The 70,928-nt window shown below is 35.3% G+C and overlaps 6 protein-coding genes and 4 pseudogenes across 16 annotated transcripts; 6 read left to right on the plus strand and 4 right to left on the minus strand.

The window, feature by feature from the left end:
• Positions 1 to 1,590: 1,590 nt before the first annotated feature.
• Positions 1,591 to 2,088, plus strand: LOC104758297 (major pollen allergen Ole e 10 pseudogene; annotated as a pseudogene).
• Positions 2,089 to 3,711: 1,623 nt separating this feature from the next.
• LOC147924750 (protein PLANT CADMIUM RESISTANCE 6-like) lies at positions 3,712 to 7,093 on the minus strand (annotated as a pseudogene).
• Positions 7,094 to 9,101: 2,008 nt separating this feature from the next.
• Positions 9,102 to 11,895, minus strand: LOC104758296 (sodium/proton antiporter 2). 2 transcript variants are annotated; one of them, XM_087497090.1, is made up of 9 exons: positions 11,763 to 11,895; positions 11,360 to 11,457; positions 11,053 to 11,226; positions 10,824 to 10,930; positions 10,481 to 10,601; positions 10,324 to 10,385; positions 9,905 to 10,213; positions 9,527 to 9,821; positions 9,102 to 9,439 (listed from the first exon to the last, which is right to left on the minus strand). In XM_087497090.1, the coding sequence occupies exons 2-9, from the start codon at positions 11,393 to 11,395 to the stop codon at positions 9,365 to 9,367; spliced, it is 1,179 nt and encodes a 392-aa protein (XP_087353216.1). In that variant the 5' UTR covers positions 11,396 to 11,457; positions 11,763 to 11,895; the 3' UTR covers positions 9,102 to 9,364. The 2 variants fall into 2 exon arrangements, with proteins under 2 accessions (XP_087353216.1, XP_087353215.1); XM_087497089.1 differs by lacking the exon at positions 11,763 to 11,895 and having other exon boundaries at positions 11,360 to 11,538.
• Positions 11,896 to 14,845: 2,950 nt separating this feature from the next.
• Positions 14,846 to 15,655, plus strand: LOC104758295 (uncharacterized; annotated as a pseudogene).
• An 11,773-nt stretch (positions 15,656 to 27,428) lies between these two features.
• On the minus strand, positions 27,429 to 30,008 carry LOC147924751 (uncharacterized; annotated as a pseudogene).
• A 1,820-nt stretch (positions 30,009 to 31,828) lies between these two features.
• LOC104725007 (tubulin beta-4 chain-like) lies at positions 31,829 to 34,022 on the plus strand. The gene is made up of 3 exons (XM_087495991.1): positions 31,829 to 32,585; positions 32,758 to 33,027; positions 33,127 to 34,022. Exons 1-3 carry the CDS (start codon positions 32,387 to 32,389, stop codon positions 33,324 to 33,326), a joined length of 669 nt encoding a protein of 222 aa, XP_087352117.1. The 5' UTR covers positions 31,829 to 32,386; the 3' UTR covers positions 33,327 to 34,022.
• On the plus strand, positions 33,625 to 37,121 carry LOC147924752 (uncharacterized). Of its 10 annotated transcripts, none has more exons than XR_015587161.1 (7): positions 33,625 to 33,835; positions 34,327 to 34,417; positions 34,514 to 34,650; positions 34,745 to 34,951; positions 35,116 to 35,558; positions 36,297 to 36,429; positions 36,629 to 37,121. XR_015587161.1 is itself a non-coding variant. In XM_087495990.1 (2 exons), exon 1 carries the CDS (start codon positions 33,625 to 33,627, stop codon positions 33,796 to 33,798), a length of 174 nt encoding a protein of 57 aa, XP_087352116.1. In that variant the 3' UTR covers positions 33,799 to 33,835; positions 36,297 to 36,417. The 10 variants fall into 10 exon arrangements, 1 of the variants encoding a protein (XP_087352116.1); XR_015587163.1 differs by having other exon boundaries at positions 34,745 to 34,818; positions 35,496 to 35,558; XR_015587160.1 differs by having other exon boundaries at positions 34,745 to 35,558.
• A 10,500-nt stretch (positions 37,122 to 47,621) lies between these two features.
• On the plus strand, positions 47,622 to 49,997 carry LOC104758292 (methylthioribose kinase). The gene is made up of 6 exons (XM_010481129.3): positions 47,622 to 48,135; positions 48,427 to 48,736; positions 48,835 to 49,009; positions 49,095 to 49,296; positions 49,403 to 49,617; positions 49,704 to 49,997. Exons 1-6 carry the CDS (start codon positions 47,947 to 47,949, stop codon positions 49,870 to 49,872), a joined length of 1,260 nt encoding a protein of 419 aa, XP_010479431.1. The 5' UTR covers positions 47,622 to 47,946; the 3' UTR covers positions 49,873 to 49,997.
• A 517-nt stretch (positions 49,998 to 50,514) lies between these two features.
• LOC147924753 (uncharacterized) lies at positions 50,515 to 51,384 on the plus strand. The gene is made up of 2 exons (XM_087496935.1): positions 50,515 to 50,614; positions 50,696 to 51,384. Exons 1-2 carry the CDS (start codon positions 50,515 to 50,517, stop codon positions 51,382 to 51,384), a joined length of 789 nt encoding a protein of 262 aa, XP_087353061.1.
• Positions 51,385 to 65,885: 14,501 nt separating this feature from the next.
• LOC104758291 (major pollen allergen Ole e 10-like) lies at positions 65,886 to 66,357 on the minus strand. The gene has a single exon (XM_010481128.2). It carries the CDS (start codon positions 66,304 to 66,306, stop codon positions 65,959 to 65,961), a length of 348 nt encoding a protein of 115 aa, XP_010479430.2. The 5' UTR covers positions 66,307 to 66,357; the 3' UTR covers positions 65,886 to 65,958.
• Between the last annotated feature and the right edge of the window lie 4,571 nt (positions 66,358 to 70,928).

The following is a 70,928-nucleotide window of genomic DNA, read 5'->3' on the forward strand; positions in this document are numbered from 1 at the left end:
TAAGCAAGAACCTTGGACATATTTTAATTCGATAATTAAAAGTTTTGCTTCACTAATTCAATATTAAAAAAATTAGGGGTTTGCCATCACAGCACAATCATGGTGACATCTTCGTATAACAGAATGATTTACAAAGCTTACAAGCAGTTCAAATGATCTAATCAAAGCCACTTATTTTTTAATTACACTCAAGGGGTATAAAAAAAAAGATTAATGGCTTATTAAAGACGTCCAGACAGATCGAATTATCTCTTAGGTTTAGTTTGTAATTTTGTATCTATCTCCATAATCCCTATAAGCATACAAAGAGATGAATCCAATAACTCGTAAAATCAAAGAAAATAGTAGATATTCGATATAAAATTTATGAAAAAGATGGATCGATGAATGACAAGCATTCTGTTTGCAAAAGCCTATCTTTAGAATCAATGAAGTGAATCTTTTTTTTTTTTGGTCTGCAAAATGTCATTTGCTTGCTAACAGTTCTGTTTGCTTGCTAACAATTTTTTTCATTTCTCACACTTAAGTTTTTTTATCACAAAAATTAATGTAACCAAATATTAATGGATTAATTTGATAGTGTGTCCTAATTTTTATAAGTAATTTTGAAATCTACACTAAATTATTCAATTATTGGAAATATCTTAATTAATACACAAAATGACTTTTTGTCTTTAATTACCAATTAAATATAATTTTTTTAAACAAAATAATTAAATAATTTTTTTAAATGAGATACTTGTAATTTTATAATTAACTTCAGGTAATAATAAATTTATTTACTATTGATAACATTAACTATTAACTAATATATAATTTGTAAAATCAAAATAAGATTAGCTAGAATTTATTTTTCCTGGATTTATGTTAGTTAAAATTTTAGATAATATTAGTTTAAATATAGGATTAAACTTTGTTTAAGTTAGTTACATATTTAATTATAAAACTACAAACTAGTAAATTTAAATAATTATGAATTTTTCAGCTCTAGCAAATTATTTTAATTTGACTTGATTTTAAAAATATTTATTTCATTAGATATTTTGAATTAATTACGACTTTTAAATATAAATATATATATATATATATATAACTCACTAATTTTTGTCAATTTTTGTTTGAGAAAGTGTAGGTATCTTATGAAATAATGATAACACTGAGTGTAATTTTCATTTTTGTTTATGAATTTGGTATAATCTTAAAAATGTCCCGATACTAATAAAATACAAAATATATAATAATAACTTGTGATTATTATTATTATTATGTTTTCTCAGTAACCTGATACAAATACAGAGCTAATGCTGTGATTTAAATATTGATACAATAGTTTATGTATTTATTGTTATAAAGATAGATTTATTATTAGAGAGATTTATTTCTATTTATAAAGACATATTTATGTATTCCTAGAATATCTTAAAATTGACTTTATTTAGTGATTAAAATTTATTTAAGACATATATATACTTAAAGTCAGATTTCTAATTATACATATAAATTTCTAACCTAAGTATAGTTTTAAATCTTTGACTTTCTATTATGTTATACATACTATATAAAGACACATATATACTTATAAATATGGATGCATATACACTCACATAGATATCAAGAAGATGAAGAAGAAGAAAAAAAAACTAGTCAAATTAAACAATTATGAAAATGTCATCGCCTTTGACAATCCTTTTCATTTTTCTATCTTTTATCATGATCAACCACCTCTATGTGGTAAGTTCCACACAATGGTGTATAGCAACTCTGACCGCGACGAATGCGCAACTACAAGATAATATTAATTTTGCATGTAGTCAAGGAGTTGATTGTGGGCCAATCCAACCAGGGGGGTCCTGTTTCATCCCCGATACTCTTGTAAGTCATGCGTCGTTTGTGATGAATGCTTATTACCAGAGCCACGGTCGAATCATGAAGGCGTGTAGTTTTAAAAATACAGGCACACTTGCTGTTACAGATCCTAGTTATGGAAGTTGTGTGTATGGATCTTAAAAATATAAAATTGGCTCTGATTTATATGCATGATACATAACTGAATAAATAAAATCATGATTTTTAAGTTTTCTTACAAAACTTTCAAAGTCACTAATTTTTGTAATATTATGTACACCCCCATCTCTAAAAAATGCAAACAATTATACAAAGTCAAAAAGAATACGTAATAGAAAATGTTTTCCTTACTATCAAGTTTATAAAATATTAATAAACAATATATCAAATAGAAGCTTTCATTTAGAATATTAAAAGTCTAATAATGTATGTGATTGTGAAAACATTTAATTACAAGATACATATAAGGTTTACAGGTAATATATTTGATTTTGTGTGATAAAAGGTATCATCAATATATATGTACGTTACTCATCTATAACACATATTAAAGAGAGGTCGAAAGTGCTCACATTCACCTTCATATTATTTGGCTACCCTTAATGAAATATTCTTGGCTTTTTTAATTTTACCCTGCTATCTTTTTTCTCAAAGTCGTTCTGGATAGAAAAATGAAGAGGGAAGTGCGGTTGTTGAGTCAGGATGGCACATAATTAGTTATTGTTATTAAGAAGTTGGCTCATTTCAATTGGCATAGCTCAAGAGGATTATTTATTAGAGAGCTACATAATGTAATAGGAAATTCAGTTATTTATAATAGATTCATAATCTTCAGAACTGAAGCCACACTATTGATTGCAACTAATGTTCATGCCTTGTCTCAAACTAATTCATCATCTTTATCTCCCACAAGACTTTTGACTAAAGGTACAAGCTAGTGGTACAAGACATAAACCATTGCTTTAAAGCCAAACCTTAGCACAAGACATGAACCCATTTCGCTTCTTCTATAGTTGGAGACAAACATGAAATTAAAGAACAGTAGTTATATATAAATCATAATAAGGATCTTGAACCGTTGCATGCAGTTAAATTAAATAATAGAATGATTTAGTTATCCTTTTTGTTTCGTCTTTTTATAATTTTTCTTGACGAAACTATAAGTTTTGTTTTGGTTTTATACTTTGACTAACTGTCATGTGAATGTTATTAAAATATAAAAAGCTTAAATAGGATCTAGAAGATTTATCATCGATCGACCGCACAAGTGTTATTGCTTGAAGAGAGAGGAGGAGAAGCGGGAGAGAAAGAGGGTTTTCTGAGAAGACCAATCCAACGTCGTTTATGCCCATGGGTGATGTCTTCCCTAATTGTTTTTTTTTTTCTCAATACCGAAGTTCATGTTAATCGATTCACCATGGATTGTTATGATAGTGGAGAGGTGAGAGTCATTTGTTTTGTTTTCTCTGCTCTGTCATTTATGTCTTCATGATTGAAATGTCTGATCATTTCTAGATGCTCATATGCTGCACAATTGGTTACAGTGAATCTGATGAATCTTTCTTGTATTCATGCAGGTTGGAGATGATTGATTGCCGGCTATCCGGCAATATAAATATGATTGTGTAGATTAGAATTAGTGATTCAGTGATTCACACAAACATGATATAATAAGAAATTGTATATAGCAACAACAACTATGGCATATAGATTATTAGCTCATGCCCACCCAAAAAAAAAAAAAAAGCCTCACTGACATTTATGTTTTGGTCGTGAAATAAAACAAATACATAGAGAAGGAAGAGAGAGAGAGAGAGAGAGTAACTCAAATAAGGAGCATATTGGTGTAAAATATTTGTATCCAAGTCAACCCATCATTCGTTGACCGGTCGGAGGAGCCATCATCTCTTGTTGCTGACCCATTCGCTGCTTTTGCACATTGCCAATCCATCCTATATACACCAATATATGATATACAATTTTAAGTCAAATAAATCGTTTAATAAAATACTTTATACAGTAAGTTGAGATTATTTTTAGAGAGATCTAAGAGCTGGATGGTTTTACCATATTGAAGGATTGTTCACGATATTCTTGGCAAAGAGCACAATATTCACAAAAGCAATGAGTGATCCAATCTGGAGCTGGAGCATCTGGTAACCCGTACTTGCTTCGGAGCTTGGTCCGGAATGTGCATGTATACACACACGGTATTGCAAACAAACAACATATCAATCAATACAACATTCCAGCCGTCCCACAACCTACACATCACACGTATATACGTAAACCTACAAAAATTTATCTTGGTTTTACAATTCAAAATTAGCATAAATCACTTCGAACGATCTTGTGATTAATAAAATTTTGATTTTTTTATTATCCCGTAATTTTTGTCCAATTTGACAATCATAATCTGATGGATTTTTCTTACACCAATCATAATATATGTTTATGCATGCGCCTACAATATTTATATTAATATACGTGTTATATTGTTATATGTATACAAGACAAGACAGTATCAAAGTAGAACGGGCAATTTTTTTGTTGATAAACATGATATATTTGCTAACGAATTGAATATATTTTATTTTTGAATTATATTCGTCTTCGAGCAATACAGCAATTGCACATAATAAACATAATCGATAATGAATGTGTATACTTACTGGTCGCTCCTTCATCGATAACCTCTGCGATCTGTCCGAACGTGGCGAATGGAAAGCAACATGTGATGAGAGCTGATTCAAAACACACAAAAAAGACATAAGAATCATATTGTAATGTATTGTCTTGGGAAAATGATTCTTATTTGATAATGGTTGACATGATTGTTCATGCACATCGCTTTCTTTCTTTTTTCTTTTTTTGCTTAAAAGACTTTGACTTGTGCTATTGAGTTATATGATCCAAGCTATGGACATCTACACATGATATACTTAGAGAAGGATCAAAGAAGCAACAAAGTCGTTGTAGTATAGTGTTAAGTATTTTTTTTTTTGTGTGTGTTTCTCTCCAAGGAATTTACATTAGCCACACACCACATTAACAGGATTATAATTATGTTAAAAAGAGGACAAACAGAGTGTAACCGGTGCTCATCGGAAGAAAGCAATACCTTTCTTATCATTCCCGAGTCAAGCATCCATTCGACTGGGATCTCAAAGTGACAAGCTAAACAGAGGCTAAAGTTGATGTCTTTAGCTTGAATGAGTTTAAACCAAGGATTTGAAGAACTTAACTAAGTTTGTAAAACACACAACGAACTCAAAACCCAACAGAACGAAGAAAAAAGAACAGAACAGAGCATACCAAACAAATGTTTACCCAGTTCACTTCCATTAACGAGGAAGCTAGCCGTGATCTCTCTCCCGGAATCCACTAATCACAGAGTTTACTACAAAGAGATCTCTCACCCACTGAACCCCTTACAAGCTCACTCGATTCAATCTCTCTTGTCTCTCTCTGTTTCCCCAAGAACACAAAACACAAGTTTACTCTTTGTTTTTGTTCTCTCTACTTAACCTTGCTACTCTCTCTCATACATACACTTCTTTAAATAGATGCTTGCTCAATAACCCTAGTTCCCCTTCTAGCCGCTTCTACAAAATTGCCTCTCCTTGGCGTTATTGTAGTGACATCACTCATCAGCCTGTAAGGCCCTAGGCAAAGTGGAATGCACATGTAATGTAAGATATGTAATGATGCAAAACTCATCAAATCTATATAAAATTTGGGGAATTGATCATTTATATATGAATAAATCACTATGGTCTCAGTACATAAAAAACATGGTCGAGTTTAAAATGTAAAAGAACTAGCCACTTGTGTGAAAATAAAGTAATTAGGCGTTACTAGAGTTGCTAGTTCTCCCTTTGTCTCTATATCAGCTTTTATCTGTGGTATAAATTGAAGGTCACTCATAAGTGTTAGATAAGATTTAATGGCCAAGGCTTAGGTTAAAAGTAAACAGAGTTCAAAAAAGGAGATTTGATTGCTTACAACGTTAAGGTGCGCAGAAGGGTTTTGAATTTCTCCAACTATACTGTTGCGAGCACAGAATATATGTTTATTATGATATTAATTTAGCTGGCTGAATCAAACAAAACAGTTGAGAGACTAGAACCTTATATCATGAGCCTAAACTATGCACAGAAGCAGAATCATGGAAACAACAACCAAATGCAATTCTGATTCCGTTGTCTTTCTAAGTCAATACAGTGGACATGGAATCTGTAAACTAGAAAAAAGTTTCTGACCAAAAAAAGGAAAAAAAAAAAGAAAGAAAAAAGAATAGATCAATTTATCTGCTCTGATCAAATTTTCATTTTTTCGAAAAAAAAAGAATGGTAAAGAGATAGAATCTTGTTGTGCTCACAGAACAAGATGGCTTCACAACACGACGTTCACTTCTTGGTGGATCAATACTATGGGGCTCGTCTGGTTCTATACCTTTGTTCAAGAGCAGCTCCTCGTGACAGCTCCTCATGACAGCTCCTCATATGGACCAAAAATTTATGGAACACATAAAGCAAGAATGACATCTCTGTATGTTTAACGAGTTTCTCTATCCTAGTTCATTTCACGCAAAAGGGGTTATGAAACATTCTATAATGGAAAATAGTGATTCTCACACCCCACAGGAGGAAAATCTCATCCTTCCAAAAACATAGTTAAAAAGATACTTATTTTTTTGGTTTTTAATTAACCATATGAGAATTTACATTAGCCACCACGCCATGCATATTTCGGTGCATGTATTCTAGTTTGGAAACAATTTCCTGAAATATTTACTTATAAGACGCGATAATATGTCCATGACAAGTAAAGATGTTCCCCGGTGAAAGACCACACACTAAAGCCGTTGATCTCACGTTTCTCGGACTTGGACTCTGGCTTAGTAATCTTCTCGGTTTGTGTAACCGCGGTTGCAACATCTCTCGAGAGCCGAAAAAGAGTACTAAAAACACATAAATTTAAAATAAAATAACATTAAAAGAAGCACATTTATCAGAGTGAGTACCATACCTTCCAGTTAGTTGGATCCCACGAGATATCGTTGTGGAGCTTTGTTCATAGTCTCAAGCTTATCTACGTCGAAAATCTCGAGGTGGCCATCGAAGCAGTCTTTCAGATCAGCGGGAACTATGTACTTGCCTCTTGGTGACCAGAAGAGGGCATCGGCTTGCTTGTCTTGAAAAGTAGCTATCTTCGAAACCGTTTCAGGATTTTGGGGAGTCTCCATAGAATAGAAACTGACACCTGGCTTTGATTTGTCTCCGTGAATCACAGCAAATCTGTGACCGCTAGCTAGGCTCCCACACGAAAGCAGGGATTTTATCCTCCAACTCAAGAACCCCGTTGTAATAATGCATTCTTCCTCACTGCAACGGAAAAGCTCAAACAGAGAGCACCTATGTTGAGTAACTTGGACAGCAAGAAAAGTTATATTTTGGCCCAAAATTTTTCGAAATTTCCTATAGCTCAGTTGGTAAAAGGTGTAAATTTATGGTCTGATTTGATTTAACCTAAAAGTGTAGAACCCTATTTTAAAAAGGTTAGAGCCAATTGCGAAAATGGTCCAGATCTAGTTACACTGTCAGCTAAGTAACCACATATAATAGAGAGCATATAATTGGATACAAAACATAAAATTTGTTTGTGGATGGCACTAAATTTACAAGTGCACTTTAAAAAAAAGTGATTAGCAATAATCTGCAAATTTTTCACATAATTGTTTCGCCATAATGCAATGTCGGGATCAAAGGCTTTGACTATTGTTGTAGCCATCGAATAGTTTATACTGGTCATTATGATATCACATTCATTGTATCATTGTCGCGTGACTTGGGAGCATTGAGAATTTGAGAATTTGCGCTCGGAACCTCACACTTGTAAACTACTTTAACTAAAGTTTTGTACGTAATCTTTTGGAAATAATGAGTTTTACTAACAAAAGGAATTAAATGGATCGTTTCTTGACTTTAAACAGTGAAGAGTCAAATAGCTTTACATGAGATTTGTACATGAACCTACCTTACTTGAGGTTCACAAAATGTTCAGGTAAGCTTCCATTATTTTTAAGTCAAAGAAATTTATGATAGAATAAATTTTTTTTTATGTAATTGTATTTATAAAATTTTAAACAGAGAAAATAAAATTGTAATTGAAATATTAGTTTATAACATGATCAAAAAGGAAAACAAATTTTATATTTTATAAATTGAATCAAATGTTTTTAGTCCAAATTTGACTATTGAGAGATAGTAATTAAAGAGAAAAGTTATAATATGTCTCGAAAATCAACTTACAACAGTCTAGTATGTGTTATATGTAAGCCAATAGAAGGTAAAAAGAAAGTGATGTTGAAAAACAAAGAGTGTGTTGTCCATATAGAATTATAAATTATTTAAATCAAAACATATGGATTTTGCAATAACATGTTTCATCACTAGATTTGAATCCTTCTATTTTTGACTTTCAAATCCATTCAAATCTATTTAAAAAATAATGTGGATTTTAAATTCAAAAACAAATTATTAAATAATAACATGGATTTTAACAAGTATTTATAAATCATAGAACCAATAACACATAATTTTGATAAGTATTTTAAAATCAATGATTAAATAACACATGATTTTTGTATGGATTTCCAAATCTATTAAAATCATAGAACCAATAAGTAAATTATACTCAAAAGTTTGAATGATTATATTTGACCTCAAAAATTGATATGTGTAGAAAATTAAAATCCTGCATGTGTGCCGATACAAATTCTAGTTCTTTATAAAAGGGAGAGGGTGATAATTACTACACCAATATTAACAACAATGGCTCATCTCAAATTCTATTGTAAATTTTAATGATTTCTTTTTATCATACAACTCTTAAACACTCAAACTAATTTTTGTAAAAAAACAGAGTAGCATTTTTTAAATTTATAAATATATACAATAATTAAATAGAATTCCTGCATATTATCCCTTGTTTAATGGTGAACCTAGATGTATATATGCTTATTATGTTATCAATATGAGGTTTTTTTTCTTCAGCATTTACGAAGAATGTCGAACAAGGATACTATAGAGATAAACGTCACTTGTACTAGCGGATCTGACATACTGTAAATTGATTTAATAAGCTTGCACTAGAGAAGTTGATTAAACTGTCGACATGAAAAAAAATACGGTCATAGGAAACTCAATTTCACTGAATTATTTCATATTTTCATTGTATGGGTTTTTGTAACCTTCCCTTGAATTTTAAGTTATAAAATCTTGTTTGTTTTGTCATTCAACTTGTTTTGATAAATGAATCCCTCATGTATGACAAATATTTTGACTTATAATCTTTCTAAACACCAATGAAGCCACCTTCATGATGTAAGGGATGTTGACATATATATCAGAATGTTATATAATATTCCAGTTTATAGATATTGAAACTCTTGATGCTAGTGCATGTAGCTTATGATTCACTGAACAAAAGAGATAGAAACCACGGTTGTTGGAAGTTAAAGAGAGAGACTGTTAACCGTGAGGTAAGTCCCGATACCAGCAGTAAAACCAAGAAAAGTATAACCAGTCACCTACACGACAAAGAAGAGAAAACAACTTAACTTTTGTTATCTATATGTTGAACAAGCCAGAGAGGTATCTAACTATCTAAGTATTACCTTACGGAAGTACCAAAAGAAATCAACTTTCTCCATACCCATGAAGGCTACTCCAGCAGCAGATCCAGTAATAAGCATGGAACCGCCGGTTCCAGCGCAAAGTGAAATGAGTTGCCAGAACTCAGAATCTTGAGGGAACGTTGAGAGATTATACATCCCCATGGTTGCTGAAACCAATGGGACATTATCTAGGATGGCTGATACCACACCAATAATAATGGCAATCAACTCAACATTGGGTATATGAGCATTAAGATAGTTTGCAATCACTTTGAGAATCCCAGCTGCATCAAGACTAAAAAAATAGACAACAATATATATAAATCTCTTACACAACAAAGAAGTTAATGTGGTTGAGTGAAACATTTTTGTGGTTACCTGCTCATAGATAACAGAATTCCAAGGAAAAAGAAAGCTCCTTGTGAATCTATCCGAGACAAAGCGTGTGGAAGTTTTAGGTGTTGTCTCTCTAAGTCCCCATAATGGATCACATCAGTCAAAATCCATATAACTCCAAGACCCAACAAAATACCCAGGTAAGGAGGCAATCCGGTTAATGACTTAAATATTGGGACAAAAACCAAAGCTCCAAAACCAACTCCAAATACAAGCTTTCCTCTTGGAGCAATCTGATCATCATCTAATAATGGGGTGGGAGGATTATTTAGTCCCACTCCATTTACCTCACTGAAAATTACAAAAAAAAAAAAAAAAAAAATGAAAACCACATCAACCTATGCAGTATTGAAACTTTACAAAAAGTTGTAACACGTCGAGGATTCAAGAAAGTTTATAACCTTGTCAATGACATGAAAGCCAGTGGAACAATAAGAGAAACCGCTGAAGGTAAAAAGAGGTTCTATATATAAAGATAAAAGTGAAATTTATATCATTTGCATATTCAAGGTCTTTAATTAATTTAATCTTCTGAATCAAAAAAATTGTGAAAAAAACCTTTACAGTCGAAAATGTTGATATATGGCCATGTATCCATAGCATAGTTGTAGTAACATCACCAATAGGAGTCCAAGCTCCTCCTGCATTTGCTGCTATGACCACAACTGCTCCTAAAAGTCTTGTCATAGGTTATATTGAACATAATGTATATACTAACGTTAATAAACATCATTATTGTTTCATATTCTCTTTATTAAAAAGATAATAATATAACTACACAAAATAGAGATTCTCTCTTAAAAACCAATGTCACAAATAGGTGTTTCCTTGATTCACAATAAAGCAGCTTAATGCCTAAAACCAAAAAACAAAAGCTAACAAAAATATAAGATTTTCGTACTTGCGGTATTCTGATAAAGGAACCAGTCTTTTCAGTAGAGAAACCATAACAATAGTAGTTGTTAGGTTGTCAAGAATAGAGCTAAGGAAAAAGGTAGCAAAACCAATCTGAAAAGGAAACCATAAAGCTAAAGTCAAGATAATGCGAGAGAAAGAGCGAAGAAGAAAACTCATATCCTCAAAACATAAAGCCAGGAAGCAAAAATATATCAGAAATGGAACAACAATACCATCCATAAAAGTATCTTTGGTTTCCTAGATGTTAGATAATCTGTAACTAGCTTGAATCCTTGATGAGCATCAATTATCTCTACAATAGTCATTGCGCCGAGCAAATAAAACACTACTTGACTAACTTCACTTGTTGCGTGTTGAAACTCTAAAACAACACTTTCTCGAGAAGCCTGTAAACATGCGCTTATCACATTATTGAGCACATAAATGTAGAGCTATTTTGTTTTTAAGCTATATATACTTCAACAGAGCATTTACAATAGAGATGAATCCAAATGAAAAAAAAGTACTATGAATTTCTACCCCGATGCTTTGCACAGCCCACAAACTCACGGCCATCAAAAGTGCTATTCCGCTTTTATTGAAAGTTAAAGACTTCTCGAAGATGATCACAACATAACCTATTACAAACAACAATACCATAACAATATTTTGTATCATGATGTTGTATGCAAATAGCTGTAAAATAATTTTATGAATTATGATGTTTGTTTTTCTATATATAGTCTTAAAGCCAAGGTTATGACAGAGAAAATTAATTTTATTCTTAAAAAAAAACTTTGCATAATTTTACAGATTTTTAACATTTAATATTAATATTTATTTAATTAAATCAAGAATAGATAATCGAAAACATATTGTGCAGAATCATATCTTATTATAGAAAACTTGATAGAAAACTTGATTATGAGAGTTAGTAACTCACAAGACCGCTACATGTATTAAGTTTTAGTGATCAGATTTTTAAAACAAATATAATCAAGATAATGTTAGTTTTCTAAATATGAGATGATAATAGTTTTGATTTTCTTTTCTTTGCTAATTATGATTATATTAATGTTTAATTATTTATAATACTAAGTAAATTATAGATCTTATAAAATGAACATCTTATTTTTTTTTGCTAATTAATAAACTGTATCTCTTATCCATTAAGATGAGGTGCATATAATGAAAATCTGATGTTATTATAATATAATAATGAACTCTAAATCTGATTTTTTTTAATAAATTTTTAAAAAAGGAAAAAAAGAAATTGAACTCAACAATGTTTATATCTTCCTCATTTCTCTTTGAAACGAGCTGACCCATTTTTATTTATTTAATCATTAACTAGTGATCTCATATCCAATAGCAACATAAACAACATTCAAATTCAAACACCGAAAATAATAGTAGTAAACCAGTAATAAACCAATAACCAACAAACCAATAAATTCAATAACCAATAACCAATTCAAAATCCAATAATATCATGAAAGCAATAACCAATATCCTAACATGGTTCTAATTACCAAACTCTAACAACCTAACAGAAACCATACATCAATCAATCAAGCCACTAAAATATCCTTCTCTTCATTGCCTTGATTCCATGATCATACTTTACCTTTATCTGCACAACAAACAACAATTGAAATACATAAGTATTATCACAAATACTCAGGAATTCTTCTATCTACTGGGCTATACACACAAGCATAGAGAATATCCAAACAACAAACAACAAAACACAATCAAACCATGAACAAAGAACAATGTGTCAGCCGCCTGCTGACAGGGTGGAGACCGACATCAGAAGGTGTCGACCAAAACTGGCCAACTAATGTCGACCAACACTGGCTAACTGGTGTCGACCGACACCCAACTAGTATCAACCAACACCTACTCGACATCTTAAAAACTCTAATTTGTGTCGACCGACTCCTCGATGGTGTAGATCCACACTCCTTAGAGTCCTCGCGCCTTCCTCGCATTGGTGTCGACCAACACCCTCCTAGTATCAATCGACACTAATGTTGAGCATCGTTCTCCTTCGATCTCTAGCTTAGATCTCCGACTCAATTTTCCTCTCACTCATCCAAGGAATTCACAAGAGTGAAACCAAGCCACAGAAGACACGAAAAGCACACAAACATTCAAGATGAGGCGAGGCATCATTCAGGGTATCGTAGGACTGTAGCTTCGAATCAAAACCAGAGATCTCCAGTACGACGTCATTGACCATTGTGGAAGGTATGCGAGACATCGAGCTTTGGAGAACCGTAGTTATTTGGTCATACTCACGGCCCAGTCCATTAAAAAACGTGAAGATCTTCATATTCTCATCAACCGGTTTGCTAATGGAGCTCAAGTTGTCACATATGGCTTGAAACTCACCGCAATAAGTGGTTAAGGTTTTACCTTTGATGTTTAGAAGCTGCAACCGTCGTCGGAGGTCAAATTAGCAACAAAGATTTTCTTGAAGTTTCCAGCAAGAGACAACCAGACATCTTGAGATGTAGACAGAGCATGAACAAGAGCCAACACCTCTTCAGTAAGGGTACCAAAAATCCATGACTTTATGAGCTCGTCTGTACAAATCCAAGCTTCATATTCTGGCTTTCTAGTTTCAACGGCGCTAGTGACAATAGGCACCGGTGGTTTTGTGATGCTCCTATTAATGAAGTCTAGACACTTCTTACAGCGAAGAAGAGACTCAAACTAGGTTTCCAGAGAAGATAGTTGTTGTCACTCAGTTTGACTGTAACTGATCTAGCTATACGTGAAGAGAAGACGAAAACGGGAAAGGATTAGAACTCTCTGCCATGACAGCACCGGTTAGGGTTTTAAGAAAACTCTGATACCATGTGAACAAACAAATAAGAGATAGTTTTGATGGATAATACTTGTATTGTATTGATCTTTTCTAGATAATTATAATGGATACAAAGAGCTTATTCTTATACTACATAAAGAACATTCTACATCTTTGATGCAATGTAGAATCCGATTACATCTGTCAATCATCTAGCCACTCTCTTTTGATAGGATAGGACTGAAACGGTTTGATAGTACGATGGTTGGAGAGCAAGCTAGTTCACGTTTCTTTTCCTTTTGTGTAGACTGTGATTTTGTCTCATTTGGTTGCAGAGGGAAGCACTTCTCATTTGTCTTGTTATGAATATGAGGAAGACTCTTCATATGAGTTGGGGCTTGGGCCTTGTCTTGTTGGACTTGAGGCTTTATACTTTCAGTCTCCATCTTCACGGCTTGTTTTGTTGATGTCTTATGTGGTTCCATCATCGGTTGGAAGCTCTTCACCATCTCACACCGCATCTCATCAAATTGTGTCTTTATGAAATTATTTTGGCATTCACATGGGTAGGAAGACCCAAGTTCTTTTTTTTTTGGTCAAAGAGAAGACCCATGTTCATTATGTCATTTTTTACAAGAAAACCACAAAAAAATCATGGACTCGATGATTCACAATCTCTATATTTGATGAGGGTGTCTGCATTTTTTTTTAATGAATAAAAATATATAAAATTTCAAACTAATTACATAATAATTGAATTCATTAACAATTCAAGAATTTTTTTTTCTGGTAGGAAATTTTTTTTGTTTTACTTGAATAACATAACATTTTTAATGACTTTAGAAAACTCATAATCCAATAACACTAGATTTATGAAGATTTAAAATAACTTTTACAAATCCATAACTAATAACACCAAATATTAAAAGAGTTTTAGAATGTCGTAATTAAATAACAACATATTTTACATAACTTTTAAAGTCATTAAAATTCTATATAAACCCAAATCAATAACCCGCTAAATTTAATTATGTACTGCTTTAGAGAGGTCAACCATATTGGACTAAAACCAAAACCATAAATTAATTTCCAAATCTAAGTTAACTGAAACCGAAATAATCGATCCAATAAAGTCGAACTAATCAATGGCTTTGTTTCTACGCAATGTCTCAATGGCTTTGTTTTTACGCAATCAGCTTTTATATAAAGAAAGACTCTACATATACATTCTTCCTTCCTACCAAAAAAAAAAAACCTTCTTCCTTAAGCAGCTGTCTAGGGTTTGCATTTTCTCTCTTTATAACCAAGAGACGTTCTTCTCATCTTCTTCATGGACAATAAATCCGCCACCAATGCTGAAGCAGCTCCTTGTGTGATTAATGACACGACGTTGACGCTTAAAGATGATTTGGAGAACCAGAAGAAAGACTTGACGACTGAGAAGAAAATATCTGATGTGATGGAGATAATGGAAGGGTTTGGTGTTCGTCTACATAAGATCGAAGAAAAGATGGATCTAATGATCTCATTGATTAAGTCAAATAATGAAGTTAAAACTGGATCTGTAAAGGCTGAAGCAGAGAGCGTGCCTATGGATGAATCATCGTCTGATGAGGAACCTTTCCAGACTTTATATGATAAAAAGAACTTCATTAGCCCTTTTAATCGTGCTTACGGTGGTGGTGATGGTCGTAGTCTTTTTGTTGGTGGTCGTTATTCCGGTGGTCGTTGTGGCGGTCAAGGCTTTTGTAGCTTCTGTTGAGGTTTTGGACTTTTGCTATTTAGCTGAGAATACTATATATCTCCAACGATTTGGAGTGGGAAGCTAATTTCTTAGAAGCAGAGGAAGCTGGTTTTCGTGTTTTTTTTTCTTTTTTCTCTTAAGAAAATGTAAAATTTTATTCTAACTCAAAAAAAAAAAAAAAAAGAAAAAATTATGCATCTTGTATTTGAAATTTAGATATTGGTTTGACATTCACATCGAATGAGAGCATATGAATGATGATGATTATTTATTATTATTTTTTTGTCGTTCGTTCAGTTTTTTATTATTATTATGTGTTGATGTGAGATCGTTTTGTTCTAAGCAAAAATTACTGGAACATGCATATGAACTATGAAAAGAGGAGGACCAAACTTTGAAAGATGTTTCTTTTGTGTCCGTAAATAAAAGTTACATAATCCAGAACTTTATAATAACTTCGTTTTCTTAACGCATACATGCATGAACTGACTCTAAAACTAGATAGCACTTGGAACATAGCTATGCATGTGGCTAAGATCAACGAGGTCAAAACCATAGATAGGCTTTAAGGCAAGATGCATATTCAACGAGTTCCTATGCATGATGCATCAGCTAGCTAGTTTCCCTGAACTTGTCTCAAAATGGAAGAATTTTCCGCCTAATGTTTTCTTCAAAAACTTATGCGTATATGTAGCTTCTTCATCAACGAGCTAAACACCAGGTTCATCACTAATAAAACACACATAAACATTCCCAAAATCTATTCTTTTTTTACCAAGTCTAAAAACTCTATAGAAAACCTTTTAAAACTTTTTAAAATCTATTCTTCTATTAAACTTTTTGAAATTTATTCTTTTAAAAACTTTTTGAAACGCTATAAAAAAACTCCCTATGCTCCAATATACATTTCATAGCCCAGATTTTCGTTCCAAAGAGAGACTTCTTTTTTTGTATGAATGTAAACTTGTATTCATAAACAAAAAAAAAACCTTTTTACAATAAATGAATCTTTATTTAAAGTTTAGAATAAATGGCTAAAAGATAAAAACATGTAGAGAAGAGAGACTTTCGTTCCTTGATAATTTGCATTTGAGCTTATAAGTTCTAACCATGCTCTTGACATCATTGAAAGATTGCTTATTTTTGTTGGGTTCTAAAAAGTATAAACATTGGTAAAACAAAAGAATAAATCTTACCAAATCACTCAAAATACTTTCAAATTTAAAGATGTCTTACCAAATCATCAATAATTTTTTATAATTCTTATTTTTAAATCTCATCAAATCACCTAGATATCCTCAAAATTAATTCACCTAAAATTAACCAAATATAAATTTGGGATCAAAATACAATAATCTAAAGGTTCTGTCCCAGCAACAAACGAAGTTAGATTTTTACTCCTCTTGAAGAATAAATATCTGACTTTAGGACTGGCTCCTACCATATACCATCATTGGATGCCATTAGTCTCTAATGTTTGCGACCTCCACGGACACAACCGCATTTGCCAGTTGCCACGTTCTACAACCTTCCACATGTCTTGAAACTTTTGGGTAGGGTGTACAGGCCTTTTCCCTTAAGATTCTTTGAGCCGTGAAGATGTTAACTCCATAATCTTCATTCAAAGTATCTTTACCCGTTCTAGAAGCTGAGACCAAATGAAGCAATAGTGGATAAGTGAAAATGGAGGTAGAGCCAAGCTCAACTCAGAAGTGGTGACAACAGTTGATGACGGTAGGAAAACCACTTGGCTTGTAGTTGTAGTATGAGTAGTTACTTAAAATTCAATGGGGAGGTCCCGCAGACCTTGTTGTGAATTCTGTAACTTGCATATGAGTAGTGGGCTCGGCGATGCTTGTTTCATCTATTAGTGATGAGGAAGCAAGAACAATATAAGGATGTAGGAAAACATGGTGATTGTGAGCAGGAGTAGTATGATCCACGGTGGTGACAGGTGACTTTTGAGGTAGTGAGAATGTGAGATTCTGAACAAATAGATCAACAAGGTGGTCGAGTCAGGGATTATTGGAGGGAAGATACATGAAGTAGTAGCAGCTGAATTAATTGGGTCACTAATCTTGGTAATTAACACAGGAATTCAACATCCACCATAGAAACATTTCTCTTTTCATCTACAGTTGCAATTTTCTGAGGGAATGGTTTGTCAAGTTTAACTTCAATCATGACTTTAGCAAATTGGTGTTAACAAAAACTTATAGATTTTTTTTTTTTTTTGAGTTTAATTTTTACTTATGAAAAAAAATATAAAAGAAAGAAAAAAAGAGGGATGTCGATGGTGATGAGGACATCAACGACGTTAAAAGAAAAAAAAAATCTAATTTTCCTAATTTGTTTTATTGTTTAATTTAATATAACATTTTCCCAAACATAAATTTGAAGAAACAAACATAAAGTGATATTTATATTAGACAACATAATGTTAATCTATTCTATTATTTTCGATGAGTAGAGACAAGTGAAAATATGAATGAAACGGTAGAAAAGTGCGCAAAGGCATGTTCAACTTTCTGCACCAAGGGATCCAAGATTGGAGTTGCGACTGCCTAAATAAGCATATCCATGAAGAAACTTCATCCATGTTTCAGAGTGTTATTTTCCACGCAAGGTCGCAGAATCACGGATATGTTCAGAATTGTCTGGGTTTTTTTTCTGTTATTGATTGTGTTTGTCTTTTTGCTTATGTGTATAGCCTAGTAGATGGGAGGATCGTCTCACTGAGTATTTGTGATAATACTCATGTATCTCAATTGTTGTTTATGGTGTGCAGGTTTGTGACGTGGAATCATGACGATGAGAAGGAGGATGATCTAGTGTCTCGGTTATTGTGTTGTGGTTGTGTTTATATTTTGTTCGAACTTGTATAGAAGTATGCGAAGTTGTTGAATAAAATGATTAGGAATAGTATCATGTTGATGTTTACTGGAATTGGTCATGAGTTATGTTTCTGCTTTGCATGTTGATTTGTTAATTATTAGTTTATTATTTTAGTTATAATTAAATATTATGAGATATTTAATTATATTATTATTATTATAAAATAGATCAGGTTGTTTCACAAATAACCAAAAGTGTCCGGGAGAAAGTAACGACAAGCATCATGATCCTGAGTTCATTGAACTGCACCCGAGAGATAAGGTTCCATAGCATTAAGCTGTAAGACGCATCAACCAGCATACGGTGTTCTGAGAATCTTTAACAGCAAAAACAGTTTGATTTTCTCTATGGGGTCAGGAGAGAATCTTACACACAGTGGAAGAGCAGGATGAACACCTGACAAATTTTATAATTATTAGCCAATTTTATAATTTTTCTCTCCTTTAAAATTAGTTTATATAATAAGATTTGTGTTGTCCTCTCACAACCACTACCTCTAATAGCTATAAGTTTCACATTTAACCATGTACTTTAGATTTTCTCTTATCTTCTGGTCTAACCACGACTATAGTTTTATTTCATCAATTATTAATGATCTTTATCTCTATACAACTCATCTGTTTATCACATTATTTTCAATATGTATATTAATCTCTCATTTTCCAATTTTTCCTTTTCAATATGTCTAATAATCATGGGACGATTGCAATTTTGGACCCCTGACTTGAGTTAATTGCAAAATTGCACCCCTCTTTTTCTCTTTCCAACATTTGCTACTTTCTCCCTACTAAATCCTCTGTCATTCCATATATTCACAGAAATGCCATTATTTCTGATTTATTTGAATTTCTTGCGAAAATGTTTATTACATCCATATCCTCATCTTCTTCTTTTATTTACAGTTGTGCCACCGTCATCAATTTTCCAACCACCATTAACAACCAAATTTGAAGCTCTTAATGCTTCAACAACCCAAATTTGTGAGCTTAAATAACACCCAATGCTATGAGAACTTCATTTTCTTCCATCTCCTCTCCATTTTAATCTAAAAAATTAAAAGTTCGTTAATCTTGTTATATCTCGTGAACAAGGAAAATTGGCGCTGTGTTTCTTCAGTGGTGACTAAATATGACGTCCTCGGTGCTTGACATTGCGAAACAACCATCGATAAGGTTATTTTCCGGTAGATTTTGTGATTTTCTTTGTTTTTTTGTCGAAAATAGACTTCATTTGTTAGTCCAACCGTCATAATATCATGTAAAGTCTACTATGTGGTCAGTTTTGCAATTTAAAATTTATCGACTTTTGAGCCCGTAGACTAAAATTCCAGTCTCCTTAATTTCATTTGAAAACAAAAAAATATAGTGTAGACTGCATTACAATACTTCCAACCGATACCTCATTTGCAGTCTACTAAGGTGTATTTTTGCAATTGACCAAATTATTGACTTCTTAGTGATGACTGCTAGTAGAAGTCTTCTTACGATAATAAACGAGTAGACTTCTATAGTGACTATTTTTGGAATTGACCAAAATATTTAAGCATTGACCGTAATATTAATATTTTAAAATAATTAGTTGACTGCAAAAGAAGTCTACTGTTTAAAAAATGCAAATGTTGGTCAATTGCAAAAATGACCACGGCAGACTGCAAACAAAGTCATCATTAATGCAGACGTACGAAGTCTACTTGGCGAAAGTCAAACTTGGTCAATTGCAAAACTAACCACGACAAAGTTTACTTTTTCTTGTTGACGGATTGTTAAAGTCTACTTAGTAGACATAAGTCTACTGTAAAGTCAATGGGTTGGTCAATTGCAAAATTAACCAGAGTCGACTATATTTGAAGTTAACCTGTTGAACTTTCCATTGAAGTCTACCTTGTTTTATCTATTTAATTGCAAAACTAACCAAAAAATTAACAAAGGAAGACCACAAAAAAAGTCAACCGGTTATGGTAGACTTCATTCGCATCTGCTTTGTAAAATTGTAATTGCAAAAATAGACCCCAAGAAATAGACTTCATTTGAAGTTTTCCTTGTGTTGTCTTTTTTATGTCTACTCGTTGATGTGAACATGAAGTCAGTATAAATTGAAAACCAAATTATTGCAAATTGGTGAATAATTTTTAAGATTTTCTTGATGTATTCTTTGATACATGTTATTTACTTGCCTATGTATGTTTTTGATATGAATCCATATTATACATATGGAGAAATCAAGTTTTTGGTTTTCATAGGCAGTTAGGTCACAAAGGTAGACTAATTTGGGAAGTCAACGTGTTGGAGTTATCTGTGAAGTCTGTATAAATGAAATAGTGTTTAATTGAAATTTATAAATTTTTCTTATTGATTTGTACCTCATTTGTTTTGTATCGGTTATGTTATTGCCTCTGTATATTTTTTTCATGATAATATATTATACTTTTTTATCAATCATGTTTTTGGTTTTGTTAGGCATCTAGGTTATTGATTTAAGACTTCTACGGGTAGTCAACTGTGTAATGAGTATCTGACTTGCTGCTTACTCTTTCAGGTAAATGGCGCAAATACCTGTTGTTTTCGGAGTATGGGTGACGAGAAATGGGTCTTGGCATTTTGATATGGATGGACGCAAAAGTGGGAGAATTTTTTTTTTTGCGACATGGTTGTACATACGCTGATCTTCTTGAAATGGCTGTAGAAGATTATCAGATTAACAAAGAAACAGAGATGGTTCAGTTATCGTATCCCTTAACATGCAATTAAAGCTGTCAAGTCAAGTGGATTGCATATGTCTACCGTAGTTTAAGCTTACTATATAAAAGATTATGTCTATGTGTCATACGCGGCTAACATCATGCCCAATGTCGAGCACGATCCAATTGGGCAAGATATCCGATGTATACCTCCCATACCGAAGCGGAAGCCTGGTAGGTAAAAGAAGTCTCGTTGGCTAACATGGCTAGAACTGTCACGTAAAAAAGGGAGCAAGCCGAGGAAGTCTCATAAGCAATATGCTTGTTCAAAATGCAGACAGCCTGGACATACTCGACCACATTGTGTAAGTAACAATCCCACTTGATACATTTTTAACGTTTTCTATATGATCGTCGGTTACACTAACAATTATTTGTTCAGGTTGCTGAAGACGGCGAGTAGAAGTTAACTTCATCGTGAAGTCATCTAGAATTTCCGTAGCAAAAATTTGTCTTTGTAATATTTTTATTTAGGAATGTTCCCACGTGTTGAAGTCGACATTATTAAAGACTAGTACTAAACTATAATTTATTCGTAAGACCATTTTATGATACTCCTCTTTTTAACCAACCACTATCACAACCACTATCAGCTAGAGAACGATGAGTCAAATTTCAGGGTCAATTTCTGATACAAATTCGCAAACACAAATTACTGGTCCAATCTGCAACCACTGCGGTAGATCAACGATTATTGTGAAATCATGGACAGATGCAAATCCCGAAAGAAATTTCTTCAGATGCACTGTTCATGGATTTTCCCATTGGTCAGATGCAGAACCATCACGTGGTTGGCAAAGGCGGAGCTTATTGGATGCGAGGGATGAGATCCGTCGGCAGAGAGAAGAAATCAAGGTGCTTCAAGAATCTATAAGAGAAATGAAAGAACAAGTGTACAACGATCTGGTGAACTCTGGGGTGGTTAACACATATGTTGAAGACAAGAAGGGAGAAAATGATTTACTGGCATCCAATGAAAGGGAAAAATGCTTCGACAATTCATCCTTCTCTCTTGGATAGGTTTCATTGTTGTCATCGCAATGTGTATTGGGATGAGTACCAAGTCTCTAAGTTAACTTCACTCAGATGTCTATTACACTTTATATGTACGATAATGTTTCAAGTCTACATTCATTGTACCCTTTCGCTATCCCTACGTTCGTTGTACCCTTTCGCTATCTCTACATTCGTTGTACCCTTTCGCTATCTCTACATTCATGGCATCGTTGCCGGTAATTCATCTTCTTCTTTACATATAAATATCCTCTCTATTTCCACTTCCACTCAATCTATTGCATCTCCTTCTTTGATAACGAAAGAATAAGTTGGTTACAAGATATGGCCGGAGAGAGTTCCAGCAAGCGTAAGCGAAGCAGTTCCGATTACGAGTGGGAAGAGGAAGTAATAGGTGCCATGAAACACGCGTTTGAGAGGACGAGAGCCATGGTTGAAGCAGAGACGACAGATCGTTTCAAAGCAATTCTTCGTATGATGAGAGATCACATGACGAAGAAGGAAGAGGCTATCGCCCTAAAGCATCAAGTGGATCTGATCGACGCTCAACTATCCCTATTGAATCAAATATTGGGTCAACAACTTGTCGATTTCGAGGCAGAGCACAAGAGGTTAGATGAGATGAGAGAGGTTGCGGAAGCTGATGTCAAACAGTGTGTGGTTCCTCCTCCTATGGATTGGGGAAAACTCCAAGTCCGTCTCGACGATTAATTTACATTACCCAAAGTCTTTTTTGTTATTTATTTTTTAACTTAATAATGTATGCATACTGAATACCTATTTTTATTTTATGTTAACTCTACATGTCAACTCTAAGTTAACTTCAGAAATATGTTTACTAGGCTTTCGCTGCACGCTATTACTACAGAAATATCTTTTCTTTCTGTAGGAATAATATGATTTTTTAAAAACATTTAAAATTACACATACCCCGATAAAGTTAATAATGTAGATTTTAGAAGAAGTCTTTTAGTTAACTTCACACATATGTCTACTCAGCTTCCCCTGAACGCTACGTTGTTACAGCTTTTGTTGTACGCTACTTGTTTAATTTTTGCCTTATGTTAATTTTTTGCCCAACTACACACTTTAACTCTGTTTTAAGCCTAACGTTTGAAATTATATATATGAAACGTAAAACTGACCAAAAATACCGATAAATTCCCCATATAATTAGTAGAGAACAAGAACAATAATCCTTACACATTACACATTAGAGTTATAAAGGAGGATCATACAAAAAATATCAAGATACCACCCATCATCAGTAGGATCCCACCCACAAAATATAAAGATCCCCCAACATAAACAAAACATCATCCACATCATCCTATTAGTCATACATAATTTAAACAAGAGTTTAAGTCTTTCAAACAAGGGAGTTTATAGTAAGTCTTGGATTGGGGGAGGATCATAGAGCCCAAACTCCTCCATGTAGTTATCCTCATTTGGTCCACGGCATACAATCTCGTGAAATAAGTCACAAGCTATCTTCTCCCTTATCCACGTGATGTTCGCGTCGCACAAAGTAGTAGGATTTGTTATCCCAAGAGCATGACATTCCATGTACTTCAAAGTATACACACCACAGTCATATGGCTTCCTGTTTGGAGGCACTCCCTTTGTAACCCGCTCATGAGTGAACTTCTCATACGACCATAGATGCTTGAACTCTGGAGTGGCTAACTCCCGCAGCACGTAGGGAACCAACACGGCAATGGGCTCGACGGCAGATGCAAGCTCTTCGTCGCTGGTGACACTCGGGATGCTATCCCAGACGACGATGTGTCTCATGGGAATCGATATCCACAAAGCTATCCAGTGCGACGCCTTCACGTTTAAAGGCACGTATAAGTCGTCCACTTCCAGACCCCATTGCTTGTTAGTCTGTGCATACGGTGGATACTCCCCTGAGTGGTAGCTGAAGGCACCGGCTGGCAACAGTTTCCCAGATCCATTAGGATTAGCATAAGAATTGACAAAGTCTTTGTACTTCGTCGTCCAGAGATGAGTGAACATAGCTTCTCGGAAAGCAACTCTACTCGATCTAAACCACTCAGGATGCTGTGCGTGTTGATGTCTAAATATATTCAAAACCGCATCCATGTGCTGGATAACCACATGAATTTAAAACGAAGTTATATAATATTTAAGACCGAAGTTTTCTAGTATACTTGAAGTAGAAGTTTTCAGTGTAGACTTACCGAATCTCGTAGCCACACTGCTTTTGTCTGCAGTTCGTGCCAGCAAAGACAACATCGGGATTTCTCTGGAACCTTGTTCTTGTATGTCATGCGGGTGATGAATGGGTTTGGATACATATAAGTTACTAGATTTCAAACAATATAAATTTTGAAACATATCATAAAAATTGGTAAACTTACGGATCTTTCTTTAAGAATTCAACCAAAACCTTCTTCAAATCCTTGTCTGCTTTAACAAAAGGATTGTACGCTGACGTGGCTGGCTTATCACCAATGATAGTCTTGGCTGTGTTATCACCAACAAACGGAGAACGTTGACTTGACGCCAACCTCTTAACCCTTTCAATCTTGCCTTGTGCCGCAATCCTGGCCGCTTCTTTCCTTGGTTCTTGTTTCTTGGCTCTAGCAGTGTAGTTGTTGGGATTTCCGTGCGAATAAACACAGGTCGGTCTGACTCAGTGTCAGATGAATCAGCGCTGACTATCTTTGCCACCTTCGTATTGGTACGAGTAAAACCTAGAGATGGTTTCGGGGTCTCAGATTGACCTGGCTTGTTCTGCAAATTCCGATTTAAAAGTTACATGATCATTTATGAAAACAAATAATATTAAAGTCGCAGCATATGTTTAAAAGTCTCGAATAAAACAAACAAAAACAAAACAGATTTAGAAGTCTACTTCAATAAGGAAGCCTACTTCACTTAAGGAAGTCTACTTCACACGGATAAAGAAGTCAACTTCACATAAGGAAGTTTACTTCACATAAGGAAGTTTACTTCACATAAGGAAGACATCACTTGTTTTTATGTCTTCGAAGTTGAGTCCTTCTGGAAGTCTATTTTTTTCTTCGCCTTGTACCTGGTATTGTGATTGTGAGGGATCATAGTAGGAAATTGCAAGTGTTCAGTGATATCTTGTGTTTTTATGAGTTTTTAAAGCTTATTTCCTCCTTATTTTGTGCATATTCATGAGCATTTAGGTTGTTTAGGCTGCATCTTGCATCAAGTCTGGTATTTCAGGTGTTGGAGTGGAGATTTGCGAGGAAAGTGTGCATTGGAGCCAAATAAGTCAAGAATTTGCAAGGAAATGAAATGAGGACAAGGAGGCCGAACAATCGACCAGCCAATCGACCAAATGGTCGATCACCGCATCACCAGATTCTCGGACTTCAAGCAATCGAGCAAGCAATCGACCATTTGGTCGATCAAAACATTCTCGGACTTCTCGGACATGGCACAGGACAAAACGATATACCGATGAGATCGACCAAATGGTCGATCGTGACGCGAACCGAAACTTCGGAGACCAGAACGATCGATCGAGCAATCGACCAAATGGTCGATCGAGACGCATGCGAGACTTCAGACTTCAAGGTGCGAGACTTCGGAGACTTGAGCGATCGACCAACCGATCGACCAAATGGTCGATCACGAAGGAGGACCAATCGACCAAATGGTCAATCATGTGGTCGATCGTGTGCCATTTTGAGACCAAAACCCGGTTTGTTCCGGTTTTCTCTGAATTGTTTAATTTTAATCCGGTTTGTTCCAGTTTAGTTTATGCTTTCCTATAAATACTCCAACCCTAATTGTGGAGAGTTATCTCTTATCTTATCTATTATCTCTTGTATTAGTTTTTGTTAAGCTGCCACCTAGGGTTCTTAAGCTTTTCCATACTTGGTTTTGTTGAATCTTTGGTGGATTTTCCAGTTTTAATAGCAATTTGTCTTTCTAATCTCTTAATCTACAAGCTTTTATTATGATTTCACAAAGACAAACCTCTTTCCTTTGTGTGATCATGATGATTAGTGAGTAGATCTTTTAAGAACTTTAGGCTTGGTAGATTAGGGAGATAGATGGTTGATCTTTGATGTCTAGGGTTTATGTTATGCATTTCCTATCTTGATTAGTGTTAATATTGCTAGATAGCCTTGATCAAGCTTAAATCTAGACTTTAGGATTTCCATGCCCACAAGGTGTTTGATGAAATTCCTGAACCAAACTCTTCAAGAGCTTTGCATTCCTAGCCAATGGAAATTGATGATTAGGGTGCTTAGTGGTGTTTGAACTTGTTCTTAATGCGTGCTTGTCTTGTGATTACCTTTGGAAATTGTTGATTATCATTTGACTAGCATAGGATCTCTATCATGGAAATGAATTGATTTGCATTAGTGTTCTAGCCATAGGATTGTTCTTGATTGTTACTTAGACATCTAGGATTGATTAGCTATCTCCCAAGTCAATTACCTTGCCCAAGGTTCTCTTGTTAATTCTTGATTTTCAGTATTTTTGCTATTTGAGTTTGTTTGCCTTGAGTTTGCATTGTCTTGTTTCATTTCTTTCAATCATTTTGATTAGTTAAGTAGTGACATAAGGAACTTTTACTTGATTAAGAATAGATTAAGCATTTTGTGTATTCTTGGTGTGTTGATTGGTGCAAATTGTGGATTGATAATAATTGATACTGAAAGTTACTACATCATTCAGAACTAACCATATCCGACTTATAGTCGTTCTTCTCCTTTGATACGGCCTCTTTCGTACCAGTGGCTACCTCATCCTCCTTCTGTTCCTTTGATGCATCCTCTTCCGTACCAGTAGCTGCCTGAGAGTCCTTCTTTTCCTTTGTTAAAGGATCAGCCTATTTTGTACCAGTTACGTCTCCCTTCATTTTGTCAAGATCCGAAGCCAAGCTCTCAATCTTCTCAGTCAACATGTCAAACCGCAAATCGCAACTGTTGAAACCTTCTCTCATCTGATCGAGCAGAGCTCCTCCCCACATGCCGAGCTCATCTTTAAACTCCTCCAAAATGTTGACACCCATGTCAATCGAAGGACATGGACAGTGCCTCTTCCCACTTGGTTCATCAAATTCACCGGCTCTCTTACTCGATCCCTTTTCTTCAATCTTAACCTTCGCATTGTTGGATTGATAAATACCAACCGTCTCCCACAAACCTCTCCCCCACTTCCATGGACCAAAATCCCCATTGAATGCTCTCAAAATGCTTTCAATCCTCTCATCTGATTCATCGTCTTGCCAAACAGGACTAATCATGCCACCAATGGTTTTGTAGTTTCTGAAGTTTTTCTACAATTTATATAAAACAAAAATCAAAAGCAAGTTCAAATCTAACACAATAGGGTTACCGACTCATCTAATATCGTAGATAAACTATAGACAAACCACGTGGATGCGTACCTATTTTAGAATATGCTCTTTGACATGTTTTCTTCCGCGAGAACCGCGGTAAACAAGCAACGGTGGAATTGGATTACCTGGGAACGGTTCCCCAATTAATTTAGCAAAATCAGGCATAGCTTCGTACACCCATATCTGTACAGGTTTGACAAATCCGTCTAAGGTGTAACTCTGCTTGTTTAAGTCCTTCTCCTTAATAGACTGAATCAGGTTCTTGAAAGCAACTCTTCCCCATGGATAATCAAGAAATGCATCTAAATCCATGACTAGCCTAGCCATATTAGACGGGTGGGTGTTGATGGTTTCCTAGCTTCTATAAACCCAGCGTAGATGGCTAAATAACCCAACCTAACACGCTCTATTCTATCCCAATCGTTTGAGTTCTTACATGCTGCGATCAGTTGCTCAATACTCGGACCGCTGTCTAAAGTGACTCCAAACTTCTCCCAAAACTCTTCCATCTCGTCTGTAACCTCAACCTCTGGCTGCTCCAACGACTCGACATCTTCACAGTTAAGTCGAGTGATGGCCTCAAACTCATTCAAAGAAAATCGTAGAGGGTTAGAGTTAACAAGACTCCAAATCTCGTAATTTTTGTTGCAGACTATCTGGAAGGTGAGCATATGGTGAACCAGCCTGGAAGCCCATTCAAATTGGAGACGGTTGAACTATAACAAGACACCTAGTCGAGATTGATAAATCTCGTCCCATTCATCCGGCTCGAGAGCTTTGTAGAGTTCATCAAACAGCTTCGTATCGTTGCTGTAATAGCCGATGCTTTTTTGAGGAAGAGGCTCATCACCTTTCGTGTAAAACCTCCGAGGAAATTCTGGTTGTCTCTCATCTATTCTGCAATAATTTTTAAAAAAATATATTGAGAAAGCGGAAGACTAATCCAAGAAGAGAAGGCTACTATCGAATTGCGGAAGAAGTTAAACCTTCAGTTTGATCGAAGAGAACAATAGCGAAGATAAGCGGCGGAGTTCGTCGAAATCGGCAGAGATCGTCGAAATCGGCGGAGATTAACGGCGGAGAAAAGCGGAAGCGAAGAGTTTCCTTATGAGGAAGAATTAGAGATAACTATCATTGTTATCTCCGTTTTCAAGTCATAAAATTTAAAATAATTAAAATAATCCCGGTTTTATAAAACCAAAACCGTTTAATTAGAAACAGAACCGGAAAACTATAAAGAAAGTGTAAAGAAACCAATTAAAACCGGATTCCGCGTATCGGTAAATTAAAAAATATAAATATTGCCGCCAACTAACATCAAATCAATTTATACCTTGTAATGATTATGTCGACGACTTTTTTCGCAGACTTCACCACGGGAAACTGAACCGTCTGCAAATCCATCAAATCAAATTAATTTTTGTACTATTATGCTGAAGACATATCAAGTAGACTTCTTTCTGGGGAAACTAAAACGTACTTTGAACTGCAAATCCATCAAATCAAATTAAATTTTGTACTAATATGCTGAAGACTTATCAAGTTGACTTCTTTCTGGGGAAACTAAAACGTATTTTAAACTGCAAATCCATCAAATCAAATTAATTTTTGTACTATTATGCTGAAGAATTATCAAGTAGACTTTTTTCTGGGAAACTAAAACGTAATTTAAGGAGTAAATCCATCAAATCAAATTAATTTTTGTACTAATATGCTGAAGACTTATCAAGTAGACTTCTTTCTCGGGAAACTAAAACGTACTTTAAGGAGTAACTCCATCAAATCAAATTAATTTTTGTACTACTATGCTGAAGACTTATCAAGTAGACTTCTTTCTGGGGAAACTAAAACGTACTTTAAACTGCAAAACTATCAAGTATAAAGTAATATGATATAGAATATTTTTAAGAATGAAACAAACGTGAATGATATGATGAATTGTAGTGATATAGAGAAATTTTCAATTACCCAACCGTGATCAGTCTCCAATTAAGCCTAGATGATTTATATTGACCGATACAAGACTTTCAATCACCAATTCTCTGTCATTCAAGACTTTCAAGATGAACTATGTACTATTTTTTTAAAAGAGAGAATAAATGATTTACTGATAACTTTTTTGGTTGCAGTTTTAAAATAATCAAAAGGCCCCGGGCTGGTTTATATATACGAGATGAAACGGTTACAATGAACAGTTACATAATTAATAACGCAAACCGTCGCGTCGTAAATCATTGACGAGTATCATTCGTCGACTGATTTCTTAATAGAGAAGTCTACTAAGTAGGTCAAAAAATGAAGTCAACGATATCGTCCAAATATTAAAGAAACTGAAGCAAGTTTAACAGATTACAGACATAAATACGCCATTCAAACAAACGGCCACGATAAAGAGAGGTTCACAGATTTTACTTGAAAGATCTACGAAGCAAAAGAGATTAATACAACAATTAAGATTATACCGGCGATTAAGACATTCTCGACCACCCCGCGTACACGACGAATTGACAGACGTAATTCCTTCATCTGATCTTTCACCTTCTCTAGCTCCTGCTGAACCCATAGCATTTCATCATTTTCCTGGATGGCTGTAATAGAATCCCTTTGGTCAGCAATTCCACCTCTCATTGCTTGAATTCTTGCATAATAGCCTCATCCCACCATTTCATAATATGGTCCTCTCCATCCTATACCGTATCATAGAAGTAAATATACCATAAGAATATTATCTATACGCAAATAATAATTATACCAAACGAATAAACCATCATACAATCTAACAACCTCATGGTTATTGCATCCAAAGAAAATCATTCCAGGATTGTCGACTATGGTGGAACATTTCATAACGGTTTCCCTTCCGCAGAAACATCTGTCAGGAATTCCAGCTGTCAGGCCAGTAAAGTTTACTTCGGGTGGACTTTCACTCCATACTTGCAAAGAACTAGAAGATGGCTGAGTGTAGCTGTATAACCCCATATCTATGTGTAAAATGAACAAAAAACTATGAGAACATATATATTTTTGAACAAAATTAGCTAAAGCGTTACAAAAGCAAATAGCCGACTTCCTATGATGAGAATACTTATCTGAGATGTCCTTCAGTTTCGAAGACGATAAATGATGAGGATAGAATCTGAATTTTAGAGAGCAACAATATTGAAATTTTAGAGAGAGAAATTGTGGAGAGAGAGAAATTGTGGAGAGAGAGAAAGCACATACAAACTAGGGTTCACCTACAGAAAGAAGTATTTATATGGTTACCGAATCCGGTTAGGTTAAAATAAGAGAATTGGTACGCATTCGGTTCGGTTCAGCTATCGGTTTGGTTAAATTGTCAGTGAGCTTAAAATAATATAATATTACTAGTTGATGGCATAAGAAAGTCAACCACGAATAGTCTACAGAGAAGTCTACTTAAGCAAACCCTAAATCAAATAATTATAACCTAATCAGTCTTACTTCCCTTAATTTGACTAGTTTATATGTAAATTTATTTTATTACAATGCAGGAAGTCTATGTGGTTATTATTTGGTCAAACGATTAACCAAATTATTTTTTATAATTTTTAAAATTAAAATTTTACCTATAATTAATGAGTAGACTTACTTTGAAGTCAACCACGAGTAGTCTATAGAGAAGTCTACTTAAGCAAACCCTAAATCAAATAATTTTAACCTAATCAGTCTTACCTCCCTTAATTTGACTAGTTTATATGTAAATTTATTTTATTACAATGCAGGAAGTATATGTGGTTATTATTTGGTCAAACGGTTAACCAAATTATTTTTTATAATTTTTAAAATGAAAATTTTACCTATAATTAAGGAGTAGACTTACTTTGAAGTCAACCACGAGTCTACTTAAGCAAACCCTAAATCAAATAATTTTAACCTAATCAGCCTTACCTCCCTTAATTTGACTAGTTTATATGTAAATTTATTTTATTACAATGCAGGAAGTATATGTGGTTATTATTTGGTCAAACGGTTAACTAAATTATTTTTTATAATTTTTAAAATTAAAATTTTACTTATAATTAAGGAGTAGACTTACTTTGAAGTCTCCCCTTTGACGTTAATTTGAAATCAACTTTAAAGATATCTATTGCAGATTTCATCGGGTTAAATCTGTCATTTCGACTTCTGTTTTTTGTTTGGTCGTAATGGGGTCAACTGTAATTTCAGCATCCTTAGTGGTTATGTTTCTCGAAAAACGAATATGGAGTCTACGAGCTCATTTAAATGCAAATAAAGGTACTAAAATGCAATTGCCCAAATAATCATTATGTATAATATCTATGTGTTCACAATTTCAATTATGTAAAATTATTTCGCTCTTCACAGTTTATAATATCTATGTTAATCTCTCTTTTCATAATTTTCTAATTATTTAAAGAGAAATTACCTAGAATATTACATAAAAGTAGGTTTATTACTAGACTAACACGTTGAGATTTTCGACTTACTAGAATAACACATAAAAGTTTGCAAATTACTTCTATATCTGAGCTGTGTGTTTTATTACGTTTTATGTCATTTATAAATTAAATTTAATTGAAAAAAACATGAGATTGATTCATCATTTCATCTTCTTCAACTTTGCTTCATCTTCTTCGACTAAATCATGGCATCCAAACAAAAGAAACCATATTCTTGTTGGAGTTGAGTATCAAGAGTGAATGGAAAGAAATCTTGAAGAACAATTCGACATTTGTTACCAATCTTAGAATAGTTTGGTGACTAAAGAAAAAAGAAACTATATCCTCCTCTTCCCTCGCCGTTTCCGATATTCTTCTCCACTCTGTCTCTTCCAATCTCCCTTGCTCTCTCAGTTTTTCTTCCTCCCTCATGGCTATCATTGCTGCTCATGGCCAAGCGCAAGAGCATAGTTACTACCAGAAACCCTAATTTCGTCACGCCCACAAAGATTCCATAAGAAAATGACGTTTTCTCTGCAGATCTAAGTCTTGCTCGATGGGAAATACGTTCCTCGCGCTGTTCTTATGGATCTGGAGCCTGGTACCATGGATTCCCTCAGATCTGGTCCCTTTGGTCAGATTTTTCGTCCTGATAACTTCGTCTTTGGCCAGTCCGGTGCTGGTAACAACTGGGCCAAAGGTCATTATACAGAAGGTGCTGAGTTGATTGATTCCGTTCTCGATGTTGTCAGGAAGGAGGCTGAGAACAGCGATTGTCTTCAAGGTGCGAACCATTTTTTTTTAATCTCGATCTGTTTTTTTTTTTTTTTTTTTTTTTTTGAATCTGCGTAGGAAACGAGAACGAACGAAATCGATTTAGGTCTTTGTTGATTGAGATTTGTTTTGTGTTATGTACATTTGTGTGATATATATGGTTTTGTTTATTGGATATTTAGGTTTCCAAGTGTGTCATTCATTGGGTGGAGGAACCGGATCTGGAATGGGAACTCTTTTGATTTCTAAGATTAGAGATGAGTATCCAGATCGTATGATGATGACTTTTTCAGTGTTTCCTTCTCCTAAGGTCTCTGACACTGTTGTTGAGCCATACAATGCTACTCTCTCTGTGCATCAGCTTGTTGAAAATGCTGACGAGTGTATGGTTTTGGACAATGGGGCTCTTTACGATATCTGTTTCCGTACCTTGAAGCTTGCTAACCCTACCTGTGAGTATATTATTATACAATCTCTTGTAACTGGTTTATTTATGTGATGTGATGTGATTTGAGTCCTGAATTCTTTTGTTTCTTTGTGTGTTTCATTAGTTGGTGATCTTAACCACCTCATCTCTGCTACAATGAGTGGTGTTACCTGCTGTCTTCGTTTCCCTGGTAAGCTAAACTCTGACCTTAGGAAGCTTCCTGTGAACCTTATCCCCTTCCCAAAGGCTTCACTTCTTCATGGTTGGTTTCGCTCCATTGACATCGAGAGGATCACAGCAATACAGTGCCTTGAGTGTCCCTGAACTGACCCAGCAGATGTGGGATGCTAAGAACATGATGTGCGCTGCTGACCCTCGTCATGGACGTTACTTGACTGCATCCGCTGTGTTCCGTGGAAAGCTGAGCACCAAAGAGGTTGATGAGCAGATGATGAACATTCAGAACAAGAACTCATCATACTTTGTGGAATGGATCCCAAACAACGTCAAGTCCAGTGTCTGTGATATTGCACCAAAGGGTTTGAAAATGGCGTCCACTTTCATTGGTAACTCAACTTCAATCCAGGAGATGTTCAGGCGTGTGAGTGAGTAGTTCACAGCTATGTTCAGGAGAAAGGCTTTCCTTCATTGGTACACAGGAGAAGGCATGGACGAGATGGAGTTCACTGAAGCAGAGAGCAACATGAATGATCTTGTCGCAGAGTACCAGCAGTACCAAGATGCTACAGCCGGAGAAGAGGAGTACGAGGAGGAAGAAGAGGACTACGAGACTTAAGATGTTGTCTAATGGCTCCCTTGGATTCGTAAGCTGTGTAAGCAAGCAGCATTCTCTTTCTTCTCTTTCCTTCAACCCTGAATTTTTTTCCGTAATATCTCTTTATTTCGTTCATGTGTGTTCCTTCTGTTATTGAAACCCATTCTCGTTCTGGATTTGTTTAACTTTTGCGTGTATTGCTTATTGTTTTTATCAGTGGAAAAATATTGCTTTTGTTCTTTCAAGTTTTGTGTCGCGTTTTGCTCAGAGCTTTCATTTCCCTACTCGAAACATACACTCTCAGTTTCAAAGTAACTCTATAATAGTGATAAAAAAAAATCATTTCTTCAGTTGTTCAAACTATACATCATTTAGTGTAGTAATTGTCAAGCCTAAACACTTCGTTGACCTATGGAGAAGATTCTGAAGCAGTTCTCTGACATGCTTTTTCGTTATCTTCCCTTTCTTTGATTAAACCTTTTCAATGTTTCCTTTTCCGTCTCTGACACTGTTGTTGAGCCATACAATGCTACTCTCTCTGTGCATCAGCTTGTCGAGATTACTGACAAGTGTATGGTTTTAGACAATGAGGCTCTTTAGGATATCTGTTTCCGTACCTTGAAGCTTGCTCACCCTACCTGTGAGTATATTATACAATCTCTTGTAAATGGTTTATTCATGTGATGTGATGTGATTGAGTCCTGACTTGTTTTGTTTCTTTTGTGTGTTTCATTAGTTGGTGATTTAAACCACTTCATCTCTGCTACAATGAGTGGTGTTACTTCCTGTCTTCGTTTCCCTGGTCAACTAAACTCTGACCTTAGGAAGCTTGCTGTGAACCTTATCCCCTTCCCAAGGCTTCACTTCGTCATGGTTGGTTTCGCTCCATTGACATCGAGAGGATCATGAGATTTGCTTATCCTATGTTTTTATTCTATTCTTCGGTCTGTTTGTTTCCGATTTCTAGGTTATATCTTTAGGAGAAATTGATTCAAAATTGATTCAAGAAGTAAGCGTTTTTTCTGAAACCTAAGTTGTCGGGTAAGCCTCTAGATCTTATGCCCTTGTTCTGTTTTCCTCTTTTTGTTTTTACTTCTTGTTGAATCAATGTTTGTTTGATTTTTGTCAACTCCTCCTTTACTCTGATTCTGCTTCCTTCGTGAGTTTCCCCTTTGTAAGTGCGTTTCCCTTTGTAAGTGCGATTAGTATTTACTCTTTAGGGTTTTTTTGCTTTGATTTGTTACCGGTTTTGCTAGTGAGTTGCCTTTAATTTTTAGTTAGGTTTCAGCGTTTACGTTTTAGTTTGATTTTTGTCAAATCTTATTTTTTTCGCTGCAGATACATGGATAAGAAACTTAGTGAGATTGACGCTTTAAGCCTCCATCTATCTCTCAACGATTTTTAAATCAGTTGTCCATTTATGCCAATTTGCAAATCCACTGCTTATAGCATCTGAGGCTAGAAGTGTTGTGTGAGACGACTTGTGTCCATCGATCTCTTCCAATTTTGGTTCTGTCTAGCTAAAAACTTGAAATATTTTTTATTTGCTTCAAAATTAGGGAGAGATAGAAACATGTAATAAATATATTGATACAGTGGTGTCGAATAAATGATATAGGTTTGGTATTAGTTGTGTTGTTGAGTCTTGAGATAGATTCCAGGGAGATTTTTTTTAAGAACAAGGAATAAGATCCATGTTTTTTTTCTTCATGTTTTAGGGAGATGTATCCTTACTAGCTCAAGCAACAATGCGGTGGGACAGTTTACTTCTAAGATGAATGGTATGGTTAGTTTCCTTGTGATTTTTATCTTAAAGTGGTGATTGTTGGTGTGGGTACGTGAATTTTACTCAGCTATTGAGATCTGATTGTGGGTTTAGATTTGGGTGATGCTATTGAATCTCTGTTTTAAGAAGTTCTTATCTCTCTGTTTGATGATTGCCTTTTGCTTATTAAAGTTGATATCTTCTTGCCATTTAATTAGTTGGAACGCTCTACTCACGAGTTGTTGTTTTTTATAAGGTTTAATCGCCCTTACCGGTTCGAAGATTTACTCTGCTTCTTTCTCTTCTTCTCCTAGGTTATCGTTTTTTTTTTTCATATAATTCTTCATAGTTGAGATTGTTTGGAATTTAATCATCTTTCTCTTGGTTAGAGTATAATTTTGGCGATTATGCTTTGTGATTGGTTGATTCAGCTTCGATGGTTTTTAGCGTAGGTTTTGATATTTTTTGTGTTGTTTGCTTTGCCGATTGATTCTGATTTATTTTGTGTGAATTATCTTTTGCTATGTGACTGTAAAATCATCTGCTCTTGCATTTTTTTTGATTCAGAATTTTACGTTGATGAATTATGATTTTGATAGGATTGAGTGTAATTCAGAAACTTTGATTAGTCATAAATATGGTGTATCTTAATTTATATACCTGGTAAAAGCTTGTTTTCACCCCTAAAAATGTTTGTATGCATAAAACACTTGATTTATGCCATCTAATATGCCTCTGTTTTACTTGCTCGCAGAATAATAATTGGAGGCATCACTTTACTGAACCAATGAGCCTTGTAGCCATGTGCTCCAAATAAACTGCTGCAGAATTTAAGCAAGAGGAGCACGAGGAGGCACCAAAATTCAAAAGAAAAACCTTAGAAAAAGGTACTACTGAAGTTATGTAGTTTAGTACTATTTACTTCATTTGACTCATTCTCTCTATCTAACTTGGAATCACATCAAATCACCTAGATCCTTTGCAACACCAAATTCCTTTCTTTATGAATAACTAATATTTGTTGCGTCTTTCAGTTCAACTCTTCACTGATTTTTTCTTGATACAATTGATGGTTTTTGATTGCAGGTCTGAGTAATGAGTTACGATATGGGTACTAAAGAATCATTTTTTTTTGTTGGAGTTTCTTCGAATTGAGATTGATTAAAATCTGTATGATCGTTTGCACTTTGCCTGAAAACTTGTCACGGTTATCTCAAGCCAAAGGCAGTCATTTATCCCTCTCTCAATCTAACTTGGTTAAAATTTCACTAAGTGTTTGTGTTGTATTAGTGGATCTTATACAGGTTTGGAGATTGGATATCAAGGCTTGAACCAAGTGTTTAAGCTTCTAAGAGGAAACTCACGAGGATGATTCAAAGCTTGAGAAGTCGAGACAAAAGAAGAAGAAAAAGTAGCAAGCCATAGGAAAAGTTCTGACTAAGGGTAGCAAGTTCAGTGATAGTAGTTTAAATTTTGGGATTCGAGACTTGTGTTATGTATGAACTGCTAGTCGGTTTATGAAATGATGTATTTTTTTAAGAATTTTTATTATCTATAAATTGAATCAATGTTTTACAAATTAAGCTGGTTCCACCAAATGTAAATAGCCTCGTACAATTGCATAACATAAGAGTCATAACATTGAATATTATAGCATCGCAAAAAAAAACAGTAGATCATAGCACATATAGAATTTTGTTTGATTTACAACAAAGGAGGGACTGCTATTTGTTTGGTTGTAATTAATAGAATTTTAGGATGAATGTGAGGTGTTTAGATCTACCTCCGTTCTTTAAGAATGTTTGATTTGCAACAGGATATTAGTAAAAAATTATTTGGTATACACATAATTATACATAGTTGTCCAGTTGTACTCTCATATTCATAGTTGAACTTTTGCATTTTTTCGTATTTCCAGTTGGACTATAATATAAATTATTAATTAGCAGTTGACCACAAGATTTATCAGTATTAATTAGCATATACAAGGTTTTCATAACACAATGTTCATAAAAGGTTGGGTTTCACCTCTTTTGTTTCATTTGAGGTGATCACTTACTAAGTCTTCCTTATACTTTAAAGAGTGTTTTATGTGAAAACGATAATATATATTAGAAAGTGATAAATTCTTGTATTGTTGATTAAACATGGTTATTTAATATTTCAATATGTAAAGAAATTCTTATAAACCTTAATTATCATTTTCATATTTTAAATATAAATGTAAATCTAAATATATATTTAGTTGTACCTAGTTGAACTGAGTATTATATATTTATGTTATCTAACTATTACCCTCTATAGTTAAAATGTAATTTTGTGTGGTTATTATTCATTACCTCTCAAAAATATAATAAATAAATAAACAATTACAAATTACATAGGTTGTTCTAGTAACATCTCTTACTTTTTCTAGTAACATCTCTTACTTGTTCTGTTTCTGGTGAACAACAACGACAATATTAGCTAGGGTTGTAGAAGAAGATATGTTGAAGATAACTAAAAAATTACAATAATATCGTTCATTAAAATGGATTTATGGACACTAAGCAAAAAACGTTATGTATGTACACTAAACTCAAGAACGTTATGTATGTATGCGTTCATATGTACGTACACGTTTATATGTATGTACACGTTTGATTTTAGGTTTAATGAACCCGGAATTACCAGAATATCCTCGTCTTCTACTTCTAACATACGACTGAAAACCCTAATTTTCCCTGCCTCACTTTATTTTTTCACGACTTATGTCTATTTTTTTGGTTTCACTTATGGGGTTTTTACTCAACTATTATAGATTTTCATCTTAACATCTGATTTCTAAATTAAAAACCTATAAAAAGTGAGTTATATAGATTTCTGAAACGATATCTTGCTCTTCCATGGATGAACCCAGAGGAAAGATTTCCGAAACTGAGTAGGAAAAAGACGTTTGCTCCGGCCGACAAACAGAACATGATTGATGAATCTGCTACAAACTTTATTACATGAACACCATTATTCGGAAGAACAGCAAACGTGTTTAGATCTTCCTCCAATAAGTCTATTACAACGCTAGACTGTCTTTGCCAGCTCAAACAAATTCGTGTTATTCTGGTAAGACTTTACAGCTGTCAATCTTGCTTACTAAATCTACCACGGACAAGAAGCCTACCACAACACAACGAAAATTATTTCAAAAAACAAACAAAGTATACCAAAAATATCTGTAACGAGAGAAGGCTGTCGCATAAATCTGTCGCAACAGACCATTAGTCTATCATAAATATCTTTTGGGTCATATTGACTGTTGAAGGTGTACGTCAGATATTTTTGGTACACTTAGTTTTTGATACACATATACGTCCACCGATAAGTGTACCAACACTACAACTAAGTGTACCATCTACGTCGATGGCAAAGTGTACCAGCACTACAACTAAGTGTACCAAAAATATCTGACGTACACCTTTAATCAGTCCACGTGTATAAATCTACCATCAAAGGATCGGTAGACTTAGTCCCAACTTCCAATGTTTTTTTTTTCTAATGGCATTAGCCGTAATTACGTTTTTTCCCAACACTAGTTTCAGGGGTAGTATAGGTACAATGTGTTAGTCTAGTAATTACAAACAATTGTATGTTACTTTTGTAATAAGGAAGCTTTTATGCAATATTCTAGTAACTCACCCTTATTTAAATTCATGAATTTTATATAATTTTTTGGTTTTTTTTTTTCCCAACTGCTACCTCCAAGTGCTAAATTTTCTTTTCCTTTTAATCTCCTCTTTAATAGATAGTCAGATTTTGTTTCATATAAAACGTGTACTAGCTTTTTTTAATTGTGTACCTAAATTGAACTATTTGCCATGGTAATTTTCAAATTCAAAGATTTGAACTAGTATCAATCCATATAATATTTCTAAACTTTCAATAAATATTATTTGTCACACCAAATTTTTACTACAATGTTTAGAAATAAGCTGAGATACCTTAATACCTAGTCTTTATAAAAGGTTAAGATAGATTAGTTTTGTAAAAGAATTTAGTAATTAGTTTTTAACTGATTATATATCTGGTAAGACATTGATATGAAATTTTAAACTCTAAACCAACAATTTAATTATATATTCTAATATAATATCCAACACTTCAAAAAATCAAAATTTACAAAATCTTCAATAAACTTTTCAAATCTAGCCATATGTGAATCTAATATCACTAACCATTGACCAAAAATAAAAATAAAAACTAATTAACTTTAACAAAATCATTACCTTTTCAATTTTTTCTTATGTTTTCTCTTATAAATAAAAGACATTACATTGAACGATAACTACAATTTTATATAACAAAATTAATGTTAAATAGCTTATATTATTATTTTGAACTTCAACATGCATTCTATATTGGATAAAATATATACTAAATCTTTTATTAAATTACAATAATATAAATTAAATAGGTATGAGATTTAGTATAAATTGTATCTTTGTTGTGTAAGAGATTTATATATATATATTTTAAGAAAAATGATTAAATTACCTTTTTCTTAAAAATAGAAAAGGGTTAAGGAAATTAGAAAATTAATTCATATAATATCATAAATAAGAAAATAATACATTTAATTATTAATTGTAAATACTCACCTCTATATCTAAACAAATAAAGTAAATAATTGTCTCATATTTTTGCTACGCCAAAATTTAATTGTAAATACTCACCTCTATATCTAAACAAATAGAAACCACCACTTCATCACCTGCTCAAATTAACCCTAGAGCTACTCTCTCAAATTAAGAGATCATTGTAGTACTTAGGGGTCGAATGCCACAAAGACTCTTGTTTACACAATAGATTGCAGAGTTTTATTATTACGCTAAACATAATAATTTAAATAGAAAAGCAATGCAAAAATATTAAATTAGAAGGTTGTAAATTCAAGGGATTAAAAAGCTAGGTCTAGGGAATTTCTCAAGAAATTACATAATATTAAATCAATAAATAAATAGGATTCAAACAATTAAAATCAGATCTAAAACTCTAAACTCAATTGTAAAATAAATCAGTTCTCACTGCAAATATTTTCTAAGTTTAAAACCCAAAAATCCAAATCTCTTTGTAAAAATCAAGGTAAAAACCAGCTTTGAAAACAAGTTTAGGTTATTCACAAAATTACTAAATCAAAGGTTTTATCAGGAAAATCAATTATATTCTCATATCAAAGGTTTTATCAGGAAAATCAATTATATTCTCATATCAAATTATTTTCCTAGGTTATTAATTATAGGTGATCAATCAAAAATTAATATGAAGAACAACCTATGATGAAAATTTCAGAAGATAATGAATCCTAAATAACATATCTAATAATTCATAAAAAAAACTTGTGAAAAACCCTGAACCTAACAAGCAAACTACTTAGACATATTCAATGAAACACAAAACACCATTCTTAAAAAGTAAGAAGGGAGTTTATGATGCTTCTCTCTATAGATGAAATCATATATGTCTCTCCCAAAAGCTCTCAATATCTCTCTCTTAAAAAGTTGTTGAAAATAAAGCTTAGGTCTAAACAATGACCTAGAAAACCTATTTATATTCCGAAAACACGTCCAGAGACTAATGATGCAAATATAGAAAACTTCGTGGTCAATTTGTAAATCTTCAAAACTTGGGCCTTGTGTCGGCTAACAGGGGTGTCGACCGACACCAAGTGTGGTGTCGATCGACACCATCACTCTTGATTGTCTCCAAGTTGACTTCCTTCGGTTAAATGCTCCAAAATATTCCAAATTGCTCCACTTTGCTCCATTCATGCTAAAATCCTATAAAAACTGTAAAGACTCACAAAAAAACCTAAATCACACACAAAAAAACTCTAAAGACTCCTTATATCATGGCTAAAACACTTAAAAACCATGATATATTTTATGACGATGCTCACAACAAAAAATGTTGCAAATATTGTCACTGCAAATTTTATTTCCGACTCTTAGAAGTTTTTTTACTTCTCTCCTTAGCTTTGTCTGTTCCGCAATAATCTGCGAGAGCTTTGTATTGATCATTAAGGATCCAATATGGTTGTTGACCCATTTCTTTAACTCGGCTAATCATATCAATTAGCTTAGTTGCAGCACATTTGTGAAACTTTTATGCACCTCATGTTTAATGATGGGATGCCAATTGAATTTTTTTCAGATAAAAATATTTAAAAATATATGGTTATGTAGAGGTGGCGTTTATAACGATTTATAGAAAGACAAATTAAAGTATACTCCATCTGGTTTTTATTACTTGTCATTCTAGAGAGATTTTTTTTTTGTTTTAAATTACTTGTCATTCTCATTTTCCAATGTAACATTTACAATAAAATTCCAAATAAAACCCTATTAAACTAACAGAATAAATAATATAATAAATTATTTGTAAGGATAAACTTGTTAATTTATACAGTTTCTTAATTCACGTGAAATTCTCTAGAATGACAAGTAAATAAAAACGGAAGGAGTATATATATATATATCATTATTATCCTAAAAGTGTTAAACCATCGCTCCTTACCAATTATTAGTGTAGTTGAGTAGTTTCGATACCAACCAGGAAACTCAGATCAAATTATTTTTCTTATCTCACTGGTGATTATAGAATCAAGTTTTAACCTACAAATGAATACACCCTCAAAACATTATTTGTATAATGAGCCAATTAAAATTAGGGACCAAGCCAATGTCTCTCGAGTGTAACCAATGAAGATAGGTTTCCTATATAGGATTGACTCTGGATAAGGAATCTCACCTATTAAAAAAAGGTGGGGAAATGCTCAAGGCCACTAACCATAAACCTTTTAGGCCAATTTCAAGTATAATTTGATGGGTAAGTTGGTTTAATTTGTCTCACCTGCAGATCAATTGGTGACAGCTTGTCCTGTGGGAAGGTTGTTAAAGGTTGAGGACCAGGGTTCGAGGAATGCCTGGCGCACCAATAACCTACTGGTGGATTGGGATATCCACAGTGATGGGTTAGGATCGATGCCCTGCAGGGCCAGCTTGGAGTCCGTTGGGATGGCTAGCGGTGGGCTAGCAGGGTCCACGGACGGTCCGTTGGGACAGCTAGCGGTGGGCTAGTGGGGTCCGCGGAACGGGTTGTCACAGTAGTACCGCCCCTTTAGAACTCGACTTAACAATGAATCTGGATATCGCAATAGTCTCCAGACTTGCTAGGCAAGTAACGCCAGATTAAACTCCACTAAGTCTCTAAACCCAAGTCCACCTTGCTCTAGCGGAATACTGATCTTGTCCCATGCCACCCAATGCAATCCTCTATTGTTATTCTTGGCACTCCACTAGAATCTAGCAATTGCTCCTCTAAGTTTGTTGATTATTTGCTTGGGAAGGAGAAAGCACGACATAACATAAGTTGGTAATGCTTGAGCGACAGACTTAATTAAGACTTCCTTACCACCCTTTGAGAGGAATTTTGCTGACCAAGAGTTTATCCTAGAATTTAATCTTTCCTAGACAAAGGCAAAGACTTGTTGTTTTGAACCACATATTGTCTCAGGGAGCCCCAAATACGTCCCCATTCCTCCTTCCTTCGGTATACCGATCGCCCGTTTTAGGTCTGCTTTAAGACTATGGTTTACCTTGTTACCAAACAGAATCGCTGATTTTTCTTTATTTAATTGTTGTCCCGACGCTGCACCATAATTGTTTATGATCCTGAGAAGCTCAGCACACTGTTGGATGTCTGCTTTGCAGAAAAAGGCTGTCGTCAGCAAAAAGTAGATGCGAGACCGGTGGACTCCCTTGAGCTATCTTTAACCCTGTGATACGACCCTCCTCCTCGGCGCTATGAAGTTGTGCTATCAAAGCCTCAGTACATATAATAAATAGAAAAGGAGAGAGCGGGTCGCCTTGGCGTAATCCCCTAGTGGGAATTATATTTCCTTTTGCCTCTCCATTTATAAGAACTTTGTACGAGACTGTTGATATACAGCACATCATCATCGAAATCCATTTAGAATCAAAACCTAACTTCCTCATTAGTGACTCTAGAAAAAGCCACTCCACTTTGTCGTACGCCTTGCTCATGTCAGTCTTGATGGCGAGGAACTTTGATCTGCATTTCGAGTTTGTGAGCAAAGCATGGAAATTCTCCTGAGCAAGTAGTATGTTGTCAGTAATCAACCTTCTAGCCACAAAGGCTGATTGTGTCTCCGAGATCAACTTCGGGAGAGCTTTCCGCAGCCGGTTGGAAAGGACTTTTAAAATGATCTTGTAACTTCGTTGCGTAGACTAATAGGTCTGAATTCTCCCATTGCTCTTGGCCTTTCATTCTTTGGGATCATGCAAATGTTAGTTTCATTGAGTCTTGGATCAAAAGAACCGTATTCAAAGAAGTCCTTAACCATTTTAATGATGTCCTTACTGATGTGCTTCCAGAACCGCTGAAAAAATAGACTTGTCATCCCATCTGGACCAGGCGCTTTTTCCGGTTTTATGCTAAAAACAGCTTTTTGATCTCTCCATTCGATGGAGGACGGGTCAAGGAATCATTCACTTCAAGTGTGACTTTAGTCTTGACAGGCCTTAGAACCTCTTCCACCCCCGAGATACTTGATGCAAAAAACAAATCCTGGAAATATTGAGTCGCCACGTACTCGATACCATCCTCCATCTCTACCAAAGCTCCATCTTTGTTCATTATACTGCAAATTCGATTCCGGGCTCTTCTTTGTTTCGTAGTAGCGTGAAAAAACTTAGTGTTCCTATCTCCTTCCTTTAACCAAGTGACCCTACTCTTCTGTTTCCAATAAAGCTCTTCCTCCCGAAATGCTGCACAAAGTTGCCATTTCAACTCTAGTTCTTCCTCTAGGATCATAGAGTCATTATTCTGTGCTTGATCCAGTTTCTCCTTAATCGATTTTATATTTTGCTGTGCATTTCCTGGATTCTCTCTTTTCGACAAGGATATTGCCTTTCTACAAGCCACAATCTTCGAGTGTACATCCGCTGGTCCCTCGATAGTCAATTCTCCCCATCCCGCCTTGACTATATTTTTGAAACCCTGTTTCCCAAAACACCTTTTATCAAATTTAAAACTCTTCTGTCTACGACGATTGTTTGAAGAAATTCTAGCCAGTACCGGCCGATGATCTGATCCCCATAGCTTAAGATACTCCACAGAGGTGTGGGAAAAGTTTTGATGCCAATCCTCGTTACTAACCGCACGATCTAAAGGACAGCGAACCCTCTTGCGGTTCCTTCTTTTACCAACCCATGACAGGAAGTTCCCTTTGTAAGGGAAGTCGATCATACCGCAATTAGCCAACATGTTTCGAAAGGGTAGGAAAGTTGCCTCAGCCCTCCTTTTACCTCCTCTTTTTTCCTAGTTACCAATAATTTCGTTAAAATCTCCGATCATGAACCAGGGGCCGTTCCTTGTAAGACCAATTCTTGTTAACCTCTCCCATACATCTTCTCGGTTTGCAACCACCGGATCACCATACACAAAAGTCATGAAGACTTTGTGTCCTTCCACAGTTGTTTTAATATCTATCAAGCGATTATCCGAATACAAAATAGTCACATTGGGAGAATTCATATAGAACAAAGCCAAACCTCCGCTTCTCCCAGATTGATCCACGGTAAATAAATTATCAAAACCTAAAGAAACTTGAATGTCTTGCATAAAAGAGAAATTGTTTTTTGTTTCTGAAAGAAAAAGAAAAGCAGGAAAAAAATATTTACTGAGCTCTTTAAGATGCTCTTAAGTCAAGTAAGCTCCCGCCCCTTGACAGTTCCACGCGATTGTATTCATATCTGAGTACTGGGTGGTTTCTGGGACACCACCGAACCAGATTTTACAGTAGGTTTCTTGCTTATCGCGGAGGGGAACACCTCAGAACGAGGGATAGATTGAGTTCTTGTGCGTGTATTGCCTTGCTTCTTCTTTGGAGATTGCCTGACACATAAAGCATTAAGCTTTTTGGATGCAACACATGTCAGGGCTCCTTGGAGTTATCTTTCGTTCCACAACTTCTTCTTTTGACGCCTCTTTCCCTCGATCAGTACCTGCGGTCCCTGATTGAGCCATCGCCTCTGCTTTCTCCTTAACTTTTATTGATTTCTCCTTCGCTTCTACTCTTGTATTAACCTTCATTGAGGAAGAAGAGGATTTTAACTTTTTTACCGACGACAGCTGAGAGATCGCTTCAATTTGTTCATCCCCCAAGGCCAGATTCTCCTCCTGACCTGAGTTATCATACAAAAGGCCTGCTTCCTTAAGATATTCATCCACTGAAGGGACTTCCTCGTCAAGGAGATAATCATTATCAATCATATCCTCATCCATATGCAGTTCCTCCTCCATCTCTGCGTCTTGATCCTTTGTAGCTTCACTCTGAAGTAGCGGAATTAAAGGATTTCCCCCCTGAGGAGCTGAGTTTTTCTCAGCCAAGTTCACCTCAATAGAGTTTATGTGTAGATTTTGCAAACCATTCCCCACGTCCATAGTCAGATCATTTCCCCTCAAAGCTGCTTTTTCCATTACAGTATTATCAGCTCTTCCCAGAGAAGGAGAGATCTCCCCCGGCAAATGGGGACCAACCGTCTTACTTTGAGACTTCGCTCTCCAGAAAGGTGTAATCTCCCCGGACTCTTTTTCTTTGAGACACAACTTCCCATTTGATTCTCGCCTGCGGACTTCATACCGTATCCGTTCCACCATGAGGACCCATCCGTGTCCGTTGAGTATGATTCTCAGACCTGAAAACATCAGATATTGTTCTTTGGGAGTCAGAAGTTCCCATTGAGTCTATGTTTAAATCACCTCCAATCCTTTTCTCAGAGTATCGATTTTCCGTATAAGAACCCCGAGACCTCCTTTGATAATCCTCAACTCCAATCAGTTTATCCGTGGATCTATTTCTTCTTGAATAAACATCCCTAGCATACGGCTGATATCTCTCTCAATAACGAGGAATCTCTTGAGACTTGTACCGGTCTAGTCTCTCCCAAACTCCTTTGCTCCTCGAAGCTCTTTTCTCTCTTAAGTCCTGACGAAAGTCTGTCTCATCCCTCCTCCTTCTTGGCTCGAAATCTCTCTCGATGTTTCTCCTCACGTGTGCCGATGATTCATCTTGATCATCCGTCATTCCGTATGAAACATAGTCCCTTCCTCTCTGAGGATCCGACACAGATGAAGATGCACGTAAAGCTTTATTCCTCATCTTTTCAACCTTAGTGAGTTTGGGACATGACCTTTCTTCATGAGAAATATGTTTACAGGTAAAGCAATACCGATGAAGACCATTATATCGTAAAGTGACCTTCATACTCCCCCCATTATCAAATACCACTTTACTCTCGAACTGTAATGGATTATCCCCGTTGACAGAAACTTGAACACGAGCACCCTCAACATCCACAGCGACCACCATTCCTAATGCTTGACCAATTCCCCTGTAGGTTTGGTCCTTTTTATAGATTGTCGGAACCCCCTTGACATGAACCCAGAAAAGCATTGTGTTTGGGAAATCCTCCTGAATATTTGCTTCCATCTCTCAAGGGAGAAACTCCATCGATTAAAATGACAAGGCCTCCGCTGTAAAACCTTGAGTAGATCCTCTTCATGATTAAAATCAAATTGGAACTTCCCATTCCCCAGATCTGTACCTTGAACTCGTCCTTCCACATCCCAGATCCTCTCCTTAGGCATGAAAGCGGGCAGAGCTTCAGTACTTCTTCCTTCCAGATGAAACATTCTACCAACCAGAGAGGTTTTAAACTTATCAACCAGGTTTGAGAAATCAAATCTCGGGATCCGAATCACCCCTTTTTCCTCTTCCTCCGCATCCCGATCCACCATCGGTTCCTTTCCACTCCGCCTTACGAACTCAGATCTAGACATCAAAGCGGAAAAACGAAAACAAATCCCTTCAAACACGAGAAAATCAGACACCCAAATCGTAGCAGTGAGCTAGAATCAAAACAAGTGAATTTTGTATTTCTTTATATTATAGCTTTTTGAAAAAAAATTATTTAATTAGACAAGTTAGATCATATTTTATTTTGTCCTAAATCTCAAAAGCATAATCACGGCATTGCATAGGGGCATACGGTTCCTCGATAACCTTTTGGTTACATGGAATCGTATGACCAGGTATGACTAGCCTCCAAGACATCTCAATAAGTTTTGAACTTTTGTTTGGTCTAAAATTTTAACTTTTCACAACAGATAAGCGTGAGTAATGCCGTTTCAATTATTGGTCACTTTCAGAAAAATCAAAGATGTGAAACAAAAACCAAATTGAGAATCTTTTGCAAAAATCGAACCTTTAAAACGTGATTTCATATCTCTCTCTCTCTCTCTCTCTCTCTCTCTCTCTCTCTCTCTCACTGAAGCAGAGAAGCGCAAAGATGCCTTTTGAAGAGTTTACGCCATTGAACGAGAAGTCTCTCGTAGAGTACATAAAAGCAACTCCTGCTCTCTCCTCCAAGATTGGTGGAGCTGCCGATGATGATTTGGTTATCAAAGAAGTTGGAGATGGCAATCTCAATTTCGTTTTCATCGTTGTCGGATCCTCTGGCTCTCTTGTCATCAAACAGGTTTTGTTTTGCTTCTTCTTAGTTCTTCAATCTAACCATTAATTATAGATTCGTATCTCTTTGCTTCACCCCAAACAAACCCTGGAAAAAATATCTATGGATTAGGAATTTAGGGTTTATCTTTGTGAAGAGATTGTGATTCAATTTGTCTCCCATATTTTAAGGGTTTTGCTTTACTTTCATCTAGAGGATACAATGAACAAGCTTTGACTTCCAAGTTTTGATTTTTCAACAAGTCAGATTGTTGATTAATTGTGTCTTTTGTCCCCTATTTTTATATATATGTGACAGGCACTTCCATATATTCGCTGTATCGGTGAGTCTTGGCCAATGACGAAAGAAAGAGCTTACTTTGAAGCAACAACTTTGAGAAAGCATGGAACTTTATCACCGGATCATGTTCCTGAAGTCTACCATTTTGACAGAACAATGGCTTTGATCGGAATGAGATACCTCGAGCCTCCTCATATCATTCTCCGCAAAGGACTCATTGCTGGGATTGAGTATCCGTTCCTTGCTGACCACATGTCTGATTACATGGCCAAAACTCTCTTCTTCACTTCGCTCCTATATCATGATACCACAGAGCACCGAAGAGCAGGTTCTTAATTAACTCTTTACATGTTTTGATGTGGAATTATTATTATTCAACGTTTTGGTCTTGCTTGAAAGTGAGTGTGTCTTTTGTGTGTTGTGTAGTCACTGAATTTTGTGGTAATGTGGAGTTATGCCGATTAACGGAACAAGTTGTGTTTTCGGACCCATATAGAGTTTCCACTTTTAATCGTTGGACTTCACCTTATCTCGATGATGATGCCAAGGCTGTGCGTCAAGACAGTGCCCTGAAGCTCGAAGTCGCAGAGCTAAAATCCATGTATGTTTTTTGCCCATTTCCCTGGGATTTTTTCATTACAACTTGCTGCTATCTCTAAACCACCCCTTGTGTATTCTTTTGTTAGGTTCTGTGAAAGAGCTCAAGCTTTAATACATGGTGATCTTCACACTGGTTCTGTCATGGTTACTCAAGATTCGACACAAGTTATAGATCCAGAGTTTTCATTTTATGGACCGATGGGTTTCGACATTGGAGCTTATCTTGGTAACTTGATACTAGCTTTCTTTGCACAAGATGGACATGCCGCTCAAGGAAATGATCGAAAAGTAAGCATTATATTCAGAATTCTGATTTCCAGTTTTTTTCTATCTTCTCATTTGTCTACATGGTTGCAAGCACCTCGGTTTAAACCAACCTAACTCTACAATACAGGAATACAAGAATTGGATCCTAAGAACCATTGAGCAAACTTGGGATCTGTTTCACAAAAGGTTCATCTCGTTATGGGATCAAAACAAAGATGGACCTGGTGAAGCATACCTTGCAGATATCTATAATGATGCCGAGGTTCTGCAGCTTGTTCAAGAAAACTACATGAGGAATTTGTTGCATGACTCACTCGGATTCGGAGCTGCAAAGATGATTAGGTGAGAGAATCTTAGACCATGAGATTTCATTGTCGATCATATAACTTGGAAATGTTGTTGATAGTGTTGGTTTGATATGTTGACAGGAGAATCGTGGGTGTGGCACATGTTGAGGACTTTGAATCGATTGAAGAAGATAAGCCAAGAGCGGTTTGCGAGAGAAGTGGGCTCGAGTTTGGGAAGATGCTTCTCAAGGAAAGGAGAAAGTTTACGTGTATCGGTGAAGTTGTTTCTGCAATTCAACAACAAATCTAAAACGTTTTTTTTTTTTTTTAATTTTGTTGTTCTTCTTGAGTACTTAAAAGTCTTGTTTTGATCTTGTTGGAGTTAATTGCCAAGAAAATTATCAAAATGCAATAATAAAATGGAGTTTTGGAAAAGTAAAATGTAACACAATCCTTTGTGCCCCTATACTAAATACTGAATTTCTTGACTTTGATATGTAATGTAGTGGGTTTGTTTATGATGATGAAGATACCAAATAATGCATTTTGGTAAAACATACAAAAAATGAAACTTTAAAAGTTATCTTACGTATCTTTATATAATTTGGCTTCTACAGTCTACTGGGTAACTGTTTGTGACCACAAATCAGCACCAATACCACGTGCACGGTCCAAGCTAGTAGCACAAGACATAAACCATTGCTTTAAAGCCAAACCTTTAGCATAAGACATAAAGATCAGTAAAACCTTTAAAGCGGATCAATTAATTTGGCATTATTCTAGATCAGGGAGGTTTACGGTCAAATCCGGCTATCATTTAGCACGTGAGTTAATTCGAGAGGTCGGATGTGGACCGACGTATACGGCTCTTAGGGTACAGGCTTGGAAACTTGAGGTTCCCTCAAAAATATAGCATTTCTTCTGGCAAATTGCTTCCGGATCCCTTCCTGTGATGGAACGGCTGGCTTATCGGGGAGTACGGTGTGACCCTCTTTGTCAAAGATGCGGTCTGGTGGTGGAGACTATTAATCATGCTCTTTTTGAGTGTCCCTGTTCGCGTCGGATTTGGGATCTGTTTTGAGTTGATTTAGGTCAGGATGGCTTCCCATATAATTCTATTTTCGCAAATTTAGATTTTCTTTATTGGAGGGTGCCCCCTCAGTCGGTCGCCTCGGGCTTACATTTTACCCTACCATGGCTTGTTTGGTCAATCTGGAAAGATAGGAATAAGAAAGTTTTTCAGGGAATTGAGGCGGACCCAGTTGAGGTTATTAACCAGGCGACGTCTGATAATCTGTTATGGAAAGGGGTAAAATCCTTTAATTCGGTTTCTCTGGTCCCCTCATCTCTGGAGGTTCGGGATTCTGTCCCCCGGTCTCAGATTGATGGTTCTTGGAAAGCTTCGGATTCCTTGGAAGGATTAGGTTGGTGGTTTTGTAATAATGAGGATACAACATTGTTACTCGGAGCACAAAGCCAGCGACGCGGTCCTTCACCCTTACATTCGAAGCTTCATGCGTTGATTTGGGCGATGGAATCCATATTGGCGGCAAGGATAGACTGTCAAACTTTCGAGACTGATTGTGCAGATTTAGTGGCAATGGTGCAATCCCCTGAGGAATGGCCCGCCTTTTCCAATTTATTGGATGAGTTCAGCGTGCTATGTTCAGCCTTCCCGTCCTTCAAGCTTTCGAGGATTCCGCGCACAACCAATGTACGGGCAGATTGCCTTGTCCGTTCTTCGAGATCTTTACTTTTTGCTTCTTCTTTTGTAAACTCTTTTCCTCCGGTTTGGGCTACCAATCTTGGAGTCATCTTCTAATTTAATGTTTGGTTGACAAAAAAAAAAAGATTAAAAAATATTCGAATAAAATATTGTCCAATAACTTTTAGTTTAATTTTGGTTATCAATAATCATATCCGAACCAATCCGAAATCCAAATTATCCGAACCGAAACCGATCCGAATTTTATAAATACCCGAATGGATGTTAGAGTCAATATTCAAATAATCCAAAATCCGAAAAATCCGAACCGAATCCAATCCGATATCCGAACTCCCAGGCCTAGATTTTAGGAGACTTTTTTTTGTTTTTTTAGTTGAGAAATATGACTACTCAAATCCTAGGGTATGAGGTAGAAATTTGTAGGATTTTGAGATGAAAAATATCTATAGGATAGAATATAAATGCATAGACATACGGTATACCTCAATCAACATAATTTTCTGGTAAATCAAAATTGGGAGAGAAGGATGACTGCAGAGAGAATATTGGGAGCTGGTAATGGCTTTTCTTTTTTCTCTTGCTTGTTCATCTTCTTCGTCGCTCTCTCTCTCTCTCTCTCTCCCAATCACTCACGCTTGAAAAAAACAAGCAAAGAAAGAAGATTTGGCTAGTGCCCTTAAGGTCGTCTTAGGACAACCGACGAAACTCACCGGTTGATGTAAAGATGATACTCACTTTCAGTAAAGGATCCATGTTCAATTCTCCCAGCAAACCTCTGAAAAGTTTATGACCACGAGCCTAATGCTTCTTTCGGAGCTATTAGAAAGAGAAAGGAAACATCTTGATGCTTGATGCTCATGACATAGGCAAGAGTCCCTTCAAACCTCTAAATCATTATTATATAAGTTTCTATGATCCATGTCAATAATAAACGTAATCATAAGTTTGTGTAGGTGTTTTAATTAGGTGGAACTATTGGCGATTGTGTGGTGATATTACGAGCTGCTTTAAGAGCTCCCATGCCTTCAGCCTTCTTGAAGATCTTAATTAAACCTCTAAGTCATGACTAAACCTTTTGCTTTAGGTGTGTAACTTGACTATCTAAAGTTAAGCTTGTCTAGTAAAAGTGCCTTTTTAGTGTGTAAGAAATAGAGCATGTCGTGTGTCAGTTAGTTGTTAGCTTGCTTTTGGTTATAAGCTTGTATGAAAAAGATGTATGATGTATGTTTTTCTAATGAGAGAAGTTTAAGAAAAAAGGTCTCTTACTCTTTGTTTCATCTCAGAAATCAAAAACAAACAACAAACTGCAGAAAACTCAACAGATAGCAAAGAGAATGAGGAGTTTGTTACCTCAAGATTGACCAGAAAGTCCAAACAATGATTGACTGCAGAGTTGCCTGTAGTCACAGTTAGACATACGAGTGGGCACAGGACAGTTCTACGAACTTCATTGCCAAGAATAACACAAGACAGTTTTGATAAACATTTTAACTAATAAAAGATGAAAACAGAACTCCTACATTTAAACATTGGGAAAAATGTCATTAAAATCCCCAAGTCTACATTTTCGTTGATTTAAAGCCCGAACTCTGCTTTTGGAGGAAAAAAACACCAATTATTTGTTGACTTCCAAATAAATCGCAAACTCTCGTTGACTTAGCCATTTGAGGCACAACGTTAAGTGGTCAAACGGAGAAATTAAACGGGGTTAATTATCCGTTAACGAGATCCGTTAATATCAAAACGACGTTGTTTATAACACCCTAAAACCCCCAAATTGAGAAATCGATTATTAATATCCCCAATTCACAAACCCTAATCGATTTTAATATATATTTTCTTCTTTAATTTCTCTTTTCTTCTTCGATTTCTCTCTTCTTCTTCGATTTGGCGAGTTGAGTTCTAGCTCAAAGACATCGGTGGTAGCTTCGTTCGACCGTGGAGTGCCATTGAAGTGTGTTTGTGGAGCCAGTGTAGCAATCTTTACATCGAGAACTGAAGAGAATCCTGGTAAACCGTTCTTCCAGTGTATAACAAAAAGAGACCTGGAATCTTCTCGTCATTGAAGATATCATGTTTGATTAGGGTTAGATCGATTAGGGTTTGTGAATTGGGGATATTAAGAATCGATTTCTCAATTTGGGAGTTTTAGGGTGTTATAAACAGCATCGTTTTGATATTAACGGATCTCGTTAACGGGATAATTAACCGCGTTTAATTTCTCCGTTTGACCACTTAACGTTGTGCCTCAAATGGCTAAGTCAACGAGAGTTTGCGATTTATTTGGAAGTCAACAAATAATTGGTGTTTTTTTCCTCCAAAAGCAGAGTTCGGGCTTTAAATCAACGAAAATGTAGAGTTGGGGATTTTAATGACATTTTTCCCTTTAAACATTAGTGTAGTTGAAAGAGGCATGGCATTAGAACGACCAAGTAAAAACTAAAAGTCACGATGGAGAACAATAATTAGGCAACCAACTAAAAGTCAACGACAAATTAAAAGAAGTTAAAAGGTTTGTTGACAAAATATTCTAATAAAATCATCCAAAGTCTAATGATAAAAATCTCCCACAATCACACTTCATTTTCTTTTTAAAAATATAAAAACTCTAAAAAATAATCAAATCTCCTAAAATCTCACTCAAATCTTTTAAAATTTTAAAATTTTAAAATCCTATCAAATCCTTTAAAATCTAAGTTTAATACCCCCTCTAAGTTTTCTTTTGGTTTTATACTTGACTTACAACCATTATGTGAATATTATTAAAGGGGTTATTGGTTCATGATTTAGAAAGAATTTTAATGACTTTAAAAGTTATGTAAAATATGTTGTTATTCAATCAAGACTTTTTAAAACTCTTTAAAAATTTGGTGTTATTGGTTGTGGATTTGTAAAAAGTTATCTAAAGTCTTGATAAATCTAGTGTTATTGGATTAAGAGTTTTATAAAGTCATTAAAAGTTTTATGTTATTCAATTAAAACAAAAGAATCTTGGATTGTTAATGAATTCAAATTTTGTGTTATTGGTTTATGATTTTATATCATTTCCTTCATAACAAAAGTCATGAAAACTCTTTCATCAAATAGAAAGATTTTGAAAGATTTTATGAAATATTTTACAAGATTAGGAAACACAAATCAGCAAGATTTAAAATAACTTCCTAAACAATCTCTTATAGAATCCTTCATTTTTACTTTCTAATTTTCTATGATTTTTAAAAATCTTGCTAATTTTTAAAAACACAAAGTCATCAAAATTATTTCTAAATCCTAAACGATCTAGAAGATCTATCATCGATCGACCGCACAAGTGTTATTTCTTGTAGAGAGAGGAGGAGAAACTGGAGAGAAAGAGGTTTTTCTTAGAAGACCATGCGGAGAAAAGATCCCACATATGATAGATGTAAAGGGACTAGAGTAATATATAAAGGGTTAGGCCTTCTCCACTCATTGCCAATTGGTTTTGAGTTGGACCCCATGTTTTGAATTGACCAATCCAACGTCGTTTATACATGCATCCTCCATCAAAACAGAGCATTCACGGTGGAGTATCGTTTATACATGAATTGACCGGAAAATGTTTTTTCTTGATACCGATGTTCTTGATTTGCATTACTGAGAAAGATTGAAAATAGGAAAAATGGTGAAGAATAAGTCCACTGATGATTTTTTTTATTGTACTTGATGATGAAGCCATGTGTGTACAACATATATTGTACTAGCTTGAAGAAAGATTAGAAAAGACTGTACATTGAGTATATGATGTCCTATAGTTGTAGTAGCAAATGCCAAGAAGTATAGCCAGTCCACCTGACATTAACATACATACATGACCATGGATCTCATCAGCTGGTTTCTACAGACAGAAAACGTAAAAATTTCCTGATAATATAAAGTGAGCTATAACCTTCTCATGGTATGCGAAAATGTGTATCAAAACTGACCACATGTCTGCCGTAAGCAACGAGAGGTTGAACATGTACAAATTTTTTAGAACAGGCAAGGATGTTTTTCATTGAGTTTGACCACAAAAATTTTCACTATTAATTAGATATACAAGTAAATCCATAACACAATGTTCATAAAAACTTGGTTTTCACCTCTTTTGCTTCATTTCAGGTGATCCAGTCCCAGCTCTAGGCATGTGCCAGAGGTGCTAGAGCACAGGGTCCATTCAAATTTTTGTTTTTTTTCTTCACAAAAAAGGGTCCAAAATTTTTTACTTCAGAAAAACATAAGGAAAAGGGCCCTTTTCTATTTTCTAGCTCAGGGACCTCAATTTTCTTGAGCCGGCCCTGAGGTGATCACTTACTAAATTTTCCTTATACTATAAAGAGTGTTTTATGTGAAAACGATAGTATGTATTAAAAAGTGATTAATTCTTGTATTGTTGATTAAACATAGTTCTTTAATAGTTCAATATGTAAAGAAATTTGTATAAACCTTAATTATCATTTTCATATTTTAAATATAAATGCAAATCTAAATATATATTTAGTTGTACCTAGTTTAACTGAGTATTGTATATTTATGTTATCTAAATATTATCCTCTATAGTTAAAATGTAATTTTGTGTGGTTATTGTTCATTACCTCTCGAAAATATGATAAATAAATAAACAATTACGAATTACTTAGGTTGTTCTAGTAACATATCTTACTTTTTCTAGTAACATCTCTTACTTGTTCCATTTCCGGTGAACAACAACGACAATATTAGCTAGGGTTGCAGAAGAAGATATGTTGAAGATAACTACAAAATTACAATAATATCGTCTATTAAAACGGATTTATGGACACTAAGCAAAAGAACGTTATGTACGTACACTAATCTCAAGAACGTTATGTACGTATGCGTTCATATGTACGTACACGTTTATGTGTACGTACACGTTCGCTTTTAGGTTTAATGAACCCGAAATTACCAGAATATCCTCGTCTTCTACCTCTAACATACAACTGAAAACCCTAATTTTCCCTGCCTCACTTGATTTTTTCACGACTTATGTCTATTTTTTTGGTTTCACTTGTGGGGTTTTTACTCAACTATTATAGATTTTCATCTCAACATCTGATTTCTAAATTAAAAACCTATAAAAAGTGAGTTATATAGATCCTCCAATAACGATATCTTGCTCTTCCATGGATGAACCCAGAGGAAAGATTTCCGAAACTGAGTAGGAAAAAGACGTTTGCTCCGGCCGATAAACAGAACACAATTGATGAATCTTCTACAAACTTTATTACATGAACACCATTAATCGGAAGAACAGCAAACCTGTTTAGATCTTCCTCCAATAAGTCTATCGCAACGCTAGACTGTCTTTGCCAGCTCAAACAAATTCGTGTTATTCTGGTAAGACTTTACAGCTGTCAATCTTGCTTACTAAATCTACCACGGACAAGAAGCCTACCACAACACTATGAAAACTATTTCAAAAAACAAACAAAGTATACCAAAAATATCTGTAAGGAGAGAAGGCTGTCGCAAAAATCTGTCGCAACAGGCCATTAGTCTACCATAAATATCTTCCCACCCTTTTACGTTTCCCACTACACGCGCTAAAAACAAAAGTCTATCATCAAAGGGAAATTCCTCTACCAACTTAATCTACCGAATCGATTTCATGTACGTCCACCGATAAGTGTACCAACACTACAACTAAGTGTACCATCTACAGTGACCGATAAGTGTACCAAGACTACAACTAAGTGTACCAAAAATATCTGACGTACACCTTTAATCAGTCCACGTGTATAAATCTACCATCAAAGGATCGGTAGACTTAGTCCCAACTTCCAATGTTTTTTTTTCCTAATGGCATTAACCATAATTACGTTTTTTTCCAACACTAGTTTCAGGGGTAGAATAGGTACAATGTGTTAGTCTAGTAATTACAAACAATTGTATGTTACTTTTGTAATAAGGAAGCTTTTATGCAATATTCTAGTAACTTACCCTATATTTATTTAAAACTAATATTGTCTAAAACATTTACTAAACATAAATGAAAAAAAAGAATAATTGTAATTAATTTTATTTTAATTCTTACATAATAGTGATTTTGTGTAAACTGTGATTTTGTCTTTTTGTATTGTTTATGTTTTATAAAACCACCTTTTATTATTTATCTGAATTTTAATTTTCTTTGTTGATTGATATTTTCCATAATAAACTACTTCATCATTATCTAATTTTTTCAATATCTAATTTATAAACAGTGATTTTTTAAAATAATTTTTAACATAAATTAATTTAATTATTTTGTTTTTTTAACGTTTAATTAATTATTAATTAAGGGTATATTTTATTTATTTTATCTTAATTTAATATTTTAGTTATTGATTAATATTATATATAATAAATTAATTAATCCTTTTTAAAACAATTTTAGCAAAATTCCGAATATCTAGTTTACACAATGTTTTTAAAAATAATTTTTTCAATTGAAGGATATTGTATTTAGCTTTAATTAATTTGTAATTGAGGACAAAATAGTCATTTAGTTCAATACATAAGGTACATTTCAAAGACTTAAAAATTTTAGTATAGATTTCAAATTTCCTATTAAGTTTAAGGTATGTCTTCAAATTTTTTCTTATTATTATTGTTTTTCTCAATAATCTGATACAAATACAGAGCTAATGCTTTGAATTAAATATTGAAACAATAGTTTATGTATTTATCATTATAAAAATATATTTATTATTAAAGAGATTTATTTGTATTTATAAAGACATATTTATCTATTCCTAGAAAATCTTAAAATCTTTGACTTTATTTAGTGATTAAAATTTATACATTATAGTATAGAAAAGAAGTCAAAAGTCTTATAGGAGATAAAGATGATGAATTAGTTTGAGACAAGGCATGAACATTAGTTGCAATCAATAGTGTGGCTTCAGTTCTGAAGATTATGAATCTATTATTAGTAACTGAATTTCCTACACATTATGTAGCCTCTAATAAATCATCCTCTCGAGCTATGCCAATTGAAATAAGCCAACTTCTTAATAACGATAACTGACTCAACAACCGCACTTCCCTCTTCATTTTGTATCAAGAACGGCTTTGAAAAAAGCAGGATAAAATTAAAAATGGCAAAGGTATTTCATCAAGGATAGCCAAATATTCTGAGGGTGAATATGAGCACTTTTGACGTCTCTTTAGTATGTGTTATAAATGAGTTACGTACATATATATTGATGATACATTTTGATGTGATCGCAGGACGGGAGCTCGACCAAGACGACCAAGACACGCTGGACGCGACCGAGACGCCTAACCAAGATACACCAAACGCGGCCAAGACGCCTACTTTGAACGCGGCCAAAGCACCAGTGATCATCCTCCCGGGAGCCACGACTCGATCAAGGAGCTCAGCAAAGGCGGCCAAGCAGCGGATCAACCTCTTCGTTCGATCATTCGTCCAAGGAGACATCGAAAGACTAGTTCGCATGGCCTTCACTCTTACCCAAGAGTGAAGGCAACACAAGTCACTAAGTTGAGGAATTGTACTCTTTTTCCTCACTCCGGGTTTTTCCTAATGGATTTACCAGAGGAGGTTTTAACGAGGCAAAGAGCCTAGTGCACAACGTCTAAGGCTAAGTCGCATCCCGCGTCCAAGCCAAAGGCGGTTCTTTTATTTCCCTTGTTTTGCATCTTTATTTTGAACTTGGAATATTCCTTGTGAATGTTGAGAGTGTTAAGTTGAAAGCCTTAAGAGATGACGTGTTCCATTTACAAGGAGAACACGTCTAAGGATAAATGTGCGGATCAATATGAATCCGCGTGTCCCTAAGCCCTTTCTTGACCTAAGTATTTAAACCCTCTCTTAGCTCTTTGTAGTCCTTAGACTTGAATGAAAATAAAACTTTTCTCAAAGAGAGATTCTTTGATCTTGTCTCCTTCCTTTCATTAGTTCAATCCGAGATTGTCTAAGGAAAGAACCCTAGTAAACTTTGAACCGGGTTCGTTGCTAGTTAGCGACCGTATCAAGAGGAGAGCCAAACCTCTTGTGTCGTCAATCAATCGACCTCCTCTTTCATCAATTCATTTCATCTCGCATCCTTCATCGCTCCCTACCGCAAACACTCTTAAGCCGATCCGCATCCGTTTGACCATATCGCATGCGTCCGACCTAAACGTGGCTACACGACTGTTCTCTAGAACAGCTCGTTGGAATCATGTCAAACTCCGTTTCTCTCGTTTGATTCATCTCTAGTTTCGATTCCTCAAGCCTTGTCCGAGGAAAGTTACACGTATCTCGTTCTGTCCGAAGATGCTTCCTCCGACCGATCTGCATCCGCGACCTTCGGTCACATCAGCTTGGTATCAGAGCGTCAAAAGCTCCTGCAAGGTTGTTTCGTTCTAAAACTCTTTCCTTTTGTTTAAACTTTTGATCTTTAGCTTGTTTGGTAGCCTAGTATGCATCATCTCGTTTTGCATGTTCCGATTAGTCATTTGGTTTAATTTGGTGCATGTTTGGTGCATGTTTGGTGTTGTTAAGTGTTGGTTTAGGTTGTTTAGCGCTCGTTTTGTTCATCTTGTTCGTCTTAGTGTTCATCCGTGTTCTTGTGTAGAAACTTTTAGATCGATAAAGCTAGGATCTTGTTGCATAAACGTGTTTTTACTTTTGGTCATAAAGCATTTTTTGTCGTGTAGTACTTTTGCTTTATTGCTTTTGTTTAGTCATAGGTTTGAATTTGGTGAGCTGTATTCAATCATTTGGTGACGAAATAAGAATCTATTGTGTGGTCCTAGTGAACGTGTGATACTCACGCGTTAAGCATTTGTTTTTGTTTTGCGAGGTTTAAATTCAAACCGCGTCACCAAGCTACACGTCACCATAGACCGTACAGACGATGGCCGAAGAACCACCTCCAGCACCACCCAAGATAGGAGTCACCCTCGCCGCGTTATGAACCGGCATAGAGCAGCTCGCAGAGCGTTTAACAGGTATCGAACTGTTAAACCCTCCCCGTGAAGATCCTTTACCCGCAAGGCGACCACGACGAGAACCGGCGAACGACCAGTCAGATGAAGACTTTGAACCAAGGCCTAGACGACGTCATCGACATGACGATCAGTACGATGAAGCACCAAGGCACCACGAACCAGCTCATAAAATGATAGCACCGACGTTCGCTGGTAAATCCGACCCGGAAGCTTATCTCAAATCGGAAAGCCGCATGGAGCACCAATACTCGTGCCACGCTTACCCGGAGCTGCGCAAGGTTCAATATGCCGTAGCTCAGTTCACCAACCATGCCCTCACCTGGTAGGATCGCCTTGAAGCTGAGCAGCGCCGCAACCGAGAGCGACCTATCACCGTTTGGGAAGTCTTAAAGGTCGAGATGCGACGGCGCTACGTGCCCCCGTTCTATCACCGCGAGCTCCAGAAGAAGTTCTAGAGGCTCACTCAAGGCACACGGACCGTAGAAGAGTACTTCGAGGAGTTTGAACACTTGCGCAACCGTTTGCAAGACGACGACTCCGAAGAGTCGCTCATGGCGCAGTTCTTGGATGGGTTAAAAGTACGCATCACGCGCAAGGTCGAGCGCCAGCCCTATCAGACCTTTGAGGAGTTGTTGCATCTTTTGGTGAAAATTGAGAGTAAGATCAAGAAGAAGGATGCCTCCGTGGCTCGCACAGGGACTCAGGGAACTCCGAATTTGTCTCCTAACGTGTCATCATCAAACCGACTCCAAGAGAAGCCAAAGGAGACCAATGCTGACACAAGATTTAAAACGAGAGAGCCGACGTCTAGAGCCGCGATATTGTTTTTTCAAATATCAAGGGAGAGGCCACTACGCTCGTGAGTGCCCAAACGCACGCACAATGATCCTTACCGAATCAGGCGAGCTCGAGTCCGATGACGAGGCGACCGAGGAGAACGTTCGATTAGAGGTGGAGCTGAAGAAGCTATAGCCGAGCCCGACGTAGGAGAGCTCTTGATGATCCGCCGCATCCTAAGCACCAACGTAGCAGCCGCCGATGATGCCAACCAGCGCGATAACATCTTCCACACTAGGTGCACTGTAAGTGGTAAAGTTTGTGGCTTGATTATAGATGGAGGATCTTGCACCAATGTTGCAAGTTCTAGTCTTGTCAAGAAATTGTCTCTTGCGACCATAAACCACCCTCGTCCCTATCGTTTAAAATGGTTGAATGACAAGACCGTGATCAATGTCAAGGAACAGGTCATGGTCTCGTTTAGTGTCGGTCCGTATAAGGACCAAGTCCTATGCGACGTGGTGCCTATGCAAGCTAGCCACCTCTTATTGGGGCGACCATGGCAGTTTGATAAGAAACCACGCATTGCGGCCATACAAACCAATATTTCTTCATCCATGACATCAAACGTATTTGCTTGAAACCCTTGAGCCCCACGCAAGTTCACGAAATGCAAAGTAGGTTGTCTAAAGACTCATACGATAAAAGAACTTTTTGATTCAGTATGGTGATGTTACGAAGTCCATTAGGGACTCTAGCCAAGTGTTACTGATGGTTTTTTGAGAAACATTGCTTTCAGGCCTCGAAGGATCGATAGACGCATTACCCGAGGTGATACGCGACGTCCTTAGGCGTTTTGCCGACGTGTTCCCCGAAGAGCTTCCTGAAGGTCTACCACCGATCAGAGGCATTGAACACCAAATCGATCTTGTTCCCTGAGCCTAACTTCCGAACCGGCCATCGTATCGAGTCAACCCCAAAGAAGCGAAGGAGCTGGAGCGCCAAGTGTCCGATCTCATGGCGCAAGGATACGTTTGAGAGAGTTTGAGCCCGTGCACGGTCCCAGTCTTGCTCGTGCCTAAGAAGGAAGGTTTCGTGGCGCATGTGTGTTGACTGTCGAGCCGTCAACAATATCACCGTCAAGTACCGACATCCCATACCACGCCTTGATGACATGCTCGACGAACTAAGTGGCGCCAACGTCTTCTCAAAGATTGATTTGAAGAGTTGTTACCATCAAGTTTGCATGAAGGAGGGTGATGAATGGAAGACAGCCTTCAAAACAAAACAGGATTTGTACGAACGGTTGGTAATGCCATTCGGTCTTTCTAACGCTTCTTCTACATTTATGCATCTCATGAACCATGTTTTAAGAGCTTTTATTAATAAGTTTGTAGTGGTTTACTTTGATGACATACTCGTTTATAGTTCTAGTTTGTCAGATCACGTTAAGCATTTAGAAGCTGTCTTGTTTACTCTCCGCGAAGAGCAACTGTACGCCAACTTGAAAAAGTGCGTCTTTGCTACTGATGAATTAGTGTTTCTAGGTTTTGTTGTAAGTTCGCAGGGCCTTAAGGTTGATGGAGAGATGATACGCGCGATAGAGGAGTGGCCCACGCCAACAACCATCACACAAGTCCGATCATTCCATGGTCTCGCAAGCTTTTACCGGAGGTTCGTGAAGGATTTCAGTAAGATCGCCGCGCCCCTCACCGCTGTTATCAAGAAGAATCAAGAGTTTAAGTGGGGAGAAGAGCAAGACCGAGCGTTCACCGAGCTCAAGCGCCGCCTCACGCAAGCCCCTTTGTTGACCTTACCCGACTTCAACAAGACATTTGAGGTTGAATGCGATGCCACGGGAGTTGGGATCGGTGCAGTTCTTACTCAGGGAGGCAAGCCCGTGGCGTACTTCAGTGAGAAACTTAGTGGTGCAGCGCTCAATTACCTGACTTACGACAAGGAACTATGCGCCCTCGTCCGAGCAATGGAGGTTTAGCAGCACTACTTGTTGGCGCGAGAGTTCGTGATTCACACCGATCACGAGACGTTGAAGCATCTTCGCGGCCAAACCAACCTCAAGAGAAGACACGCAAAATGGTTGGAGTTCGTGGAGTCATTTCCATACGTCATCAAGTATAAGAAAGGAAAGGAAAACGTGGTAGCCGATGCTTTGTCAAGGAAACACGCTCTCATCACTACCATGGGTGCTCGAGTGTTGGGTTTTGGAAGCATCAAGGATGCATACGCTGGAGACGCTGAGTTTGATGACTGTTTCCAGAATCATGGGAAGGGAATTTACACTGAGTTCTATATTCATGAGGGGTTCCTATTCCGCGGATGATGGCTTTGTATCCCAATCGGATCCATTCGCGAGTTGCCTGTTCGAGAAGCTCACAGCGGAGGCCTGTCAGGTCACTTCGGCATCACCATGACGCTAGCCGTGCTTTAAGAGCACTTCTACGGGCCGAAAATGCGCAGCATGGTTGAGAAGCACTGCGGTCGTTGCATAGTGTGTCGAGCCTCGAAGTCGACAACGCACCAACACGGCCTCTACATGCCCTTACCGATGTCCACAGCGCCTTGGATTGACTTGTCTATGGATTTTATCCTCGGCATACCTCTCTTGGCGCATAAGGATAGCATTATGGTGGTTGTGGACAGGTTCTCCAAGATGGCACACTTCATACCGTGCAACAAGAACAATGACGTCGTGCAACTGGCGAACTTGTTCTTCAGTCAAGTGATCAGGCTCCATGGCGTGCCACGCACTATCATCTCCGACCGAGATCCAAAGTTCCTCGGCCACTTCTGGCGAACCATCTAGAGGAAACTTGGCACAAAGCTCCTCTACTCCACCACCGCTCACCCGCAGACTGATGGCCAAACGGAGGTCGTAACCGATCAATGGGCGCCTTGCTTAGAACGGCGATCGCGAGTAACAAAGGTTCCTGGCTCGAGTGCATCCCCATCATTGAGTTCACATACAATCAGGCCGTCCACTCTTTGACGAAGTAATCTCCGTTTGAAGTCGCATATGGGTTCAAGCCGCTTACGCCTTTGGATCTTCTTCCTCTACCGCCAGACGAGACCGAGAACCAATACGGGGCCGCGAGAGTAGAGCTAGTCAAGAAGCTGCATGAGGAGTTTCGAGCCAACATCGAAAGAAGGAACGAGCAGTACGCGTGCTTCTTGAACCGAGGACGCAAACCCATGTTGTTCAAGCCATGCGACTGGGTGTGGCTTCACTTAAGGCCGGAACGGTTCCAGCAGAAGCGCAAGGATAAACTCAGCCCCCTAGGAGACGGACCATTCAGGGTCGTTGAAAAGATCAACAATAATGCCTACCGACTCAAGCTTCCAGGTGTGTATACCACATCAACTTCTTTCAATGTCACTGAGCTCGTTCCTTTTGATGTAGGTGAGACGGAGATGTTTTAGGGACAAAACCTTTTCAAGGGGGAGGAATGATGTGATCGCAGGACGGGAGCTTGACCAAGACAACCAAGACACGCTGGACGCGACCAAGACGCCTGACCAAGACGCACCAGACGCGGCCAAGACGCCTACTTTGAACGCGGCCAAAGCACCAGCGATCCTCCCGGGAGAAACGACTCGATCAAGGAGCTCAGCAAAGGCGGCCAAGCAGCGGATCAACCTCTTCGTTCGATCATTCGTCCAATGTCAGCCAACCCAAGGAGACATCGAAGGACCAGTTCGCATGGCCTCCACTCTTACCCAAGAGTGAAGGCAACACAAGTCACTAAGGTGAGGAATTGTACTCTTTTTCCTCACTCCGGGTTTTTCCCATTGGGTTTACCGGGGGAGGTTTTAACAAGGCAAGGAGCCTAGTGCACAACGTCTAAGGCTAAGTCGCTTCCCGCATCCAAGCCAAAGGCGGTTCTTTTATTTCCCTTGTTTTGCATCTTTATTTTGAACTTGGAATATTCCTTGTGAACGTTGAGAGTGTTAAGTTGAAAGTCTTAAGAGGCGACGTGTTCCATTTACAAGGAGAACACGTCTAAGGATAAATGTGCGGATCAATATGAATCCGCGTTTCCCTAAGCTCTCTCTTGACCTAAGTATTTAAACCCTCTCTTAGCTCTTTGTAGTCCTTAGACTTGAATGAAAGTAAAACTTTTCTCAAAGAGAGATTCTTTGATCTTGTGTCCTTCCTTTCATTAGTTCAATCCTGGATTGTCTAAGGAAAGAACCCTAGCTAACTTCAAAACGGGTTCGTTGCTAGTTAGCGACCGTATCAAGAGGAGAACCAAACCTCTTGTGTCGTCAATCAATCCACCTCCTTTTTCATCGTTTCATTCATCTCGCATCCTTCATCGTTCCCTACCGCAAACAATCTTAAGCCGATCCGCATCCGTTTGACCGTATCGCATCCGTCCGACCTGAACGTGGCTACACGACCGTTCTCTCGAACAGCTCGTTGGAATCACGTCAAACTCTGTTTCCCTCGTTTGATTCATTTCTAGTTTCGATTCCTCAAGCCTTGTCCGAGGAAAGTTACACGTATCTTGTTCTGTCCGAAGACGCTTCCAATGACCGTTCCGCATCCGCGACCGTCGGTCACATCACCTTTTATCACACATAATCAACTATATTACATGTAAACCTTATACATATCTTGTAAATGTTTTCAGAATCACATACATTATTAGACTTTTAATATTCTAAAAGAAAGCTTCTATTTGATATATTATTTATTAACATTTTATAAATTTGATAGTAAGGAAAATATTTTCTATTATGTATTCTTTTTGACTTTGAATAACTGTGTGCATTTTATAGAGATGGGGTGTACATAATATTACGAAAATTAGCGAATTCGAAAGTTTTGTTTTTGCAAAAAATAAAACTTAAAATTCATGATTTTATTTATTCAGTTTTCTATCATGCATATAAATCAGAGCCAACTTTATATTTTTAAGATCCATACACACAACTTCCAGAACTAGGATCTGTATCAGTTAATGTGCCTGTATTTTTAAAACTACACGCCTTCATGATTCGACCGTTGCTCTGGTAATAAGCATTCATCACAAACGAGGCATGATGAGCAATAGTATTGGGGATGAAACAGGATCCCCCTGGTTGGATTGGTCCACAATCAACTCCTTGACTACATGCAAAATCAATATTCTCTTGTAACTGTGCATCCGTCGCGGTCAGAGTTGCTATACACCATTGTGTGGAACTTACCACATAGAGGTGGTTGATCATGATCAAAGATAGAAAAATGAAAAGGATTGTCAAAGGCGATGACATTTCCATAGCTGTTTAATTTGACTAGTTTCTTCTTCTACTTCTTGATATCTATGTGAGTGTATATGTGTCCATATTTATAAGTATATATGTGTCTTTATATAGTATATATATAACATAATAGAAAGTCAAAGATTGAAAACTCTGACTTTAAATTAGAAATCTGACTTTAAGTATATGTATGTTTTAAATAAATTTTAATCACTAAATAAAGTCAAAGATTTTAAGATATTCTAGGAATAGATAAATATGTCTTTATAAATACAAATAAATATCTTTAATAATAAATATATTTTTATAATGATAAATACATATATTGTTTCAATATTTAAATCACAGAATTAGTTATTATTATTATTTTTATTATTATTATTATTATTATTATTATATTTTTTTCATGGGGCATTCTCAAAAATGCCCCTTTTTCCATATCTCTTTTTAAAAATACCCCTTCATGTTGACCATTTTTAAAACTACCCCTCTTTATATACAAAATGACCAAATTACCCTTTTTGAGTGACAGTAAGAATGTACAGTCATCAAAATCGAAAATATTTTCCCGCCAAAAAAATTTCCCGCCAAAATCGAAAATTTTTCCCGAAAAAATTATTTTTTCCCGCCAAAATCGAAAAATTTTCCCGCCAAAAATATTGAAATTTATACCTTTTAAAAACCTTGTAAATGCTTTTAAAAAACTTTTAAAAGCGTTTACAAGGTTTTTAAAAGGTTTTTAAACACATTGTAAACGCTTTTAAAAACCTTGTAAATGTTTTTAAAAAGCTTGTAAATGCTTTAAAAAGTTTTTAAACACCTTGTAAACGCTTTTAAAAACTTTTAAAAACCATTTAAAAGGTGTTTAAAAACTTTTTAAAAATTTTATAAAAACTTTTACAAGGTTTTTAAAAACATTGTAAAAGGGTTTAGAAGGTGTTTAAAAACCTTTTAAAAATCCTTTTAAAAACCATTTGAAAACCTTTTAAAAACCTTTTAAAAACCTTTTAAAAACCTTTTAAAACCTTTTAAAAACCTTTTAAAAACCTTTTAAAACTCTTTAAAAAATCTTGTAAAAGCCTTTACAAGGTGTTTATAAGGCTTTTATAAGGTAGAAACCTTATAAAACCTTTTAAAAACCTTGTAAATTTTTTTTGGCGGGAAAAATTTTGGCGGGAAATTTTTTTTTTTCGAAATTTTTTATCAAAAGTTTTTTGACAAAAAAATTTTTGGCGGGAATATTTTTTTGAAAAATTTTTGGCGGGAAAATATGTTGGAAATTTTTTGGCGGGAAAATTTTGTTTTTCTTTTTATTGAATAAAATAATTTTATCTAAGGGTAAAATAGTCATTAAAAATTAAAAGAGGGCATAAATAAAAATGGCCAGAAAAGAGAGTATTTTTGAAAAGGGGTATATCAAAAGGGGCATTTTTAACAAATTCTTTTTTTCAGTAATCTGATACAAATACAGAGCTAATGCTGTGAATTAAACTTTGTTTAAGTTAGTTACATATTTAATTATAAAACTACAAACTAGTAAATTTAAATAATTATGAAATTTTTAGCTCTATCAAATTATTTAAATTTGATTTGATTTTTAAAAATATTTATTTCAGAAGATATTTTAAATTAATTATGACTTTTAAATATATATATATAAGGGACAATTTTAAAAATATACTAAATTTGAAAAGAAATTTTAAAATTACACTTGATATTATAGTTATTTGAAAACTACACATTCTGAAAGGAAAATGGACAAAAATACCCTTATTATTAAACAATTTTAACAGTTAGATAAAAATAATAAAATTTTAATTTATATTTAAAAATAAATCAATTTTAAAAATAAATTACTTTTAAAAATTGTTAAATTCGGAATAAATTATTTAATAATTTAAAATTGTAACAAATATTATTTATTAGATTTTAAATAATGATTACATCATTCAATTAATGATCTTAAAATTTTGAATAAAAATAATTTAAATATTTTTGTTGATATTATTTAGATTGTAATTTATTTAAAAATAAATAATTGTAGATTACAATTTATTTTTGTTTTAGACTTATTTTATCAACGTTGATTTATTTATAATGTCGACTTCTTGAACAATCGTTTTGCTTTTTAATTCTGTTGACTTAATTATCTTCGTCATCGACTTATATTAAAACAATTGACTTATGTTATGGCTAGTGGACTTATAACATAGACGATATTTTTAACAAGTGACTTATTTTTTTTGTTTATCGATTTATATTTCTTATCTGTTGATTAGTTTATTTATTATTGACTTATTACATTCTATATTAATTTATTAATAAGGTTGATATTTTGAGAGAATTTGCTAAAAATACCCCTTTTGATATATCCCTTTTCAAAAATACCCTCTTTTCTGGCCATTTTTATTTTTGCCCTCTTTTAATTTTTAATGACCATTTTACCCTTAGATGAAAATTATTTTATTCAATAAAAAGAAAAACAAAATTTTCCCGCCAAAAAATTTCCGACATATTTTCCCGCCAAAAAATTTTCCCGCCAAAAATTTTTTTGTCAAAAAAATTTTGATAAAAAATTTCGACAAACAAAATTTCCCGCCAAAATTTTTCCCGCCAAAAAAAATTTACAAGGTTTTTAAAAGGTTTTATAAGGTTTCTAAAAAGCTTTTAAAAAGCGTTTAGAAGATGTTTTATCGGGAAAGTTTTTAAAAAGCGTTTACAAGATGTTTAAAAACCTTTTAAAAATCTTTTTAAAAACTATTTGAGAACCTTTTAAAAACCTTTTAAAACCTTTTAAAAACTTTTTAAAAATCTTGTAAAAGCGTTTACAAGTTGTTTAAAAAACTTTTTAAACCTCTTTAAAATATCTTGTAAAAGCCTTTACAAGGTGTTTATAAGGCTTTTATAAGGTTTTTAAAAGGTTCTCAAATAGTTTTTAAAAAGATTTTTAAAAGGTTTTTAAACATCTTGTAAACGCTTTTACAATGTTTTTAAAAACCTTGTAAAAGTTTTTATAAGATTTTTAAAAGGGTTTTAAAAGGTTTTAAACACCTTGTAAATGCTTTTAAAAAGTTTTTAAAAGCGTTTACAAGGTGTTTAAAAACCTTTTAAAAGCATTTACAAGCTTTTTAAAAGCATTTACAAGCTTTTTAAAAGCATTTACAAGGTTTTAAAAGCGTTTATAATGTGTTTAAAAACCTTGTAAACGCTTTTAAAAGTTTTTTAAAAGCGTTTACAATGTTTTTAAAAGGTATAAATTTTAATATTTTTTGCGGGAAAAATTTTCGATTTTGGCGGGAAATTTTTTTTTTTGGCGGGAAAAAATATTTTTTTTCGGGAAAAAATTTCGATTTTTGGCGGGAAAAAGAAAATTTTGGCGGGAAACTTTTTTGGCGGGAAAATATTTTCGATTTTGATGACTGTACATTCTTGCTGTCACTCAAAAAGGGTAATTTGGTCATTTTGTATATAAAGAGGGGTAGTTTTAAAAATGGTCAACATGAAAGGGTATTTTTAAAAAGGGGTATGGAAAAAGGGGTATTTTTGAGAATGCCCTTTTATTTAAAAATAATATAATCTAAAACATTTACTAAACATATATGGAAAAAGAATAATTCTAATTAATTTTATTTTAATTTTTATATAATAATAAATTGAAAAAAATAATTCTAATTAATTTTTGCTTCCCACTTTCTTGTACAATATTTTCTCCACACCTATTTATTATACTGTATTCAGTTAGAAAACAAATTATATGCTCAATGGCTATCAACTGTGTCGTTTGGAGTTTGCAATAGAGAATTGAAAAGAGGAAATATTTTAAGAGATGATAAAAGTGAGAAAAGACATAAAATTGACATGAGATGAAACTAACTACGGTGGAAAACGTAGTCGATGACGGAGAGGGTACAAACCCAATTAAAACCCAGATTTAGAACACAACCCCAATTAAAACCCAGAATTAGAACACAATCCCAATTAAAACTCATATGTGATTTATCACCTGCTTTAAATACAAAACCATGAGATGAAACTAACCATGCTGGAAAACGTAGTCGGAGAGGGCACAAAATGAGAGCCGGCGAAGAGAAGAAGAAAATATAATTGTGATTTTGTCATTTTTGTATTGTTTCTGTTTTATAAAACCACTTTTTTATTTTTTATCTGAATTTTAATTTTCTTTATTGATTAATATTTTCCATAATAATCTACTTCATCATTATCAAAAAAAATTCAATATCTAAAATATAAAGAGTGGTTTTAAAAAATAATTTTCTCACAATGATGAGTTTAATTATTTTGTGTTTATTTTTTTAACGTTTAATTAATTATTAATTAAGGGCATACGTTATTTATTTTATCTTAATTTAAGCTTTCAGTTATTGATTAATATATTATACAATAAATTAATTCATCATTTAAAAAAAAGAATTCAGAAAAATTCTGAATATCTAGTTTACACAATATTTTTAAAAATAATTTTTTCAAATAAACTAATTTAATTATATTATATTTATTTTAATTTAATTTGTAACTGAGGATAAAATAGTCATTTAGTTCAATCCGTAAGGTACATTTCAAAGACTTAAAAGATTTAGTATAGAGTTCAAATTTCCTATTAAGTTTGAGGTATGTATTCA

The sequence above is a fragment of the Camelina sativa genome, chromosome 17 (assembly GCF_030686135.1).
Source record: "Camelina sativa cultivar CO46 ecotype springtype chromosome 17, ASM3068613v1".
In the NCBI taxonomy this organism is placed as follows: Eukaryota; Viridiplantae; Streptophyta; class Magnoliopsida; order Brassicales; family Brassicaceae; genus Camelina; species Camelina sativa.

Coding starts and splice junctions, on each gene's coding strand:
- LOC104758296 (XM_087497089.1), bottom strand. CDS start 11,497: ATGATACAAAATATTGTTATGGTATTGTTGTTTGTAATAGGTTATGTT. Junction 11,227..11,359: donor GGGCTGTGCAAAGCATCGGG/GTAGAAATTCAT, acceptor GCATGTTTACAG/GCTTCTCGAGAAAGTGTTGT. Junction 10,931..11,052: donor CAAAGATACTTTTATGGATG/GTATTGTTGTTC, acceptor TTTCCTTTTCAG/ATTGGTTTTGCTACCTTTTT.
- LOC104725007 (XM_087495991.1), top strand. CDS start 32,387: ATGGATCTGGAGCCTGGTACCATGGATTCCCTCAGATCTGGTCCCTTT. Junction 32,586..32,757: donor GAACAGCGATTGTCTTCAAG/GTGCGAACCATT, acceptor TTGGATATTTAG/GTTTCCAAGTGTGTCATTCA. Junction 33,028..33,126: donor GAAGCTTGCTAACCCTACCT/GTGAGTATATTA, acceptor GTGTTTCATTAG/TTGGTGATCTTAACCACCTC.
- LOC147924752 (XM_087495990.1), top strand. CDS start 33,625: ATGTTCAGGAGAAAGGCTTTCCTTCATTGGTACACAGGAGAAGGCATG.
- LOC104758292 (XM_010481129.3), top strand. CDS start 47,947: ATGCCTTTTGAAGAGTTTACGCCATTGAACGAGAAGTCTCTCGTAGAG. Junction 48,136..48,426: donor GCTCTCTTGTCATCAAACAG/GTTTTGTTTTGC, acceptor TATATGTGACAG/GCACTTCCATATATTCGCTG. Junction 49,618..49,703: donor GGAGCTGCAAAGATGATTAG/GTGAGAGAATCT, acceptor ATATGTTGACAG/GAGAATCGTGGGTGTGGCAC.
- LOC147924753 (XM_087496935.1), top strand. CDS start 50,515: ATGGAACGGCTGGCTTATCGGGGAGTACGGTGTGACCCTCTTTGTCAA. Junction 50,615..50,695: donor TGCTCTTTTTGAGTGTCCCT/GTTCGCGTCGGA, acceptor TCGCAAATTTAG/ATTTTCTTTATTGGAGGGTG.
- LOC104758291 (XM_010481128.2), bottom strand. CDS start 66,306: ATGGAAATGTCATCGCCTTTGACAATCCTTTTCATTTTTCTATCTTTG.